Source organism: Ambystoma mexicanum, chromosome 2p (assembly GCF_040938575.1).
Source record: "Ambystoma mexicanum isolate Mex_15411 chromosome 2p, UKY_AmexF1_1, whole genome shotgun sequence".
Lineage (NCBI taxonomy): Eukaryota > Metazoa > Chordata > Amphibia > Caudata > Ambystomatidae > Ambystoma > Ambystoma mexicanum.
Window position 1 is genome coordinate 216,294,963 of NC_090923.1, and position 72,089 is coordinate 216,367,051.

The window sequence follows — 72,089 nt, forward strand, 5'->3', positions numbered from 1 at the left end:
GGGGCCTGGTGGAGGGTGCCCCTGGATGCTGGGTGGTGGGGGTGGTGGGAGACATGAGTGGGGGCTTGGTGGAGGCTGCCCCTGCACTGCTGGGGGGTGGGGGTGTTGGGAGACATGGGTGGGGGCCTGGTGGAGGCTGCCCCTGCACTGCTGGGGGGTGGGGGTGCAGGGGGACATGAGCAGGTGTGCAGGGTAGTCCCCTGTTTTGTGGGCTGCCTGCAGGGGCCGTGGAGGGTGTACAGGGAACACCTGTGAGGACCCACCCAGCCTAATTGCGTGTGATAATTCCCGCACACCCCTGTAATACACGTACCTGGCCAAATCGCATGTGAGAATTCCCGCGCACTTCACCAGTGACATGATGACAAAGATGTGGGAGATACTTGGGGTTAAAAGGAAACTTCCCATCGCATACCGCAGTCCTCTAGTGGGGGAGTTGGGAGGTACAATAAAACAATTGTGAGCATTCTAAACAAATGTGTGGCAGATTCTGGGCCAAGTTAGGACATCCGATTACCGCTTCTCCTGATGGCCATCTGATCTACCCCATCTTCTGCAACCAAGATGTCTCCCTTTGAGCTAATGACTGACGAAGGATGGTGCTAAACAGCTTCTGCTTTATGGAAACAAAGAGCAGACACTGATAAACGCCTCCACAACACATGAGTATGTTGAGAATCTAAGAAAACACCTTCAGCGGATTCAAACAGATTCAGCGGAATCTGGAAAAATCTGCAGACGGGAGGAAGACTCAGTATGACTTAAAAACAATCAAAAAGGAATACCAAGTAGGAGAAAGGGTCTACTTGTACAATTTCCAAAGGAAACAGACCAAGGAGCAGGCATTTCTCCCCAGCTGACACAGTCCTTTTTAAATTATAGATAAAATGTCACCTGTCGCCTACAGAATACACATCCCCAAAGGAGAGTTGGCAGAAGAGAAATGGGTCCATATTAATTAGTTAAAGACACACTTTGCGGCTGATTGAGGAATCAAGAGAAAGTCAAACAGAGGAGACATCTGGAGAGTGAGAACAAGAAAAAGAAGAACCAGTAGTGAACGGGTAGGTTCAGAGGTATATCTATGTAACAGAGAGTACTTTTCTTCATTGTCAGTGCAAAAGGGATTAACAAAAATGCTAGTAAAATCAATAGTTATCTGTGTCTTGTGAGGGATTATTCGTTGTTATTGTCTGAGTACTGTAATGATCATAATGCATGTGTGACCCACTGCTGTCAACCTTCCAGGAAGGCAGTCAGTGGGAAAATGTTGTAACCGTTTCTGATTTATTTCCGAGATTCGTACTGGTTCTGCCCCTTCATAGACCAAGGAGGACTTCCCCGGGGTCCTGGAAAGGAAAGATCAATGGAAAATCTGGGGGTGTCGCTCCACACTACAAAGAAAGACCAAAGAAAAAGCGGTGGGTATCGCTCCACACTCCAACAAGAGACAACGGGAGGATTGTGGTGTACGGCTCCCTAATGGAAGAGGGACTCCACCTGATGAACCCCACTGTACCCTACTCTCCCTCAACAAGAAGTCTCAGGAGAGTCGGGGGGATTTGTGGGGTACACTTATCCACTCAGCAGATACCCCTTCATCACCAATCTGCACTTTAGCAGCTACCAGCAAAATGGCTGCGCTGGCACTGTTGAGCACTGTCACCTTGCCTTAAAACTGAGTTTTGCAGCTACAAAATGATGGCTGCACTGTCTTGCCAACTACGTACTGGGAAAGATAAAACAGGGAACACACCGAGAAAGGCTGCCAATGGGCCTCATTCCGAGTACGGCGCTAACCAATGGCGCTATTAACGCCTTGGTTGACGCCGTACCCGGACCGGCAGCGCCTTGGTGGTTGGCGGAATTACCGCCCCATTCCAAGGTTGGCGGGGCGGTAATTCCCCAATCCCCATTTACCCTTCCCCATTCCCATTCTTGCCCCATAGGGCATAATGGGAGTGGGGAAGGCGTCAATTACGCCACCGTAAATTACGGTGGCGTAATTAACATCAAGGTCCCTTAGCGCCATGGTATTTAACGCCTGCTAAAAGCAGGTGTTAAAAGCACCATGGCGCTAAGGGAACTCGGAGTATGGCGGTAAGGGATTACCGCCACCGCTCTCGTTAGCGGTGGCCGCTATCCCTTACCGCCATACTCGGAATGAGGCCCAATGTCTTTTCTTAGGTGCACCAAAGAAGAGAATTGAAAAGCCGCGCTGCTTTGCTGCTAGCTAAAAGTTTCCCAATGAAAAAGGGTATATTTTACATTTAAAATGATGCCACACTGATGTTCTTTTTCATCTGTTCAACATTATGTAGTTCTTATCCAGTAAAACCCAACTATGCCCAGTCATATTCAAGTTGTGCTTTAGCAAAAGAAAGCATTTCTCACTGAATGACAGGCTGTTCCAGGCAAGATCTGTGAAATCACCAGAATCTTTACTCTCAGCCGTAATGAAAAACGCTTGACTTTAATGCTACAAAATGTCAAAAATAGAAGCCTCAAAAGAAACCCTAGCTCTCAGTGCATATGTCAATACAGTGACCTGTGCCTTGAACAGATTGCTGTGTAAGAGAAACTGACTAGGGCTGCAACCAATGTTTGGAATCCAGATGGAAGAGAAAACCGAATTTGAAAAGGACATTCCAGCAGAATTCACAATGTGTCAAAATGTGCTTTTGCAAACAAGAAAAATATCTGTTTTAAAAGTGTAATGTTGAATAAGGCCCTGTTCTTGCCTAGAAATGTAAGGGGGATTTGGGTAAAATCTAATATAACATTTTAATCCAATAGCCTTGCCTTTTGAGCTCAGGAAAACTAAATAAATAAGTAAATACATAAATAAATAAATAAATAAATAAATTAAATAAATAAATAAATAAATGCATTGGCTGTACTGGAAGCCACAGAACTGGTTTTTCCTGCCCTGCCTTCAAAGGACATTGCACCCCCCAACGCGACCAGCATCTGGAAGCTCTGAATGGACCAAGGGGGTGAAGGTAACATGCCCATAGGACTTTGTGGCTGGGATCCAGCTTGACACAATAGATTCTGGGACACCAACGTGTTACTTTTGGAAGTGACACCTCCCATCCACTCAAACCAAGGAGCTCCAAAGACAAACTCCATAGCAACCCTGTGCTAAACTGACATTTGGAGGTAGCCTGGGCAGAAATTACCATATTTGTAGGACAAAGGCCAGCCCACCTGGCTTATGAGATTATTTTAATGAATAAACTGTAAGACTGTTATTTCTATAACCGAACAATGCAGTAATGTACACGTTTTACAGTTAATATATAATTTATGTGGCTTTAAAACAAGATATTCTGGCTGTCCATAGCATATATGGGACGCAAACCCCGGGAAAAGATGAATCATGGGAAAGGTACATATGGTGGAACGTTAAAAATTAATGGAAATATGCCCTATGATAATATGTACACGTATCTAAAATTGTGGAATTTTGGGTGAAGCTGTTCCCACTTAAAATTGTGAAAAATTATTAGAAAGGCAAAATAATGTCGTACAGACCAGGGAGTTGGAGTATCATACGCTGTATGAAATATGTCATTTGCCTATGTAATTTGAAAAAGCTCCACAACTGTAAAAAGGAGCAATTTATTTCATAATTGATTTTGTGCAAAAATGACTGTGGGATGACTTTGTACCTCATAAAAAACAATCCCATAAACTGAGTACCCTTCGGGAGGGGACAATCAACATAGGCTGGTTCTTAGAGGTAGGTCTAGCTTAGATCTGCCCAACAATAAATCCTGTGATGTCTCCCACCTTATATAAAGGGGGGAAACTCACAGAGACAGGACACTCTCTTCTGAATTTTCCAGTGCCTGTGTATCCAGATATTCCACCTTCACTCTGCAAGATTCCAGATTCTACTGCTAGGCCAGAGCATAGCTGACCCTATCCAGGCAGGACCATTGATCCAGAAACCCCACTAAAAATCCCAATAACTAGGGGGAAAAGCTGTGGTACCGTTTTGGGAGTATCCTGTGACCAGACCATCTTTTTGCCCCACTACCTGCATGCTAGCTGTACCCTTGCTATCCAGTGACCAGACAGTCCCAGCTGTTTGCTGTTAGGAGAGCCCACCATGCTGTGACCAGATCCTTTGAGTCCAGAACCTGGTTGGCTGTCCCAAAACCCAAAATCCAGTGCGGATTGTATTTTCATCTCCACCAGTTGTGTGCAGAATCATTGAGGCAGCATGTGTCCTCCACAATGTCGCCACATGGCGTGGTGTCCCAGTGTCATACTGGTGGGCCACTGCCCGAACTCACAGGCATGACCCTTGTACATGGCTGGCCAAAGGCATATGGAGAGGCTGCATGTACCCAGCTGGTGCAATCCTACGTTTTGTAAAATTCTGTCCCTGTTTAGTGCATACTATCAATCCACATCCTAGATGCCAATCCTCTGTGCCCACCAAAACACCCTGAGAATGTTTCCCTAGGAGGACACACTTGTGTGCATCCATTAGACATAAAACAACATGCACAAAGTGTGGACAAATGAAAGACACGTAAACATGGAGAACCACTCCTGAGGCCCAAAACATCACTAATGTCAAAATATAATATCACCCAAAATATGTGTTGCCACATATAAATTCTACAATTATCAGTTATGAGCAGCTAGGCATTCATGGACTCCAAAAGTATAATTTCCACAAATGCCCATAAGCGCAATTAAATAGAGTTGCACACCTTTGTGAGAATGTGTATTAAGGGAACAAACGTATTCAAGTTGCTGTGAGCGCAAATGCAGTGATGTCAGAATCCCTATGTGACATTTATGCAGCCAATATGAAGACAATGCACCCAACATAAAAAAACGCATTGAACAGGGCACATTTGACAAGTGAGACAAAGCAATTGAAACACCCAAATTGACACAGTCAAAGATACAGCAAGTAACATAAATGTTTCATAGCAAAATCAACAGTAAGTCATGACCATAAGAAGCATGGCACTGCACCATTCAACAAAAGATTCACAGCAACTGCAAATAACAGTGTGCATTTAGTACACCACAATCAACACATTACAATAGACAAACTACCTGACAACTGTCACATGGGCAACAACTGTACTGCATGCAGGCACCAAACCTCACACATGAGACCACACGTAGTAAGGCATAGTACTATCTTGAATCCAATTAACCCATGCAAGGAAAGTCCTGGACCCACAATGCGTGTTACACAACAAAAAACACGTACACTGGACAACACATTCCCTGACCGCAACAATGCACACAATACTCAGTGACATCAAAGTAGTCATATTGAATATTAAAAACCAAAAAGCAACAAAAGTGCACTGCAAGAGAAATGCACATTTTACCTGTTTCCTGTTTATGCATATGACTGCAAGTATCCCCTCAATCCCATCACCCATCACATAACGACAATGGATCAGCAGAGAAAGACAAATCAAATAGAGCAAAGCCAACTCATCCATGCACCAAAACAAACAGCAATATGTGCACCCCTGAGTGACATGCAAACAATTCAAAAAACTCACATGCCGACCATCAACATGCGTCCTGGCACACATGCAGCTAGATCTGCACACAGCATGCACATCCAACACACAAAACACACACACTGACAAACACCCACCCACAACTCACACACTGCTGGAACCCCAAAGTGTCATGCAGTGAATGGCCATGTTACACCTATCGCATTATAAAGCTGATGGCACATACTCAACACACATACCTTGCAACAGTCAGCATGATAATGATCGGACCCACAAAAAGTACACCATTGAGATCAATAAAAGGCTAGATCACACTGGTAGTATTTCCCATGCCAAGCGGTGGCATGCCAACATCAGTGTAGCACCGGGGCAGTGCAGTGAACACTGGCCGGGTAGCCGATGTTGCAGAGCCCAAGAACGTCTCAACCCAAATACTCACCAATTGCACTGAAGACAGGATCTTGCAGAAGGAACACTTCAAAGAGGCATATGTCAGACCGTAAGGTTGGGCAAAAGGTAACAGGCATGAAACACACAAGCAGACATGACAAAGGAATGAAAAACATTGACAAAATACAAATGCACCCTAAAGCGAGCAGGCAACTAGAAAATGCAAAGTTATGCAGACTTCAATGTGACTCAATTGCATTGGGTCAAATATGCATTGCATCGAAGGTAGCATTGACATGCACCCAGCAGAAGTCAATATACCACTGTCATCCACATGGTGCACCATGCATGGCAAATAACAAACCCTGCTCAATGTAGTGTGCCTGGAGTCTGTTAACAACATAGCATCCCAAACATGTGCATCAATGGTGTCATGCGTGCAGATTATTCTTAGGACTGTAAAACAAGAATGATGAACCTTGACCATGAAAGGCTTCCGTGTACATGAATCAATATTAGTGAATCATTGTATGAGATGCAATGTGTCAGGCAATACGCGTGTGAAAAGTGCAAGGAAACACACATCACATCCATCAACAAATGCCACAACCCACAAACAGCTGTCTCTGCCACACTCCAGACAACTGAACAAGAAAGGCCCTACAGAGATCGCCCACCCATAACTACTATCCCGCAACCTGTGACTCCATGAGGTGTGTGCACAGACACATAAGAATGCCATGTGACACATGCAACCACAAACTTGGACCCGTGGCCCAAAAACAAGTTAAACAGAAGTGAACGCACACAGTGCCGGACTCTGTGCTAAACACCACACCACAAGTTACACCCTGAGCGCCATTCACTTAAGTGCACAGGGTACCCACCTGGCCTGCATACACTGCATCCCACCGGGAACCACATCCTCAAATGATAAAGATATACATTGCAACAACTTAAAGACAGTGGCGATCTATGACAACAATTAATGGAGTCACAAAACAGGCATAGACCACCCAGTGCAGAAGGGCCACTGGGTGCAAGAGGGAGACAGGACACAGACTGACAATTTTGCCTAGGACTGGAGAGTAGTACAAAAGGGAGAGAGAGAGAAAAAGATAGACAGAGAGAGGGGGAGAGAGAATGAGAGAGGGACAAGTGAAAACCATTGCAAGATGTAAACTGCCTGGAGTGGAGATGGGGATGGACATACCAAACATAACTGTGGGTGAGGGCCCATAGAAGTTGATCTAGGGAGGTTGATAGTGATATCAAGGCCTCCGGAGATACCCTCATGGCATGAGATCACGGAAGGCACATAGAAGGAAAACATCGACATTTAGAGGCCATGAAGGACAAAAGGGGTAGGCGGCGAAGGACAGACTGCCAAATAATATGCACATGTGTAGGGTCAATCAGTAGCCCTATCTCACACAAACCGAGGCAAAAACCCACCATGGCATGTATTATACAACAATGTATATGTACCTCACTTCCACGCAACTACAGCACTGAAATCATATACCCCTACCCTACATCACCATCACCCAACATATACACCTGTTGGACAACACAGCAAATTGACATGCAGCTGTACATTCACCCCCAACACACACCCCGTGTGAGACTGCCCCAGTAAGTGTGCATTGATTCCTGGGCTCACTTGAACCTGACACAGGGACACCAGATAAATCAAAGCAGTGGGAAGTGGAGGATGTCAGACATGCATGCACCTACATTGTGTTGATGCAATGTACACCCACAGACACAGAAGCAGCCAGTCAGAGGTACACATGTGCATATCTGTCAAAACCAAACTGTGCGACAAACATGGCCTGTGAAGTCAATGCACACAAATGTCCACAACTGAGTCACCAGAGCCCATGTCATGAAGCGCTGCAGTGTAGTTTGTGCATACATGACTATCAACGTGAATGGGACATAGTGACCTGTTGTCTGGCTGAGCGGGACATGTAAATGGAAAAGTATGTGGATTTAGGATTGCCAACAGGTCAAAGAGTAGTGTGCAGAGGCAGAACACCTGCAGGGCCCGGTATGCAACATAGGGACTGGGAAAGTAGAAGGGTAGCAGTAAGAAGACATCACCACATTCAGTGTGCCACGTGTCAGAGAACAGAAACCCCCAGAGTGCAGAAGCACCAACAATGCATGTTCCCAAGCAGTACGTGCATCCACACTGAAAAAGAAACTGACCATGAGGAATGTGACAATAGTGCTGCACAATCACTACCATACATGCTGCCAACATCATGAGTGCATCCACAGAAACAAGCCACTGGCATAGAGGTGCAAATGCGCATACACACACATGCATGTGTACAGAAACACATCAGCACAGACATTCACTGTGACACAAGGTGAACACCACCACCTTATAAAGATATGTACTGCATGCAGAAACCATGGGGAACAGTTACACCGGCAGAACATGCAAGATAGTGGACATGTTTACCTTCTGACTGAGCTAGCATGATGTGATTCCTGCAACACCTCCACCTGAAACTGTGCCGCAAAATGTGTGACAGGAGGTCCAGTGCCTGGCAAAGGGCATGGGGAGTTGAGACGTCAAAGGGTGCAGGGTGTCTCCCATGCAAGTGCAGTGAACACCTCATTCTAGAGCACTGTAACAACAGGGGACAATGCATTATAACAGCCACAGTACAGTACCATACATGCCGCACATATGTATCAATTTTCACTCAAACCAATGTTACCTGCACATGCCATCCCATCCACCCCAATGCAACCATGACAGATGATGTCACTGATCCTGGATGCATGTCTACGACGGCATACGTTAAGGCCTTGAAGGGGCATGGCACAACTCAAGGCAAAAGTGAAAAAAAAGAAAACAAAACAAAAAAGTATTCCACCGTGTCCGTGTAAACGGATGAACAAACAAAACATTATGTCAACATCTGGGCCAGGGGTCTTGTAAGCAAAGAAAAATGTTTTCATGGCAAAGCAAGCGGCACAAAAAAATAAAGGACGTGGCCATAAACATGTAAAAATACCAGAAAAATTGTCCATCATGGACAGGTGGGAGGGAGGACACGCTGGATCAGACCTGTGTGGATTCGAAATGCATTGTAATCACAAACTGTGCACATGCAATGCTTTTTGTGTCAGAGACGCACACTGGATGGGTTGTTGCTGAAGAATGTTGTTTTATTTGATGGTGTGGAGAGGTGCCCAGGCAGGTGTCGGCATGGCCATGCTGTGAGTAGTAAAAGTATGCTTGGCCACTGGTGGCCATAATTCCTCTGTGGGTCTTGCCCACAATGTGTCCATGGTGTTGTGCCGCCACATCTGTGTTCACATGCTTTAAGTGTGAGTACGTCACAACAGCTTGCTCCCTTGTGCCCATGTTGCATATCTCCCAGGGATGTGCATTAGGTTGCAGTTGGGTCATGCTGACCTTCCACTAGGGTCATGTGATTCATCTTGGTATGTGTCTGTGCACTGAGCACATCATGCTGCATTTACATGTGGACATGTCATGGAAGTGTTTCACATTATGATTGTGTTGTTGGGTCTGTTTGAATGTGCATTGCATGTCCAGGTGTGTGGCTTTGGATGTTGCTGATTGTTTCATGGGTATGTCATGTTCCCGCAAATATTGTTGTTGCCACACTGGCTTAGTTGCAGTACACTGATGTTGCTGTTCTGTGTCTCCTTCACCACAGTTGTTGCAGCTGATACAGAGGGGGGAGGAGGATGGTTCTGTGGAGCATAAAAGCAGGGATAACTCCACTACACATATGCACAGGCCCCAGCCACCCCCCGTGACAGCTCATCTTCGGAGACCGATGTTGCTGAGGTAGCGCCTGTACCATTTGGTGTGGCTGCAGGGGGTAAGTCCAAGGAGGTGGAGGTAGCAGGGGACTCCTCAGCAATGGTGGGAGCGGGTGATACATCACATGGGCCATCCATGGTGGAAGACACTCTGGAGTCACCCAGGTTGACGGAAGGGGGAGGAGGAGGAGGTGGTCGGTGCAGCCCAGTCCTTGGGGTCAGGTGGGGGAGTGGAGGTGGAGTGCGTGCTACAATCCTGTCCAAGGTGCATAAGGCTGTGCATAAGTCTGTGCAGGCGACCGTGGAGGTGCCTGTGCAAAATCCTGTCCCTGGGCCATTGGATGCAGGACTGTGCGACTGCCGGATGCCTCCACCCAGACCAGCATACTATTGCCGCTGATGTGTTTATCTGGAATCAGGGATCCATGATCAGGTGCTGCCCCGGCTGGCCGGTCTTACGAGCTGGACTGCAGTCATTTGTGATGATGGACATGCTACTCATTGTCTGCTTGCCCATCATCACAATGAGCTGATTGGCCTTGTGGCCTTGCTGGCAGCAGGCCTGTTCTCTGCTGGGCTGTGTGGGCTGTTTACTGCTGCAACCACTTCCTCAGCTTCCTCCTCTGTGCACCAGTCATCCTCCAGGGTGCCTTCCAGACAACAAACCTGCAGGGCCCCCTGTGCACTAGTCCCAACCACATTGCCCCATCTGATTGAGCTTACATCCCTGCCCTAGGATGCATTACTATTTAATCTGTAGTTGGACTAGACAGACAATTATCCAAGTTGGAATCTGTTCCTGTATAGTTCTAACTTATTGATAGAAATTTCACATTAGTATAGATATACAATGTGTCTATCAAAATCTGATTTTTTGATTTGACATGCAATTTTCTGTTTTTCTATTCACTGTTTTGCTGTGTTTCTTGCACACCTTTATATGCCATCACTATGTTATGTTATGCATTGATGTACAAAAAAATATAATGAATACATGTATATATATTTGATTCAGTGAAAAAACTTTGTTAAAGGGACGTTATGGTTAAGTTGCGCTACGAAAAACCTATGAAATTCAGTGAAAAAAAGTTGTTAAAGGGACGTTATGGTTAAGTTGCGCTACTAAAAACATGAAATTCAGTGAAAAAACTTTGTTAAAGGGACGTTATGGTTAAGTTGCACTACGAAAAACCTATGAAATTCAGTAAAAAAACTTTGTTGAAGGGACGTTATGGTTCAAAGTAAAACCGAAAAACCCCTGAAATTCGGCAGTTATGGTAAAATAAGCAACCATAACTCGCGCCACCGTGCACTGCTAACACTAACACCCAGGACATCAAAGATGACATCGCAAACTATAAATAAAATGAATATTTTTAATAAAGATCGGCTGGTGAGACTAATTTATGTTTTTTAAAACAGGTCTGTTGCCCCATTTTGCCAATGTCACGATTTTCAGACTCCAGCGGATGGATTTTTCAACTGCCAGGTGCAGCTCCATGTAAGCAACTTCATGACCCTCACCATTTTATGGGACAATCGCCAATGACCAATATGCCCTTACGCAGTACTAGCGGCTAGAAGCAACATACCAACCATTATGGTGGTCTAATGCCTCGTTGTTGGAGCAACCTTCCGATTATCAGTGCAACCATTTACTGCTTTTATCATAAAACAACAGCCTATCTACCGCAAAGGAACAGCGCGTGACTCAAAATAAACTTTTGCTGACCGACAGCAGAGACAATTGCAAATCGCTGAATATTCACTAAACATTTCATGTGAAATAAATGTACTTTACCAAATGTAAAATCATGCTGTTTACTTTTAAACCACAGTTTCATATTCCGAATTGTGGCTCACTGTGTTCCAAGCTGATCTAACACCCTCTGTACCGCAAAGGAACATCGCGTGGCTCAACATGAACTTTTGCGGATCGACAACAAAGATAAATGCAAATTGCTGAATATTCTCTAAACATTTGGGGGGTAATTCATAGAATTTAGCGCACAAGTGGCGCATGCGGCTGGTGCACAGTGTGCGCATGCGAATCTCTGCGCCAGCCGCGTGCGCTAAAATCCATTTCCGCGCACGGCGTATTCATGGATTTCAGCTACCAAAACCAGCCGTGGCGCACAGTGGCGCAGCGACCCTGCAGCAGCGCCAGTTACACCCCAAGAATGCCCCTCGCGCAGGGAAAGCCATCAAAATCCCCAATCCAGCGCAAAGGGCTCCGCTAACTCTGTACCAGCACGGCAAGCGGGGTACGTGTATTACTGGGATCACGGGAAGTTTCACACGCGATTGGCCCTGTGCGACCGGGGTACGCGTATATCAGGGATGCGCGGGAAGTTTCAAACACGATTTCAGCAGGGTACGTGTATTACAGGGGTGCGCGAGAAGTTTCACACGCAATTTCAGCAGGGTACATGTATTTCAGGGGTGCGCAGGAAGTTTCACACGCGATTTCAGCAGGGTACGTGTATTACAGGGGTGCGTGGGAAGTTTCACACACGAGTTCAGCAGGGTACGTGTATTTCAGGGGTGCGCGGGAAGTTTCACATGCGATTTCAGCAGGATACGTGTATTTCAGGAGTGCGCGGGAAGTTTCACGCGCGATTCCAGCAGGGTACGTGTATTTCAGGGGTGCGCGGGAAGTTTCACACACGATTTCAGCAGGGTACGTGTATTACAGGGGTGCGTGGGAAATTTCACACGCGATTACAGCAGGGTACGTGTATTTCAGGGGTGCACAGGAAGTTTCACACGTGATTTCAGCAGAGAACGTGTATTTCAGGGGTGCGTGGGAAGTTTCACACACGATTTCAGCAGGGTACATGTATTTCGGGGGTGCTGGGGAGTCTTACACGTGATTTGGCAGTGTGGGTCCTCCCATGTGTTCCCTGTACACCCTCCACGGCCCCTGCAGGCAGCCCCCACCACAGGGGACTATCCTGCACCCCTGGTCATGTCCCGCAGGCAGCCCACCCAACATGGGCATGCTCCCCAGCAAAGGCACATGTCTCCTTGCACTACTGATCACCAACTCATGTCCCCTTGCACCCCCACCCCCCAGCAGTGCAGGGAACCTGCCAGCAGGCCCCCACTCATGTCCCACTCATGTCCCCTTGCACCCCCACCTCCCAGCAGTGCGGGGCACCTGCCAGCAGGCCCCCACTCATGTCCCCTTGCACCCCCACCCCCTAGCAGTGTGGGGCACTTGCCAGCAGGCCCCCACTCATGTCCCCTTGCACCCCCACCCCCCATCAGTGCAGGGCACCTGCCAGCAGGCCCCCACACATGTCCCACTCATGTCCCCCTGCACCCCCACCCCCCAGCAGTGTGGGGCACCTGCCAGCAGGCCCCCACTCATGTTCCCTTGCACCCCCACCCCTAGCAGTGCAGGGCACCTGTCAGGGCTGGGCCACGTGTTGGGGCCAAAAAGCAGATTGCAGCCACTGTGGGGGCTGCAGAAGGGGTGTTAGCCCCCCTAAAAAGCCCTACCCAGTACTCAAGGCGGGTTCTCCATCCCTTTTGCAGAAAGAAGTCCCTGGGATGGAGAACCGCCTTGGAACTACATTTCCCAGCAGGCCGTGCCTTGCACGAGCCTGCTGTCAGGAAATGCCACGCCCGCGCTAATGCGCATGCGCGAGCCGCGCCATCGGGACGACGCTCGCAATTCCGGACGCAGAGGAGAGAAGACGTGTTTCATCCGAGCTCCGGCAGGCACGCCTACGCGGGGCATAAGCTTCCGCCTGAACACCCCAGGCCCCGCGCACAACCAAAGATAAGTTTCTCTTTTTGAAGCACTTGTTGTCGGCTGTGCTTTCGGCTGGGATTGTCGGTTTAGATACCGAACCGCGAACTGGGGCAGAGGCACGAGAAGCATCGCGCACGAGTCCCCTTGTAAACTGGGAATCCATACATAGACCCTGCATGATTTGAGCAATGCCGTGACTAATTGCCCACGCACTGAATGCGGGGAAAACATTCCTGAGGCAACTCGGAGTGAAGTCAACTACGAGTTGTTTTCGCCCGCACTGACAATGTGTTTTGGTATTTTGCAGTGAAAGCTGAGCGTACTTCGGCTGAGCGTACTTTGGCTGAGCACACAAACAAGTCAGGAGGATCGGAGGCACCAGCCAGCAATCAGAGCTAAGTGCAGTTTTTGGTGCATGAGAATAATGTGAGGGGGGTTGGTGTTCACGCACATGATTTGGGAAGCATGCTGCATGAGTTAATGCCGGTGTGCTTCATGTTGCTGCTGCACTGGTCAGCACTTTAATGTCATAAGTGTCCTACTGCACTGGTCAGCACTTTGATGTCATAAGTGTCCTACTGCACTGGTCAGTACTCTAATGTCGTAGTGTCCTGGTTTAGGAGCTCCAGTACAAAGGCTCCCTTCGAAGGGCACACAGTGTGGGTGAGGTGCATGAGTGCATGGGCGGAGTTTGTCCATCGGAGCGGCGCACAGGAGCCGAGGAGTATGTTTCCCTAAAGAACCCCCACCTATCCATAACAACTTCCTAACCCTCTTTCCGGTTATCCTGAACTCCCTCTACCCATCCAAACCAACGGACCCTAACCCTCTTTCCCCGGCGGGTCAAGGTGGCCTGTGGTTTTAACATTCCAGGTGCTAAGACCCAACGGGGAGGCAGGTGTTTGTGCTGCCTCTGCGCCAGACAACAGGAGCCTGACAGAATTGCGAGCCCAAGTATACTAGGCGCCCGGTCAGTACAACCATGGCTGACGTAGTGACCCTACTTCAGGAACTAAAGGCGGAATTAGCCGCAACTAGACAGGATTATCAAGACCTGGCAGGGCAAGTACACAACCTAACGATTCAAACCCAGGCCAAAGCAACCCCCTTACCCAGAGCTTCCCCTCCAACCCCCGTGCAGGTGCAGGTGTCCACGGAGCCACCCTTACCCTTAGCTGCCCCAGAGAGGTACCATGGAGACCCCCAACAATTCAACCAATTCGTCATGCAGTGCCAATTGCACTTTCTGACTAAACCAGCTGTGTTCAGGACAGCTCAAGCGCGCACGGCATTTGTAATCTCCTACCTCACTGGGGATGCTGCTTCTTGGGCCACACCCTTGGTTCGTAAAGATGACGCCTTGCTATACAATTGGGACACGTTCCTGGAGGAGTTTGGCAAAATATTCAATCGACGCTCAGCATCCTTGATTAAGGACAGGGAACTACTCACTTTAAAGAAAGGAAGCAGAGACCTAGTGTCTTACGTGACAGCCTTCAACCGATTGGCTATGGAGACCGACTGGCCACAGGACAAAAGAATGGCTCTGTTTTATCAAGGCCTTAGGGAAGATCTAAAAGACCTCATTGCTCAGGTGGACCCACAGCCTGAAACATGCTCTACAATGATAGACTTAGCACTCCGCTTGGAGCAACGGCAGAGTGAACGCCGGCAGGATAAACGTAAGTGGGATACTAAACCCTTGGCACGACTGGATCAGCAGAAAACTTACCGAGCGGTGGAAAGAGCTGCTGACGAACCCATGCAGATCGGGACGGTTCGCGGCCCGCTGTCCAAGGAGGAAAAGGCCAAGAGAAGACGAGAAAAATTATGCTTGTACTGTGGTAAGGCCGGCCATTTCGTACGTGAATGTTCTGCCAAACCACCTAAAGAAGGGGGTTCGGGAAACGCCGCAGCTCGCCCATGAGGGTGGCAAGGACGAGCGAAACTAAAAACACCCCGAGGCTACTGGCCAATACTCAACACAACCAGGCAGCACATGTCATGCTTCCAGGCAATCTAAGTTGGCAAGGCAAACGCATTCCTGTGTCTTTAATGGTAGATTCTGGAGCTACAGGCAATTTTGTAGACGAGCAGGTAGCGCTAAGATTAGGTCTTCCGTTGAGCAACAAGGCACTGAAAGAAGAAGTTAAATCAGTGGATGGTTCACCCCTAATCTCAGGACCCATTACCCAGCAAACTCATCTCTTACACCTGGAATGCGGAAAGTGTCATCAAGAGACAATACAATTCAATGTTATTGCAGCTCCACAGTTTGGCTTCATTTTGGGGTTACCATGGTTAAGGCTCCATAACCCCACCGTCAACTGGAGTTCGGGAACGTTGCTGTTCCAGTCAAGACATTGCCGTAGGATCTGCGGAACGCCGGGGGATTCGTCTCACTTCATAGGAGGCGTGGAGACAGTGTTGCCGGAAGTATATGAAGATTACCGGGATGTTTTTAGTAAGGTGGCAGCTGAGACCTTGCCTCCACACCGATCGTTTGACTGCAGGATTGATCTCGAGGATGGAGCGATCCTCCCCTGCAGTAGAATCTACGCCCTTACGGAGTCAGAAAATGAACATCTAAAAGAATACATTGACACCAACTTGGCAAATGGATTTATTAGGCATTCAACATCTCCAGTCTCTTCGCCCCTGTTTTTCGTGCCCAAAAAATCCGGAGAACTCAGGACATGCATCGACTACAGAGCGGTCAACCGCATTACCATCAAAAACCGCTACCCTCTTCCCTTGATTCCAGTGTTATTAGACCAGGTGCGTGGTTCGACGGTATATACGAAACTTGATTTGCGAGGGGCATATCACCTTGTGAGAGTAAGACAAGGGGATGAGTGGAAGACAGCTTTCCGCATAAAATTCGGCCTATACGAGTACCAAGTTATGCCCTTTGGACTTTGCAACGCCCCTGCCGCATTCCAACTCTTCCTGGACGAGGTTCTACGAGGATATCTGGATGTGTTCGCGGTGGTGTACATCGATGATATACTGATCTATTCACAAAGCATGGAAGAACACCGGGGCCATGTGAGGGCAGTGTTGCAGAGATTGAGGGAGCACCAGCTCTACGCTAAATTAGAAAAATGTGAGTTCCACCAATCCACGGTAGAGTTTCTGGGATTCATTTTGTCACCCGAAGGAGTGAATATGGACCAGAAGAAGGTACAAGCTATCATGGACTGGCCATCTCCAACTTCAGTAAAGGACGTCCAGACGGTGCTAGGCTTCGCGAACTTCTACCGTCGCTTCATAGAGGGATTTGCTAAAAAGGTTCAGCCTATTACCCGTCTCTTACGAAAGGGAATACCATTCCAGTGGGATGCAGAGGCAGAAGCAGGGTTCCGAGCCCTGAAGGACACGTTCATCACAGCACCGGTTCTCATGCATCCAGATCCAACCAAACCCTATGTAGTAGAGACTGATGCATCAAGCTATGCCATCGGCGCCATCCTGTCACAACGTGATGACAACGGACAGTTGCACCCCGTCGCCTATTACTCCAGGACATTGTTACCCGCAGAACGGAACTATGTAATAGCAGACAAGGAGCTGTTAGCCATCAAAGCAGCCTTTGGGGAATGGCGCCATTACCTAATGGGGGCCCGACACACCATCACTATATTTACTGACCATCGTAACTTACAATTCTTGAAGTCGGCCAAGGCCCTTAGTCCCAGACAGCTACGATGGGCCATGTACTTTTCAGAGTTTGACTTTGTTGTAACATATCGTCCGGGCATAGACAATAGGAAAGCGGACATTCTGTCACGATATCCCGAGCCCAACACTGAACACTCAGAACCCAAGGAAGAGGTCAAGCCAATAATAAAACCAAGTTGCATTGTAGGAAGCATCGTAGTAGACAACATGTTTGAAGACATCCGGAAAGCAATGTCTGTACTAGATTTAGCGCAATGGATGGTGCAGGATGCGGATCGGACAATCAAGGATGGATTGCCTTTTTTCAAAAAAGCCCTATACATACCCACTACACCACTTCAACGACAAGCAATTCAGTGGTGTCATGACTCGCCTTTTGTAGGTCATCCCGGTTCGACAAAAACCATAGAACTACTAAGGAGGCACTTTTGGTGGCCGGATATGAAGAGGGATGTGCAATGTTACATTTCCAACTGTGATACTTGTATGAGAAACAAATCCGAACATAAGAAACCAGCAGGACATCTGCAACCATTGCCAACACCGCCAACTCCTTGGCATACCATTTCTTTAGACTTGATAGTGGAGTTACCCCTCAGCCACGGATTCACATCCATCCTTGTAGTCGTAGACTACCTCACCAAGATGGCTCACTTCATACCCTGTAAGAGCACGCCAACAGCTAGTGAACTGGCCGATCTGTTCCTGCAGAACATAGTTCGACTGCACGGAATCCCATATAATGTAATCTCGGACAGAGGGCCACAATTCACTTCGCGTTTTTGGCAAGCATTTTGTAGCACTGTAGGAATGAATATACGTTTGTCCACTGTTTACCATCCAGAGACGGATGGACAAACGGAACGCTTAAACCAGACACTGGAGCAATACCTGCGTTGTCTGATTCAAGGCAAAGACAATACCTGGGCGGAGGTCATCTGGCTGGCAGAGCTAGCGTATAATAACGCTGTCCACTCGTCAACCAAGGTAACACCATTCTATGGTTCATATGGATACCATCCACGTTTCCAGCCATTACCGCAGGTCGATGTACCGGAAGTACCAGCTGCGCAGGAACGAAAAAGACAGCTTGAAACCCTTTGGCTGTCCATACAACATACCTTGAACTCAGCAAAATCATCATATAAACATTATGCCGACAAGAAAAGGAGACTGAGCCCACCCTATAAGACAGGAGATCGGGTATGGCTTTCAACTCGAAACCTCCACCTACAAGGGCCTCGTAAATTCCAACCTCGTTTCATTGGCCCGTTCCCGATCACGTCAATCATCAATCCAGTGGCGGTCAGACTATCATTACCACAACATATGAAGGTACATCCGGTATTCCATGTGGCCTTATTAAAACCAGCCCCGGCTTCTGTAAAAACAAAAAGGCCCCCACCCATGTTGGTGGATGGTTATCCGGAATACGAAGTAAGGGCTATTTTGGATTCAAGTTTTAGATTGAGGAAGCTATGGTACCTCATAGACTGGGAGGGGTACGGCCCTGAGGATCAATCCTGGGAACCGGCACAAAACATCCATGCTCCTCGACTCCTTCGCCAATTCCATCTTAGGTACCCCGCTAAACCTGGGCCTGCGAAAGGGAGGGGGAGTACTGTCAGGGCTGGGCCACGTGTTGGGGCCAAAAAGCAGATTGCAGCCACTGTGGGGGCTGCAGAAGGGGTGTTAGCCCCCCTAAAAAGCCCTACCCAGTACTCAAGGCGGGTTCTCCATCCCTTTTGCAGAAAGAAGTCCCTGGGATGGAGAACCGCCTTGGAACTACATTTCCCAGCAGGCCGTGCCTTGCACGAGCCTGCTGTCAGGAAATGCCACGCCCGCGCTAATGCGCATGCGCGAGCCGCGCCATCGGGACGACGCTCGCAATTCCGGACGCAGAGGAGAGAAGACGTGTTTCATCCGAGCTCCGGCAGGCACGCCTACGCGGGGCATAAGCTTCCGCCTGAACACCCCAGGCCCCGCGCACAACCAAAGATAAGTTTCTCTTTTTGAAGCACTTGTTGTCGGCTGTGCTTTCGGCTGGGATTGTCAGTTTAGATACCGAACCGCGAACTGGGGCAGAGGCACGAGAAGCATCGCGCACGAGTCCCCTTGTAAACTGGGAATCCATACATAGACCCTGCATGATTTGAGCAATGCCGTGACTAATTGCCCACGCACTGAATGCGGGGAAAACATTCCTGAGGCAACTCGGAGTGAAGTCAACTACGAGTTGTTTTCGCCCGCACTGACAATGTGTTTTGGTATTTTGCAGTGAAAGCTGAGCGTACTTCGGCTGAGCGTACTTTGGCTGAGCACACAAACAAGTCAGGAGGATCGGAGGCACCAGCCAGCAATCAGAGCTAAGTGCAGTTTTTGGTGCATGAGAATAATGTGAGGGGGGTTGGTGTTCACGCACATGATTTGGGAAGCATGCTGCATGAGTTAATGCCGGTGTGCTTCATGTTGCTGCTGCACTGGTCAGCACTTTAATGTCATAAGTGTCCTACTGCACTGGTCAGCACTTTGATGTCATAAGTGTCCTACTGCACTGGTCAGTACTCTAATGTCGTAGTGTCCTGGTTTAGGAGCTCCAGTACAAAGGCTCCCTTCGAAGGGCACACAGTGTGGGTGAGGTGCATGAGTGCATGGGCGGAGTTTGTCCATCGGAGCGGCGCACAGGAGCCGAGGAGTATGTTTCCCTAAAGAACCCCCACCTATCCATAACAACTTCCTAACCCTCTTTCCGGTTATCCTGAACTCCCTCTACCCATCCAAACCAACGGACCCTAACCCTCTTTCCCCGGCGGGTCAAGGTGGCCTGTGGTTTTAACATTCCAGGTGCTAAGACCCAACGGGGAGGCAGGTGTTTGTGCTGCCTCTGCGCCAGACAACAGGAGCCTGACAGCACCTGCCAGCAGGCCCCCACTCATGTCCCACTCATGTCCCCTTGCACCACACCCCCCAGCAGTGTGGGGCACCTGCCAGCAGGCCCCCACTCATGTCCCCTTGCACCCCCACCCCCCAGCAGTGTGGGGCACCTGCCAGCAGGCCCCCACTCATGTCCCACTAATGTCCCCTTGCACCCCCATCCCCCAGCAGTGCGGGGCACCTGCCAGCAGGCCCCCACTCATATCCCACTCATGTCCCCCTGCCCCCAGGTCATGACGATCCTCAATCATGACCCTTATGGCCAGCCTCCACAGCCCAAAGACCTAACCAAGTATTGCATCCACCCACATATAAAAGGCAATTACATGATACAAACCCAAACTTCACTAAAAAGATTGAAAAAATAAAGGAGTTAATTTATCCTTCAAAATAAAATATCTTATCAAAAAATAAAATCAAAGATAATTCAGTTAATGGGGAATTAATCTGAGGGTGGCCTCTTGCATACATAGAAGGTAGCTCCAGATATAACAATGGATTCCGCTGAAATAATTGCAGCCCAAAACTGATCCTCTTCAATATGAGTTATGTTAGTAACAAAGTTACTATAACATAATGTAAACTCCCTCAGTAATTGATTACATTGGGTCAGAATATATCTTGCAGTTTCAACACTATCCCTGCACAAGCGACATAACCTTTCCACTCTAGGGATACAAGTCTGTTAGGGAGAATTCTCCAGAATGGCTAATTTCCCTTACCTATTGAGTCCCTCAGCAGGTTTACTGGATTTCTAGGATTTCTTTTTTCACCTGGTAAGAGTGTGAGCCTTTTTTACCCACTTTTACATTTGTTTTTACTGTGTGTTGTACATTTGTTTTGCTCATGGGCTATGGAGTCTCACCTACTCCCTAGGCATAATCTTTTTACTGTGTGTCACACAGCACATTTAGTGCATTGACACACGGTTGTCTTTTTAGACTTCCCACTTTAAAGTTCATTTTCTGGGACTGACTACTGTCTCCCTGAACATGTAAAGTTGCCATTGACTTTGCTAGCCTTTCTAAATGTACAGACCCAGTACAACCTATCTTCCAATAGAGTACTGGAAGGGTTAATAGTAATCATTTTCTGTTTCTCATGGAACATTATTTTGTTGCCCTTTCTCTAAGATTTGGCTGGTGGCAGTGGTATCTACCATTTTTTATTTTTTTATTTTTTTTAAAATTTTATTGTAACATTTAGTTGATTACACACTTTTATTACAGTTTTTCTCACATCTTTTTCCTAACTTTTCACTAACAGAATTTTGGTAAATTCCATATCATTCATTTAAGGGACAGAAATTAGGAAACAAAGCTTCTTGATGTAACAAATGAATTCTTTGGGTTTTTAGGAAAACTCATTTCAGTTTCAGACCATTATTTTATTGAGGTAATTTATAATTTCACAAGTTAATTGCACGGAGGTACCACTTAAAATGTGGAACCACCAATCATCCATTTTATCATTTGCTGGTGCAAACTTTCCAAGATATAGTGACCTTTGACCTTTAAGCACTGGACATTTGATTATTACATGTTTTGTTGATTCTACCTTGATTAGGCAATATCTGCATACATTGGGCCTCATTACAAATCGCCATAGGACTCAATGGGAATGGGGATTAACACCATTCCGCCTCTGTGATTCCCGGGAAACCTGGGTTGTAATGCCCTGGTAATTCCGGGAATCACAGAGGCGGAATGGTAAAACGAGTGCGGAGGTAACCAGGCGGTTTTACCGCTGCGGTTACCTCCAGACTCGTAAGGAGGCCCATTGTCTTTAGTGTCTTGATCATGTCTCATAAATAGCATTTCCTTTGTTTTATATGCATTCATCCGCAATCGCAAAAAAACAGTCTCGATGATGTCTTGACGGGAATTTTAGCAGTTTCTCCAATTGGTTCTTAGTAGGACCCAGCACAAGTGCTCTTGGTAAAGTGTTATATTTGTCCAAGTTTTGAATCCAGGACCATTGTTTCAATTTCTTTTTGGCAATTTGTGACTGTGACAACAGTGTGTCTATCTTTGTGTCGGTCGCTTGGAAAATCTCCTTCAGCTTCTGGACCCATGTCAATAGTAATCCTTCATGTGGCTGCTTATCTGTTGGGGCCATCATTTCGTAAACCGGTTCAGGATTTACTATAATCATCTTCCTTATAAGCACCATTGATTTCCACAACACTGTTCCATATAAAGCGTCTAGCGCTAATTCATGGTGGATGATGGTCATTGAGATGTTTTTTGGTTGCCTCAACACTCGTCTCCAATAGATCCCTTCTAAGTAAGGCCAGATGTTATGGTCTATATTCCAGCGGGCTTCCGCTCCAAATGTGATGACTGGGATTACTTTTTGCAAGTAAAAAGTTCATACTGGAATCATGGTCAATTTGCCATTTGCCATATTGGTTATGTATTTTTGCTCCTTGTAATGAGAATGTTTTCATATGCTGGATTAGGTCTTGAACCCAGCTCCATTCGCGTATTGACTTGTTAATCAGCACCCCTAGATATCGAATTTCAGAAATTACTTCGATTTGGTCGTTGTTGATGAACCAACTGAAGTTCTTGTTCTTTGTGCCTTTGGAGGTGCCGATCATTATTTGTGTTTTTTATCTATAGCTTATTTTCTTGCATATAACTTTGGAGTTTTGTGAGGAGTCATTGGAGACCTATTTGGGTGGAGCTAAATAGGACTAAATCGTCAGCGTATATTGCACAGTTGATGTGGTGACCATTTATTTTTGGAGGCAAACATTTCACTTTCTTTAGGGCATTTGTAACATCAGCAATAAACAGTTTGAATAAAGACGTGGCGAGGGGACAGACCTGTTTCACTCCTTTATTAGTGACAATTGCCTCGGATAAATCACCTTTTTCATTTATCCAAACTGGTATTGATGTATTTGAGTGGAGGGCCTTAGTCGGCTTTAGTATGTTTTCGGGACAGTCCCATTTTTGTAATTTTTGCCATATCATCTCACGATCTATTGTATCAAATGCTTGTTGCATGTCTACAAATGCCAGGAAGAGATTTGACCTTTTTTTTCTGAGCGTCAAGTTTTAGCAGATTTACGATAGCTAAATTGGTCTTGGTTTCGACTCCCTTTGTGAACCCTGTCTGGCGGCAATGTGTTATACCAACTTTGGTTGCTGAGGCTGTTAGTTTTTTCTACAGAAAAGTTGCAAATAACTTGCCAATTGTGTCTAGAAGGGCAATCGGCGATAGTTTGACGGATCAGCCCTATTGCCCCTCTTAAAGATTGGCACAATTATCGCAGAGATCCAGGAAGGTGGAATGCATTTTAGGTTAGCAATTCTTGAAAAAAGCTTTGCAATGAATTTGGACCATTCCTCTTTGTTTGCCCTAAGTATAATATTTGTAACGCCATCAGGGCCAGCTGCTCGCGACTTTTTTAACTTTGAAATAGCATGGATTATGTCTTCTTCACACTCGCGTATGTCCCAAGTTGAAGTCGGAATTATGTTAGCTCTCGCGAAAAATACCTCTGTAAAATGTTTGATCCAGGCAAACTCTTGGACCCTATTTGCCATTTTTGTACTTTGGTTACGTACCCTTTATTCAAGACACTCCAAATGTCTCTCGAATTGTTTGTTTTTATTAGAGACAACATCAGTTCTCTGCGCTCTTGGTACCACAAATAAGAATATGCTTTTAGCCAATTACGATATTTTTGTTTTTGTTTTTTGATCGCACTTATGGATAGGTCGCCCATTTTATTCTTTAGTTCACGAATATCTTTGTGCAGTTGTTTTTTTTTTCCTTATTCACAGTCATAATCCATTCATGGTTGTGTGGTTGTGGAATTTGTTTCACATGGGTTAGCCCAGCTTTTTGTGAAGTAATAAGGTGAATAATGAATCAATTCCTCAGGTGAGATTTTCAATGATTGTAAGGTTGTGGGTAATTGGTTTATGTGTTTCACATTTATCCTGAGACTGCTCCTTCCACAGTTTGTCTCAATTATTTGATTTGAATTTAGTTTGGCAGTTTTCGACATAAGTGCCAGGACAGTTCTAAAACGTCATGGTCACTCTTGGCAGTCAGAATTATCATGAGCTTTTTGATTTTGTGCCACATAGTTCTGGAAGTCCAGATATAGGGGGTCATTATGAGTTGGGTGGTAAGGGATACCGGGCACCGGTAAGGACACCGGTGCTGGTAATCCCTTACCGGCCAATTCCGAGGTCCCTTAATGGGAACCGTAAAGGACGTGTGGTATTACCACACGTCCTTTACGGGTCCCGCTAAGGGACCAGGGCGCTATTAATGGGCATGCTATTCGCGGGCCCGTTATTAGCGCCTTCCCATTCCCATTGAGCCCTATGGGGGCTCAAATGGGAATTGGGAATTTGTGGGTTGAATGGGGACTTACCGGGTCCGCACAGGTCGGAATGTCCGAGTAAGTCCCCATTCAACCAGACCGGTGCCAGACCCGGTTATGGAGGCAGCCATGGCGCAATTAGCACCATGGCTACCTCCAATCTCGGAATGAGGGCCATAGTCTAGGGTCTTATACGTGCTCACGTTATGCCATGTGGGTTTTGGTGGCATGTAACCGTTAACATGCCCATTAACCAGCTCACAATCCTGTGATTCAGTTGCTATCTCCCATCTCTTTTGTCGGGAGGTTGTTATGTGGGTTTCAAGATGTTTAGGTTGCTTGTGATCGCTCTCTGAATTGAACCATCCCCGCAAACAATGATTAGCAAGTCATTGTAACATTTTTGATGTTTATCTATTATGGACATTACTGATGTTATGAAAATTTTTATGAGATATTTGCTGGATTCCAATATACATTGATCAAAAGAAGGTATTGAAGCTTCTGCACTTCTCTAGAAGGTCATTGTATGAGAGTGCTTTGAACAAAGATATTTGGATTTTCGTTTTTAATCACTTACCAACTTGTTCATTTTTTATCATAGATATTAAGCCAGAAAATAGCCGTTGTAGAAGATTTTTCTCAGCCGAGTTTAGTAAAGTTAAATGGCCATCTTTCGCTGGTGGGATTCGCAGCCAAGTTTCTTGAAGGCAAATGGCACATTTGTTGGTCAAATCCACTGGGAATTCATCAAATACGTGTTGGAAGCCTCTCGTATTCCATGATACCAATGTTGAAAGGACTTCTTTTCAATCTTGTACTAGCTAATTTTTCAGCACCCCTGCTTTTGAGTATTGCTTGGATGATGAACTTTGGTCTGATGTACTTTGTTTGGATGATAAGGCCTTTGGCAAGGTATTACGTCTTTTCCTCAGCTCATTGTGTTTCTGTTCATTTGTTGAGGCTTCAAATGAAATGTCATTTCCAGGGGTTTGATTTATGTTTACTTTGGGGTCTTCTTCTAATATTTCAAAACCAAAAAAAGAGTGATTCATCTCACGCTGCCAGTAAAGTTTTTCGTACTGCCTGTGAATTTATTTGTAGAAGGACCCTATCAACCCATTCTTCAGTTACATGCTCCACTATGCCATGTGTAGTTACTGTACGAAGAGCTGGAACTGTGTGCAGTAGACACATTACGTATCCTCTATTTAGGTTAGCTTCATTGTCATCTTCAAATACGTTTTCAATTCCAAGTTTCCAAGACAGAGCCTTCGACTCATCCAAGTTTTCTGTTATTACGTGATGGACTTGTTTCTGTCTCTGTGCTCTGTGCTGTAGTTAGTTTCGGATTGAGGGTAACTTGCATCTTGTTTGTAATGGCTACATTTGTTGGGTTGCATTTTTAGTTGCCTGTTCAGATAAGCTTCCTTGTATGATCGAGGACACTGGTTTCACTTGGGTCTTGTTTTTTTATATTTACTACTTTGTTCAGTGCAGGATTACTCAATGACTGTGAATTTGAGGGGCATTCAGTCACAGCCTCATGGGTGTCCAGACTACTACCACCACCTGAGTCTACTGAGTAAGTTGACAGGTTATATAAAATTCCAGAAGAGGCTGATGAATATGTCAAGGTGTTGTTTGTATCTAATCTCAGGCGTTTATTTTTATTTTTCATATGTGTATCATTATTTGCATCTGATGCTTTATTCTTACTTCCAGCTTGTGTAGCTTGTTTTGGTAATTCGAACTTCTCATGTGAAAACAGACTTGGTTTTGTTAGTGTTGATAAGTTCCTTATACATTTTCTTGACCTGTTTGTCTGTTTCTTAGGGTCACATATTTTTTTTCAACTTTTTTATTCAACCCTGTCTCATCTTTTTTGCTTGTTTAATGTGTTCGTCAGTTTTGGGAATGTTTTTCGCTGCTCCATTAAATATCCCAAATGTCATCTTTAAACTTGACCGCAGATTGATTTTGTTAGAAATTTGAGCTGTGTCATCAGCTGCTGGGACTGTTGGTGTTTTGCCATTTGCTGCATCTTCTGTTGTTATTTTTTCTTTCTCGCACGCAGCCAAGTTGTCATTTATTGTTCCTTTATCTTGGATACTCGGGATCAGTTCCACTTGCATGTTGCGTGGTTCAGAAGGAGTATTATCCTGCATCACAATATGAGTAGCTGTCTTTTTTCTTGTTACTCTTTCTACGGCTTCGTCTGATGTTAAGGTATCTGATGTTGTTTGAGTGGCACAGTTTGCCTGAGTTTCACCTTTTTTTTCTTGTTGAGAAATCACATCTTGGCAATCCTGCCTCTTTGCTACAGGAGACGTGTCTTGTATATTTGACGTTATTTGTTTCAGACACCCCAAGACTGCCTCCATTAGGATGGTTTTATTGTTGTTATCTCTCATCGCCAAGTCACTCAGCCTGTTTTGCCAAGAAGCGTTTTTTTCAGCTTCTTTGTCCAGTCGATTTTGAAGGATTTTGTTTACGGGTTTCATTGTTGTTATTTTTTCATTTAATAGCCTCAACATTGTACCATTGTTACTGACTGCTTCATTCAAAGTTTCATAAAGTTTTACAAAAGGGATTAATGCCAGTGATGGTGCAGCTAAAACATTGTTGTGAATATGAATTGCGGCGGCAACCGACAGGTTGGATTTATTTGAGCAATCCTGTTCAATATGGCTATGTTGGATTAGATTTCCCAAATGTATATATTCATGTCCACTTTGGGCATGGTGTCCAACAGTTTCAGTTGTAGATTGTTCGTTTTGGTCCATTTTTTGCCGATCTTTTGGTGTATAGTAATTAAGTAATTGCTTCGGTTTTGAGCGTTCATTAAGATGTCCTAGTGAAGGAGTGCTTGTTTCATCGATTTGCGTTTTTTTACGTGCTAGTTGTGTTGGTTGTGGCGTTTTCTCCATATGCAAACCGGAGTGTCTGTCGTTCGTTTTGTTCTTTTAAACAAAACTATCTGTCAGTTTGTCTTTCATTAGCTCAAAGTCGGCTTTCAGGCACTCTGTTAATCTGGCCTTATGACCTGCCAGATTGATTCCTTTATATATCATGTTTGCTTCGCTTAGTGAGAGGTCAGATGTTATCCGTTCCTAGTGATTAATGAGTCCAATGTTAAAATTGTTGAGAATTTGCCTGTCATGTGGGTTAGGGCTTCTTTTTGCACAGAAGGTCGTTCTTTTCCTATGTCTTGAGAGCCAGGATTCGCAGTATGGACTGACTGTATTACTTGGAATCTCTTTTTTGGCGACGTTACATGGTCACAGTTGTCGTCGTTATGTTGTTTTCACCAATGATTACTGACAAGTTTCTTTCTTGTTGGCTCTCTGTTAACAGTGCTTTTTCACCTACTTCCACAGGTGGAAAGGTGAATTAAACATATTTGAGTCTGTATTTATTCGAGGGACTTCCATTTCCAAAACTTCAATGTCAGTCACATCGAACGGCGATTGGAATGTGGCTGTGTTAATCTCAATCGCAGCCGAACATCCTGTGAGACTTGTGTCGGTGTGTTTTCTTATCGCTGCACTTTCTCCTGCGTTGCCCCCCCCATGTTTAGCGACCTCCGTCACTGCCTGTGGTGCACCAACAGGGCACCCGCATCAGTTTAGTTGTAGGATATGTCAGGAATATTATGCAGCTTTAGAGCGTTCACCCATATCATTGCCAAAACTGCAAGGTGAGGTACTCGTTCCAATTGCAACAATTCCTGACAATGATGTTGGGACCAATCATAGCCCCCAAGTTGCAGGTTGATGAGTTTTCCTTCTCTTGCGAGGACAATATGCATACTATCTGGGGTCTAGCCCGGAATTTCTTTGATTTTTGTCGCCTCAAAGGCCCCTTGTCGGCCATAGCGGCTTACCTGCTTCCTCCTGCAGACTGCTGCAGACTGAACTCTGCACCTGCCTGGAATTTTTAAGGAAGTGGGGCTCGGCGAGTTAAAGAGGTAGTCAGCAGTAACAAAATCCAAAAGCAAAGGGCGCCAACAGTCGCAGCAGCTCCTCTCACAAACACTACCTGCTGCAGACTGAACTCTGTGCCCAAACTCTGTGCGCCCTCTGCGCGTGCCTGGAGTTTTTAAAGAGATGGGGCTCGCCAAGTTGAAGAGGTAGTCATCAGTAACAAATCCAAAAGCATAGGATGCCAACAGTCGCGGCAGCTCCTCTCACAAACACTACCTGCTGCAGACTGAACTCTGTGCCCAAACTCTATGATTTTTATTCTACCACGAGCTATGAAAATAGTATTGGTAACATTAGAGGCTATGGTGGTAGCCTCAAACTATAACCCGCTGCACCCCATTGATTTTTATTTGATTCCAGTCGGGTTTATTTTCCATTTCTTTTTGTAAAGGTCTTTCTCATGTTTTACTCTGCGCTTCAAATCAGGTTTTGTTCCTTTGTCCACCGTCCTTTGACAGGCTTCTGCACAGAAGCCCTCCCTAGGCACCTGAGTGTCTGGGTAGACAGGATGTAAGGGAGGGGCTTGAGGCCCCTGCACAAGGTCACTTTGGAGACCCAAGTCACGCTCTAGTTTGATTGGCTAGGTGGCTGTCCTGCCAGGACAACCACCCCCCTGTGCCAGGCTGTGTAAATGGGTGAAAACTGCTTAAAACCAGGTCTCTGGGACTTGGAAGGCAGAGTCACCACTGGAACGAGAGAACCAACGAGGAGCTGAAGAAAGACGACTGCTGCAACTACTGGACATCCCAGTGAAGCCCTACTGCAGGTCCGAATTGGCCGAAACACCGACGACAGAGAATATCTGCAAAGAAACTTCTTTGCTTGAGCTTGGTGGGACCAACCAGCTTGCCAAACGCCAAATGCTGGCCTCCCTCTCGAGGCCGACTTTGCTGTGCAGTGCTGCAGTGAACCGGATAGCCAGGAAGAACGGAACCTGTTTGGGTTTTAAGGAGCTTGCCTTTTATTTGACGCTTTGCTCTGCTGCTGGCTTCATCCCTGGGCAGTGCAGAACCCTCCAGTCTTCCTCCTTCTTGTCACCACGACAATCACTTCAGGAACCGTGAGCCTGCAGGAACTGCAGGCACAACTGCCTCAGCTGCAGCATTCTTCTTTATTTAAGGTACTGTTCAAATTAGGTAATTTGTTCCATCTGACTGCGGGGAAAGTGTTTGATATCTTTTGCCTCTCCGAAGGCTTGTCCTTCTCTACTCTATTGAATAACTTTTCCTCTGACCAACTTCGTTTTGAACTCTTGGCAAAGACATAACCATGAACTACTCTGTACTGTGTGATCCTCTGCAAAACTCTGAACCATTCACATTGGCCCAGGCCTATTGACTTGAATCCTAGTTGTAGTAAGCCTTTTCTAGATTGCTCTGCCTATCACTTGTTGTTGTTGTTGATCTTGAATAACCTTGTCTTTCCTCCCCTTTTAAATTGCTGGCGTGTCATTTTGCTCACACTTCATTTTGAGCTTAACTTGTCCAGAATTGATTGGGTGTTGTGTAGTATATTAAGATTGTGATTGTCTGCTGATTTATAATAGTGAACTGTTTTATAACTGATGGTGTAAATAAATGTATATTCTTTTACTCAGAAACCTTGAATCAGTGTTTGTTTGAACCATAGTAATTTCTGTCCTTTGTGTAAGTTCTGATACTGCTCACTTTACTCTTGAGATAAATCTGGCTGCTTATCCATCGCTATCACTTTACTGTGTAGTACAGGCTTGTAGCAAAGGTGAATTTGTACTTACACTTGTAGTCTTAATTGTGTGTGGTGTTCCCAAAGGGTACTGCATATGATTCTGCCTAACAGAGCCCCATGCCCTGTGTTGTTAAAAGTTGGTAAAATATTATAACGAAGATAAATAATACAATTCCGATTTCTTTAGAGCACATTTTAGAAAGGTTAATGCAAGGGCCCCATCTCTAAAGGCTTGGTTACTACATTCCTTATCCATTGGCAGAGTATGTAAACTATCAATATTCTTCCAGCGATCATATAGTTTTGCAATTCTCTTAATATTAATCATTCTTTTAGGATTAAGTATTGTCTCGTCAAAATCCCTATTAAGTTGTTCAAGACATTTCTTGACCATTTCTTTCAAGTCCGCGAGGAGGAAATTATTGGTATTTTTATTATATTGTTCCGCCAGGAGACTATGAATAGATTTCTCTTCTATAGGTACCAAAATAATAGAAAAATAAAGAGCACATTTTTGTATCAATCATGTGATTCTGATAGATGTAGTACCAAGTTCCATGCGGAGAGCCACTAAAGGAACCATTTGTGTAACATTTAAAATCGTACAGATAATTTGTCCCTCCAATTCATCTATTTGCTCTAATTTACTTTCAGGAATAGTTGAAAGACCATACACAATACTAGGAATAATGCTACTAGTGTATACCTTTAGAAGTCCTTCAATGTTATTGCCACCTTTCTTATACATAATGCTCATAAGTAGGAGCCAATAGTTTTAAACATTTAGTCGAAGGTTAGTGCAATAACAATCATTGGATTAAGCAGTCTTAATAGGTACACCCAAATACTTAAATGTGTCTACCACCTCCAATTTAGTGCCATTGATATACCAGGCTGTGATGTCAGTTTTAGTTTTATGAACAAAAAATATAAATTTTGTTCTTTGATCCATTAATTTGAAGGTGATTTATTTGGGCATAATCCACAAATGCATTGAGGGATCTCTGTAATCCAATTGGGGTGTGATCCATGATGATGGTATTGTTAGCATAGCTTATCAATAGTACCACAGTTGTCCCAATAGTTAGGCGGAAATTACAAACAGTCTTTATATACTGGCCCATGTCTGAAACATATAATTTATACAAGGTTGGTCCCAGTACACAACCCTGCTTGATACCTGTATTGATAACAATATCTGGTGTAAGAACACCATCATTGCTAACTTTTATTCTAACAGCAGTAGTGTCAGAATAATGTGGAGTGATAAAATGCAATAATGCCGGATGAATGCCCCATTTCTTAAGTTTTTCCCATAAATGAGGTCTAGATACCGTATCAAAAGCTTTAGTAAAATCTATGAAACATACGTATAATCAATCATGTTTCATCTGCTTGGAAGCCGTACTAAAGAAATTCAGTAAACTAATGTTATTCAGGGTTTTCATACCGCTCTGAAACCCGTTTGTAAAGGAAGTAAAATTGACTTTTCTCTAATCCATGTATTTAATTTTTTCAGAATCAAAGCAGCAAATACTTTCTGACTTGCATCTACCATTGTCAAAAGTCAATAATTGGCTGTATGAGTATGGTCCCCCCCCTTTAAGTACAGGCACCATAATAGATTTTGCCAGCTAACTGGAATGATTCCATCTCTCAAGATTTGCTTCAATATCTTTGCTAATATGGACGCCCAAAAGTGTGGATTGTCTTTAAATATTTGATTAGGAATCATATCCGGCCCGATGTATCGTGAACTTTTAAGTGCGATCAAAATGGCAACAATATCATCTATCTGAAAGCCTCCTAAGAAAGCACTAGAAGGCAAATCGGAGTAGGTATTGTTGAGAATAGGACGATTGGTATAATAGAGTTCACTCACTGATCGGCTCCGAGCTTTTTTACGCTAATTGAATTAGTTTCCAATGTGGATCGAGTATGAATACGAGTTCTAATCATAGTCCAACATCTTTTTTCGTGCCTGAGGTTCAAATGTTTGAAAATGTAATTCCAATTAGCATTCTTAATGGATGATTTATGGAGCTTCACCCAGTTTTTATATCTTGTTTTGTACTGTTGCTTTGCTTCTTTAGTCAGTGTAGGATCATTATCAATAATTCTGCCTTGGTGTCGGTAGAACCTCTTATTTACTTTAATTTCTCTATCAAAACAACCATCCTATATACTGTCATCCCTGCCCTGTATGTTATTCACTCAGGTTCTAGTGATTATCCTAAAGCCAGATATGAAGTAATGTACTATTCTCCTGAATTAATTAGTTCAGTTTCTCCAAATTTGTGTTATTCCATGTGATGGTATTACCTGTGAGATTAACATGGATGGGGTCATTATAATGAATCATCCCATATTCTTGGGATATTTTAAGAGACCAAGTTAGAGCTGCATGGTCACTTAAAATGTTGAAAGAGATCATCATGGGGACTGATCTACTCCACAGGTCCTGGACATAGTCCAGGGTAGATGTACTAGTACCATTGGTCCAAGTATTCATATTTAAATTGGGGATACTCCCTTTATGATTTAGGCATAGGATGCCCCAAGTATAATCTTTACTCTTCAATATCATAAAATGATATGTTCAATCTGAGCAAAAATATATTTTTCCAAATTAGGGACATTTAAATCACCTGCAATTAAAATATTATCTCTCGGGTGATCCATGCACCAAGCATTAATTATTTTATCAACTATTTGCACAATTTCATTTACGTTAGCATCGCCAAGTATACATTAATAAACAAAATATTGTTTTGAAGTGCAGAGAAATCTAACACAGCAGATAATACATAACATATTGTGAATTAATTTCTAAGCAATAGGGGCGAATAGATAAAGCGAGTCCACCCATCGGTCTACCATGGGCGCTTTCGCACACTGCTCCTCTGACACACTATCACACCATGCACAACAGCATTCTGACCTGACAAACACACTGCAATAAACTCACGCGCACTCACCGCCTCTCACACCAGAGAGACCACGAATAAAGAGGCAAATACTCCAGGGAAGCCAGCAACCTTCGCTGTGGCACACCGCAAAAAACTCACCCACGCTCATCCGCCTGCTCAGACCCTCGCACTAGAGAGAACATGAAGTAATGAGACCTCACTGAATGCACTGGACAAAGACTGCTCCACCCGAAGAACTCCAAAGACTACGGTATGTATATCCTTGAAAACCATGGTGCGTATACCTTACACCACATCTGTGGACACCGACTGCACGCACAGCCATGCATCCATGCACTGTAGAATGCAGCTATGGCTATTCCTTTCCGGTCTAGCAGCACATATAGCTGTCTACACTGAAACACCTGACGTACCTCAACATCTCTGCCACTAGCATACAGCAAATACCAACGAAAATTAATTTGGTATAGCTGACCACACACCAATAGCACTCTATCGCAAACCTCCAACAGTGCTCACCCATGTGTGTGACCTCTTTTTGAGCTGCTTAGTTGAGCCTAGGCAGCCACCGAAGTCCTAGACCAGCGAAAATGCACGCATGCATCTCCTAGTCTAAACTATGTTTTCAAAATGTTCCAGCACATTGACTACAGTCTCCGAGAGTGTTCCTAACACAAAGCATATTGAGGCCATAAACATGGGGAAAGAGTGCTATATAAATAACCAAATACAATACAATACAATACCATGAGAGCCCTTAGTTGCATGTCAATATATTATCATATAATCATCAATTATAAAATCATTAATTGCCCATATTTCTTGTAGTAGGAAAATATCACTAGATTCAATAGGTGCCTGTCCTTCCATCTGATTAAGAAATGTCTGTGTCCTCTGGTGTTCCAACTGAGACATTTGATTGAATTGATACTACTAAAAGGTCAGTCAGTACCGGAGGTGGACAGGCTCCCTTTGGCTTCATATTTATTTTGTATGTGATCACTGTCTTTCTGAATGATGCTACATTGATTGATACTATTCAAATGCACCTTATAACCTGATTCACTATGATTGGTGGTAAGATGAAAACCAAGCCCCAATAGTAAGTCAGAGGATGAGTGTAATAATGCAGTGACTGCCAAAGAGGAAAATTCCATCAGTACCCAATTGCTAGCACTGCCCCATTTGGGCAGTTGCATTCTTAAAATGTCTTTATTGTTAAGTATAAGGAGACTGAGACTAGAGCTCCATAGGTCTAACAGTCCAGGTTCTGTTAAAAAAGGACTATCCTGCAAAGGGTTTATTTCCTCAGGTTTAGCGAATATTCTCAATTTATTCCATACATTATTACTCCCAATAGTATCAATTGAAGATGGATTAATAAATCCATCTTTCATGACAAGAGCAACCGAAGTTCCAACAATAATAGAGGTAGATTTGAGAATGGGTTTCAATTGTGACTAAGATATGAGGTTGTCCACAATCCCTTGTAGAGGTTGTGCAGATCTACCAGACACAGAATATGTAGTAACTCATTTGTCCATAGGCCCCCTAAGATCAACCTGCCTCATTTTCCCATCATCATTAGTTCATGTAATGATTGTGTTAGAGAATTTCAGTAATGTTGGTAAGTCAACAGTGGCATTACCATCATCAACCGAAAAACCTTACATACTATATTCCATTTTTTGTAAAGAAGGTATATATTTGTGTGGCAGAGGTAAATTAATTTTTTTGTCTGGAATTCTAGGTTTGTATACTTTTGTTTTTTCCATCATTGTTATTTCCTGACACAGACTTTCAATAGTATCAGGTTCGTTGGCTGTGTAGACAACGACCTGGCCATCAGTAGTCATAGTGCTACCAGTCTGGGATATTGAGTGCACGTTATTAACAGATAATTTTGATTTGATTGTAAATTCTGTGTACCTCGGATTTCATGAGTTACAAGAGGCTCTGTTGCAGCAACACTGATAGAGTTACCAGTATTCGCAGTCAGAGGTACATAAATACCAATCAGACCCATACTATCCACCATTCTAGTTGCAAAGGATTTAAAATCCTACTGCTCCTCTGCCAATCTTGGAATAAAGCCTCAATTTTACCAGCCATCAATGATATAATTGAATGCAAATCCACCAATGTATCATTAACATTCATTATTGAAAGTTGAGATATTTCATTGATTGGCTCCTCTTCTTCAATTTCATAATCAGTTTCATCTGTATGAGATATCAAGCCAGTCAGATTTTGACTTGCAGATAAATTAGTTAATTCATTATAATCCACATTTGCATAGGGTGGGCCCAGAGCGTTCTTCTTTAGATTGTTATAAAGGTTTAAGAGTGAACCATTATTGTCATTTGTAAAATAATGTAACATAAAACTCATGGTTACTTTACTGGGAGTGGTGTCCAGCAAGGTGATTCCAACCTGCTCTGATGAAGTGGCAGTCAATGTGGCTGTTATGATGTGGGTTTGGGGTTAAAATAACCACTCAGGAGCCTTGTTGGGTTTAGGTATCTTTAGTAAGTCCACAGGAACACAGGTAAGTACATTAGGTATAATACAGGACAAGTTCATAGGATAGAAGCATCCACCGGTCCCCCTTCTCTTAGGCTTCAGATCTCAACTGACTCTCTGTGGAATTAGAGCAGCTTCACACCAAAACATTCTACAGCCAACACTCTACATTCCACACTCCAAGCCCACACACACTATCAGGGGATGACCAGAATAAGTAAAACCCAACACAGGCTTAGAGATATAAATACAAACCTGTGATGGGGCAAACCAAATTGTCCATGCCCTTCTTTGCTCCCTTGATGGCCTTGGTTTCTAGAGATTTCACTCCTCAAACCCGAGCATTTCTGTCTCTTTTGCAAGGTCATAATTAAGGATTGCAGAATAAAAGCAATATGAATAGCTGTCAGCAAATCCAATACAAAGTGCTCAGATTCCTCCATTAGTGATTAATTCTTCAAAAACTCAGAGCAGTCACTCCATTAAATATATATATGGAAGAAGGAGGTATTCCTAAGGTAATACTTTTTAGCTATTAAAATGCAGCCACATTTAATATATCAGGTGGTCAACGGGAAGTCCAAGGTAAAACCCGCAGCCACTCTCGAAAAACACCCGTAAAGGGAATGTCTCGGATGTTAGGTGATCAGGCTCAATAATAGAATTTCGAGAGGTCACACAGCAATTGACCGTTCAAATGAGTCCAGTGAGTCCTACCTTGAGCACACCTCCTCGTGTTCCACTCGGGCTGCACGGACTGCACAGACTGCAGTACCAACTCTGCAGCAGCTCCGCTGCCGCTCCATGGAATATTGAGAGTGTTGTAGCTTGCTCCACCTCCAGGAATAACAGACAGCAAAGAAAGACCTTTCCTGTAACGTGCAGACTGTAGTAGTAACTATACAGCAACTCTGCAGCCGCTCCACAGAATGGTGAGGGTGTTGTAATTGCTCAAACACCAGGAATAACAGCCAGCAAAGAAAGACTGTTCAAGTAATGTGCAAACTGCAGTACTAACTCCACTGCAACTCTGGGTAGTAATTTGAAAAAGGGAAGGTGCCCCGCCCAATGGTTGTCAAACCCACACAATAAATGAGCACAGGGAGAAACTTCATACCTTGTGTTAAATAGCACAGAAATGACTGCAACAACTGGAAGAGCTCTTGATGTGCCAGTACATTATGAAAAAAAAGAGAGCAGATGCAAACAGTTCGTTTTTATAGAATTGTAACAATTGAAGGCAAGGAAGTAACAATAGGGACATGAGAAAGAGATTGAGGAAGGAAAAGGAGAGAGACAAAGACAGTGGTGAAAAAGAAAATGGCATGGGCGAGCAATGAGACCGAGATTGGAATAAAGGCACATGAGAGTGCTGCAAGTAAACAGACAGTGAGGACACTGGTCAGAAAGGTAACTGAGGACAGAAACATGGGGGAAAACATATCCTCCACTGTATAGTACAGAACAATTGCAATGTTATGACCAAGATCATACATAGTTCCAGACATGCACTGAGAATTAAAGTACAACTATAAATTCAAATTACACAACAGGGAGGGCTAATGCAACAGCAAGTGGATCTAGTTCAAGCATGGCAAGCCCCTACACTGCAGAAAAAACACAGTAGCAACATGGAAATGTGCATGCGCTGACAAAGACAGCCAAACCCAGAATAGGAGAAGCTATAGTAATGGGAGCGAACGCTTTCACAAGCACAAGACCGGACTTGCACACAGCATCAAGTAGGGATATTACCGTAGGAAGGGCAGCACAAAGAGCAAATTATATCTTGCCAGGATAAATACAGTAAAGAAAGAAGAAACCACTGCCTTACGACATCAGAAGGACTACAATAGGTATTGTACGTTTTGACCGTATCTAAACAGTTGCACTTACAAAAAGGTCGATAAAAATGCTACCACCAAAGGTCCGAACACCAAAAGTTCAAACCTTTGGTGGTAGCATTGAAGGTAAGTTAAAAAAAAAAAAATGGGGGCTGCAGTGATGTCACAGTATAGTGAGCGGGGGGTTGTGGGGGAAACCCCTGCAGCTCCCGTAAAAAAAAAGAAAGAAAAAAAGAAAAGGACCATGCAGTTCCAGTTCCCGATCACGGAAGTGAAAGGGAACTGGCGCCGCAGGGACTCAGCGTGAAGAAAAATGTAAGTGGGGTTTGATTATGTTCGGGGGGTGTGTGGGGGTGTGTTGAGGGTGTGGGTGGGGGGTGTGTCATGGGTGTATTGTGGGTGTGGGTATGTACATGTGTTTGCATGAGAAGGGTGCAAACATTTGGTGGTTCGCACCTTTCTCATGCAAACTTCATGGCCGCGGGCAAGTCAGCCGCGGTCGGATCACGTAGATCCCCACAAAAAGACACAGAGAAGATTTGCACCAAAATAAAGAAAGCTAAAGCAGGCCTGCCATCACGTTTACACAAAAATGATAAAGCACAGTGCACTAATGCCACCAATCGGAGAAGATAAGGACATGCTCTAGCTGGCCATGGACTAACAGAGATAACACCAGTATCATCACATCAAGGAAATACACAGCAACACGGCACATGTCCTATATGAAAAGACAGGAGAAGGCTTACTAAATGGAAAGTACAGTTTTGCGTGTTAGCATATCATGATATTTGCTTCCATCTGGTCTCTACAGGAAGTGATAACATTTTTCTATGGATGCAACAAGAAGAAAGAAAAAGAGCAGCGGAAGAAGAAAAGAAGGTTCCTTTTTTATTACTGTTGTCTGAGTCTTTTTTGTGTCTTCTTGTATGTTTCGTCTTTATTTTATGGTTATAAAAGAAAGGGGAAAGTTTATTCCCAGTAGTATAAATGATGCAACAGTTCACAATTAGTTTTTACAACTTATAGAGAAGAGATTTTTCCTTTTTTAATTGATATGATATGATATGGCATTTATAACGTGCCTATACACAAGTGTTTCAAGGCGCGACAAGGCAAGGAAGGGGGAAAAGACGGAAGACAGACAACAATCCTACTAGGCCAGGTGTCATTCAGATCATGCAAGTGCATTGGAAGGGGAAAAAGGAGGTGCAGAGGGGGATTAGAGGGAGGAGGGAAGGGAAAGTGCATTGCATGGGATAATAAAATAGATAACAAAGTAAAACTACGGCTAGCAGGTGGCAAGTGCAAGGGTAAGTGCAGACAACAGGTGTCAATTGCTGGTAGTGGGACTGTAGGCTTACAGAAAATAGTCCCCAGGTGCGGGGGTTGCCAGGAAGGCAGTGCAGGAGTGCAACTGACAGGGGAGGGGGCCTGGGCCCGAGATCAGAGGGTGGCCAGGTAACCAGTGCAGTTTCAGTATCAGCCAGGAAGTCAGCAGGGGAGAGAAGGAGAGAAACAGAAGCAAAGAGGAAGGTCTTCAGGTGCTTCTGGATCGGGAGCTGTTCGAGGGGAGACCCAATCCGAAGCAAGAGATCTACCACCAACTTGTTGCTTGCAGAAGCGTCTGGCCTGGAGGGAGTTGGAGGCGGTTGAGCGAAGAGCTTGAGAAGGAAGATATTTAGGAAAAGAGAGTTGAAAGAAGCGTTTGGAAATGACATTTGTGCTTTGCACGGCACTGAGAAGGACAAAGTGGTGTATGAACCTGTGTAAAGGGTGAGGCAAGAGAGGGCAAAACAACACATGGTGTGCTTTCTGGTGCCACATCAAAGGCACTCCCATGTATAAGCAAAGATGAACAAAGGTGTACGAAAATAGGCACACGAGGGAGGAGGAGCAGCCATTCAATTAAACCAAAAAAGAAGAGATGTATATTTTGTAGTGTTCAGGGTGTAGTGATATTTCAAAGAAACAAAAGCATTAAGTAGTAATGTTTAGGTTTTAGGAGGGAGTGCTGATAATAAAATGCACTTATTTTTCAAGAAACTCACCTAGTTTTTATATTACAGATGGACAGAGAATACCTGCACTTCAAGTGACTCATGCACCTGAGCCTATGAGCAGGAATGAAGGCCCTATCTTACATAAAAAAAGGTTTAGGGGACCCATCCAGATGCCCAGTTGGTGCCAAACTGAAACAAACAAATTGACTATCCTGCTCATGAAGATAGAGTGTTCCAAAGCATGGCCCTAGTGTCAACTAAGATACCTCTGAGCCTGTTGCAAAGCAGGAGAAATAATGAACTGTTGAAATGTCCTTGAAATGTCCTTGGAAGATGTGCAGACGAAGGTTGAGCAAGATGATTGCCAGGAAATGAATATTAAGCAGCTGGTGAACAGGACAGGGACAAATAAACATTGTGGGGTTAAGAGAAAAAACAAGTGTGTGTGTGTATGCATTTTCCATGGACTTCTAGTTACAGGAAGAAAAGAAGAAAGAGGAGTGAAAATAAAAATGGGCCTGCGGGTAGCCTCAAAGAGTATATGAATGGTGTTTAATGATATATCCCAATTCTCATAATGGCAGCGTCACTCGTTGTGCATGTTTATACACCTTTAATTGGGTAACAGGGGTGGGAATAAGAAAGAATTGAACAATGACCCTTTCTGGGGATACATATATACAGTTCAATTATGAAAGAGGGTAAAATATGCCACACCTCTGACAAATCGATACATAAATAAGAAGAACGCAACATGGTTTAGGAGTATTTTCCATGACACCTCCCATATTGAGAAGAGTTGGGGTGGAAGAGGTGACTGAGATAGGGATACACAAATATACCTCATGTGGTGGAGGGTAGACAATAAAGGTATAGTCCATATCTCAACCAGAGGGAGAAATGAAGAGGGGTAGACAAAAAATGACTACCCCCCTCCTCTGGTGATGGACAAATGAACATGTCACTCAGGGCTCTTTCACCTCCCCCAGTCTAGTTTTGTAAATATGAGTAGAGTTATTCACTTAAATAACTGTATCATCCATACCCTAAGCAAACACAGTGATGGTTAACATGGTGTGAGCCAAGGATGACAAAAGCAAGGGATGTCATGTCACTTATAACACACGTAGCAGCATAAGACATGAGGAAAATACGTATTTATCATAAAGTTACACAGACATTAGGTAAAACTCTATTTACACGTGAGGAATGTTACCTACACTCAAAAGATACAAGAAAAAACATATCATAAATAATGTATCAGTAACATGTAATGCTGAAATATATGCAGAATATAGATCCCTGACATAGAAATACTACCGCAAAAGGTATGCATCTTATTTAAAATGGATGCCATAGAATGCATTAAAATGAATACAAAACTCAAAGTCTCATGGAAATTCAGAAATACAGAGCTGTGTTGAGCTCAGACAAATAGTTAGCAACTCAAGCCAAGGTTATTGAGAACAGGGAGAGACCTGGCAAAGCCAAGTGCATAAATTTAGCAGTATAAAATTGTAGGAAAATATGATTCTAGTTGTGCCATGGCAGAAAGGGATTCTTGGACAAAAATTTAACAGTAAATTAGAAATAGATAAGGATGAAGTAGCCAATGGAAATACAGCATCAAATCTGCTGTCCTTGGCAGGCAGGCTGGGACCTGCACCATTTCAGAACCACTTTTTGTCCGTTCTTAAGTTGCAACAATATATTCAGTTATTCATTGAAATTAGGAACAACAAGTGTTGAAATAAGAAATAATGATGAGTTTCAGGAAGCATTTATGTCCAATAAGAAAAGGCAATGCATTTTACTCATTGACACCTGACCAAGTATATTGTAAGGTTCATTTTAGAACAGACGTGATGTGTGAAATTTCCTGTTTATAAATGTATGCCAGGTGTAGAAAACAATTGAGACTTTCTTGTGTCAGCTTTTAAACATAGTTGATTAAACAAACACTCCCGACTGGCCGTAGGGAAACATGGAATGGCCCCATAATACACCTATGTATTAATTAGTACAATTATGCCATAATTCCATCTCAGAAAGGATATCTGAAGATTATATTCTTCAAAAGAATAGGGTGTATCTAGGTCCTGAGCAGTAGTTCCCTGATTTACAGTGCCTGCTCTACAATTGGCAAGCAACAGGTTCAATGGTCACACTTGCCAATTTGACAGCTGCAGTGACATTCAATCTCTGCAGTGCAGGGGCTGCCTTTAAGATATACCTCCATGTACCAAACTAAGATGATCATAAGCAGCTCATGATGATGGCAGGATAAACTTTAAAATAATCCTATCCCTGTGTTTATGCATGGTGAGGTTCAGTTGGATGGGAGAAACCTCACAGCTTTGGGGCGCTGTAAAAGATGCCATTCCAGTAGACTGTCTCATGAAATGATACTACCCAGTCTGGTTTCAGAGTACACAGAGGCATCTGCTCCTGTGATGGGGTGCCCAGTGGCCACTAAAATACCTACTGTGGAGGGATAAGACTAAGTGACCTCAGGGATGCCTACAGAAACATGATGTGAGGTGGAAGACACGTTAGCTTCGGAAGTCAAGGTTACCCCAGAGCTGAGTGACTTGTCCTTAGCAGGGTGCCCGAGACAGGCCTACCTTTGCCATGCACAGCGCAACTATCCAACTCTGTGTGAGCGAGCGTGCAGAGAAGCAGGCACCAGGTGAAGCTCCTGGGTTGTTCAGTGTTTACAGGGAGAATGGTCTCCTGTACAGTGAGCACAAGAACTCTGAGGCAAGGCCCAGCCAGTGTTTGGTGGTCCCCAAGTACCACAGGAGATTCGTTCTGGACAGGCCTCATGACATTACTCTTTGGCAGGCCATCTAGGATGAATAAGACAACCGACAGGCAGACTCAAGACCCCGCCCCCACACAAACTAAGGCACACCAACACACACCACCTAGAAGCATACACATCCACAATGGCAGCCTTTTCTAAACTAGAACTATCAACACTTGTGTGCTCTCCCTTTCTCGACAATAACACACCCACAAATTCTTGTTTTTTCAGATCCACCTGAGTGCCTGGAGACCATGCAAATGGCAGCGGTACATGTTATAAATCCCATTTACATAAAACAACATACCACTAATAATGTAGAGTTAAGATCGGCATTCTCCATCCCCAATCCCTCGTCCAATTTCGAAACCTTTCTATCCCACAGAAAGCCCGGATTCTGTAACCTCAGCTCAATCTTTTTTTTTTGTATGGTACTAACTCAGGATGGATTGTTGCACTCTCTATGATGTTCTCATGTTTCTCTTCAAAGTGTTGTCGCCGACAAAAACTGTACAAGAGCTTGGGTCAGATAGATATGAAATACAGCATTATAAAAGCTTAAATGAGTGTTGGGCATTGCTCTCAATGGACCGTACACTTTCCACCAGTGCAAGTACAGGCAGATATGTGGCAAGATTTGCCCTAATACAAAAAAAACCACTTTCGTTCAATGCATTTTTACGCCAAGGCAATATTTGCCCTATTTCCTAGTCCTTTGGAACTGGTGAAAAACTGCATTGAAATAATATATTTTATTCATTAGCACAATGTTTGCCCTGGTGTTAATGGCACCTGAACTAGTGCAAAGTTTTTCCATAATAACCCTGTAAGCTAATGATGGCATTCCTCCGCAAAACGACTCTATAGTTTACTCGCATTTATTATTTTCTACTAGAAGGAGTTGCAATAGGGGAGAGATCACTTGTGCTCCAGGAACAGAAATAGCTTCCAAAGTCTGGCAATCACAATAACCACGAACCGGGCTCTGGAAAGCCAAAAATATTCCATTCTGCCATCCACTCAATTTCCGAGCCAGCAACAAGCTGTATGAACTGATCCAGAGGAGATCAGATTCAGTACAGCCTCAAAATACGCTCACTGAACTGAAACCGAGACGAAATTGATTCCTGTACAATAGTGACTGCCTTCTTCCAGGCTCAATGATGTGAGCCCATGAACTCTTTTCTTTTCTTCAATATCTCTAGCAGAGCTGTATTGTTCTCTTTATGAGATGGGCAAATTAAACAAGAAGAATAAAGGAAAGCAAAAAAGGGAAAGGGGGAAGATAATTTGTCTGAAGATGTAAGGCGCAGAGATAGCGAACAGCTATAAACACTGATTATGAGAGCTCTGTAAAGCGAGATAATTAGCACATCGAAACCCTACATAATTTTAGATCTGTGCTTGTGACAGCCTCCTTTGGAATTTAATTAATCCCACTTAGCGCATAAGTGTCCTATATATCTACCAACATGAGGTTAATTCCTAGTTGGTGTTTATTAGCAGGATAATTGTGCTTATCGCTTCGCCATGGTGTCTTGCTGGCTTCCTGCCCAGATGGGACTTTTATCTGTTGTTGTATCTACAAAAAGAACTTGGGACTCGATTCAAAACAAGCAGATGCTTCACGAAAGACAGGCATCTCTGGCAGTGCCCTGACTGGGAGTCAGGGAGTGTATGAAAGAAGGTTAAGATAATGAAGCACACTCAGTGGCAGAGTGTGCCTGGGGCACTGTGGTTTTTAGGATGGTTAAAGGAGAGGCACAGGAACCCCAATGGTGGCTGGCTCCTGCTGTCTGATAGCACACAACCCAGCAATCAAAAGACCTACAGTACTTGCTATCAGCAATGTTAATCAGCTGACAAACAATGCACTATTTTGCCGCTACGAGGCTCGTGGCCTCATCAAGTGCTCTCTGCTTGGTATATTTATTATTCCGTTGCTGATATGCCTAAAGAGAAACTATGTCATTTTTTAAATAGTATTTATTTTGATTTTATTTTATTTTATTTATAAAGCGCAGAAGCCAGGCCCATGGGCAACCGGGCGCATAGTCTTAAACATGTTACAGTAGACAGTAGTTGAAAGTAATTTACAGTATATACAGAATATGTACATATACCGAAGGGTATCATTAACATAGTAAATACAAGTACAGAGCAAAGAGAGATGTATATACATATCCAGTACAGCACAGGGAGATTAGTTTGTGTAGGGGTCTCATAAATCTTGGGCGAATAGCCACGTTTTAGCATTGTTCTTGAAGAGGTGGACTGAAGGTTTAGTTCTAATAGGCGTAGGCAGGGTGTTCCTGAGTTTAGATGCTAGGACAGGGAAGCTCACTCCACCGGCTTTATGGAGTTTGCATCTAGGCACGGTGAGGCTGTGAGTTTGGGCTGCTCTAATGGGTCGAGTGGATGTGTGGAGTGTGAAGTGAGCGGTTAGGTAAGGTGGGGCGTTGTTACTCAGGCATTTGTGAGCCAAGGCAAGGGTTTTCAGTGCAATTCTTTGTTTTACTGGGAGCCAGCGTAAATTCAATCTGGCGGAGGATATATGGGAGCGTCTCGGGATGTTTAAGGCTGCCCTAATGGCATTGTTTTGTACAGTTTGCAGTTTATTAATGTTAGACTGACTGGTCACTAGGTAGAGAGCACTACAGTAGTCGATTTTGGCCATGACAAGAGTTCTGGCGAGGGTGATGCAGTTGGTAGAGTTTAGGAAAGGTCTACAGGCAGTGATAAGTTTGCAAGTATAGGTCGAGGCTGACCTAACTGCATTTGTTTGTCTATTCAGAGAGAGCGTAGAGTCGAGGTAGACGCCTAGAGTCTTAGTGTCTTTGGAGACTTTAATATCATTGCCGTCAATAATGAAGGACTTGTAAGTTTGGTCTAGTTTGTTAAGCCGATGATTTGAACCTAGGAGGAGGAGCTTGGACGTATCATCGTTGAGGAAGAGTTTGTGATGTGCCATCCAGGCCTGGACAACCAGGTAAACATCGTTAAGGGCTTTGGTGTCGGCTGTGTAGTCTCCCGTGATAGGGATGAGTATCTGGGTGTCATCTGCATAGTTGGTATAGGAGACACCCAGATAGTCAAGCACACCGAAGAGGGGCTTGGTGAATACGTTATACAACGTGGGGGATACACACGAGCTTTGGGGCACACCACCGTGAATAGGAGAGGGATCCGCCGAGGCCATAGGGGAGAAGACCCTCATGGATCTGTTGCTCAGGAAATAGTGGATCCAGGCATTGGCAGAGTCAGAGAAATGTGCTGCAGATTTGAGATGCTGGCAGAGTATTTGGTGATTGACCAAATCGAAAGCTGCGGAGAGGTCGAGGAGGAGGAGAAGAGCTAGCTTCCCTTTGTCCTTTAGCGACTCCATTTGGGTTTTCAGGTCGATCAGAGCAGATTCCGTGCCATGTTTAGGGCAGAATCCTGATTGTCTTAAGCCCAGGAGGTTGTTTAGCTTGAGGTAATCCTGTATCTGCAGGTAGGCTGCGCGGTCCAGGATCTTGAGCAGGAATGGGACTGTAGTGATAGGTCTGAAATTAATTGGGATATTAGGGTCAAGGGAAGGTTTTTTGAGGAGTGGGATAACCCATACATCCTTTAGGTTGTCCGGGACAATACCCGTCTTGAAAGAAGCATTTATGAATGCAGTGATGAATGGGGCTAGTTCATGAGAAGCTTCCTTAATGATAGGTGCAGGGCAGGGGTCGCCTTGGCAATTGGATGGTTTTAAATTGTTTATGATGCCTTCTACTTCGAGGGTAGTGAGCGGGGTGAAGGAAAAAGATTTGTGGGGAAGATTAGCTGGGAGAGTATTGGGTGTAGGTGTGGTTAGTAGTTGGTCAGGCTGTATGGATTTCTGTTTGTCTCTGATTTTAGATTGGAGGGTGGCAATTTTACCCAGGATTGCTGACTGAATATTGGTGCACCACGTGCTGTCTTTGGTACAGGAGTCAGGGGGGCTGCAGGTGTCTCAAGTTCCTTAAGAATATTAAAGAGTTCCTTGGTATTAGACTTGACAGACATAATGCGGTTGTTGTAAGAATCTTTTTTTGCCTAGAATACGGCTTCTTTATAATTAAGGGTGGCTATCAGAAGACCGTCCTTGTGGGCGTCAGAATGGTGACTTCTCCAGCCTGACTCAGCGATGCGTTTCTCTTTACGTAACACTCTAAGCTGGGGAGTGAACCACGAGTTAAGGTGAGCTTGTTGTTTGGGTTTCCTCAGTTTGAGCGGGGCAATAGAGTTGATAGTTGCAAGCACTGACTGGTTGTACAGGTCGGCTAGGCTAGTGGGGTCTGAGCAAGTGTCAGGAGCATTGTTTAATGTTGGAAGGATGAGGGGGAGTAATCTTTCTGTCGTAATGTTCTTTATATTTCTAGTGAGGGTCGCTGGGGCGATCAAAGGCATGGGTGGAGAGGCTGCTTTGATACTAAACATGATGACGTGGTGGTCAGACCAAATGCAAGGGGTGTTGGAGAGAACGCTAATGTTGCAATTGGTGTCACTTAGTGTGGGTGGGTTCCTGAATGTGGTGTGTGAAACCTAAATCCGTTAAGGTGTTAGAGAGGTCAAAGGCTGCAGGATCATTAGGGTCTTGGTGTCCCAGATTAAGGTCGCCAAGAATGATGGTTTGGGAGTTAGATTTTGCATTGTTGAGTACTAGAGTAGAGATGTCATCCACAAAGGATGTAGGTGGGCCAGGGGGTCTGTATATTAAGTGAATAGTAACCGTTTGGTTAATTGAAAGACCGAGTTTGACAGAGAGTATCTCTGCGGATTCCACCTTAGTGCTTGGGATGGTTCTAAGTCCTAGTGAGTTTCTAAAGATGAATGCAATTCCTCCACCTCTCGAGGTGCGATCACATCTGATGATGGAATAATCAGTGGGGATGGCCAACGAAAGTGCAGGGCCAGATGCCGCGTGTAGCCAGGTCTAAAGAAATATTGAATTTAAAAAAAAAAAACTGGTTCCCTTATTAAAATGGGAGTTGCACAAGTTAATACTACTATGGTTTAGTGCACATTATAGTATGAGGTTGAAGCATCTGTAACTTTAACACTTGCTTAACACAGTACATTATTTAGCTGGAATTATTCTTTCTTTTTGGATGGCAGAGGGTAACGGGTGAGGGCTAACAATCCCTGGTTCACATTATTCGCCATTTTTCACAAACACTTGCCTATCAACCCTGTTTTTAATTAAGCAATGAGCCCGAGCATGTTGGGCGATCATTACCGCGTCAGATAATGCCCCGGACCCATAGTTAATGAAGGCCCTTGGTCTTTGCCTGATGCAGTAATGCCTCCCCCAGCAAGGGGCTTATTACTATTATTACCCCACCACGTTAGACCGGGTACTAATGGCATTTTTATTTGAGTTGACAAATGGCGTGAAACCGTTTGTCAACTCAAAAAAATGGCCGCAAGGGATTGGGAAAAGGAACTACAAGTTTCCATGGCAGCCATTAAAAAGTATTGGAAAAAAATAAACAAAAACAATGGCCACCGTACATAGCGGAGAAGGGACTCAATATAGTGCCTTCTCCCTTTCCATGGCGGCCATTAAAAAGTATTGGAAAAAAAGTCAACAAAGAAAATGGCCACCATGGAACAGAGTGAAAGGACTCCACGTAGTCCGCTCTTCCTTTCCATGGCAGCGAGATGGAGAAAGGGATTGAACGGCAAGAGAGTCTGAACAGCAGTTAGGCTTTGTCGTACAGGTTACAACCTGGCGAGGGCCAATGAGCTTGCTTATTACAAGCTCATTGGCCCTCTAGGGTAGTGATCATTATTTTTTTTTAATTTTTTTTTTTATTGAAACATCAGTCTAATATGTCACAGCGTAAACACTGTGACAACAGACTTTTATTACAAACATATTTATCACATGTTCCTCCAAAAAACACAACCACTAAAACAGAAAAGTGGATACAATGAAGAAGGGACGGCCAATGCCTCCGTTCAAATGTTCTTCAGCTTCATGGTTAGGGCACGACAGTATGTGTCAATTGACCAGTTGCTTCCAATTCAAGTGAGGCTATGAAATCAACTATCGCACAGCATAGTTTCACGGAATTGCCAGCCATTGCGTATGACCACCAATCTCAAGAATCGGGGCTCGCAGGACTAAAGTGCCCAGATGTAAGATTCGTTTTTCCGTAGTCATCGTGTATTTGGTTATTAGATGTTCTAGGGATTCAGGCTCTGTGAAACAAAATCGACACATATCGTCAGTTACTTCATTTGAATGACGAAGCCACAACATCGCTCTTGTGTCTATGGCATTTAAACGTATTCGCAAGAACTGCTCACGATGATATCTTGACGGGCAATTCGTCAGATAGCTACATGGAATGCCCAACTTATGTTCACCTGTTCCAGCGTCTAGTGTTGAAGCCATCTTGCGCCGTTGCTCGTTATTCTGGATCCAATTCGCAATCTCAAACCTTTTTTTTGCTGATTGTGGTCTCATTATCAGGTCATTGGTATTTAGATCAGCACCAGCTAGGGTCTGCACCAAACGTTGTTTCCACTCTTCAAGTAGGATAGATTAGCCAGGTCCTAAACTTTTTGAGAAAATCTGATAGGCAGGTGGCATGGGCGTTGTGATCATTTTCCGGAATGCCATTAGGGATTTCCACAAAACACTGGCATGTAACGGGTTTAAGGAGAGCTCATATCTTAACTGGATCATTGAGATGCAAGTAGGCAGCTTCAGGACCCGCCTCCAAAAGATACCTTCAAGTTTCTGCCAAAATGCCACGTCTATGCTCCAGCCTGCTTCTGATCCGAAAGTGATCGTCGGGACTACTTTTTGAGAGTAGAATAACAATATGGGCGTGAGTGTACATTTCCCATAAGATTTATTCAGAAACTGTGCTTGTATACTGAATTGAATCATTCGAGCTTTTAGGTCAGTTTTCCAGTGATGTTCGCAGAGTGAATTGTTAAAAGAGATTCCTAAATATCTTATTGAATCCACTGCATCGAGAGGTTTCTTATCGATGTACCAAGTGAAGGGCCGTTGTTTTTTGGTGTTTGTTGTGCCAATGATGACGATCTTGGTCTTGTCAATGTTTATCGCCAAGTCATTTTTGATGAAATATTCATGTAGGTTTGTCAGTTGCCGCTGGAGGCCTATCTGGGTCTTATCTATTGTCAGCATAAATGAGGCATCCAATTGCGGTGTTATTTAGGATTGGTGGAAATCATCTCACGTTTGTACGATAGGCTGGGATGTCGGCAATGAACAGTTTAAATAACTCGGCAGCTAGTGGGCAGCCTTGTTTCACGCCCATATTCGTGGATATTTGATTTGATAGGGCGCCTTGATTGTTTAGGCTATGCTAATGACTGTGTCTGAATGGAGCGCTCTTATTGGATCGATCAGATTATTTGGACAATTCCAGTTTTTTCGTTTTTGCCATAATTTAGCTCGATTTATACTATCAAAGGCGCCACGTAGATCAATAAAGGCAACACACAGTCGTGTTTTGGCCCTTAAACATTCAAGTTTTAAGATGGTCATTAACAGCAGGTTTACTTCAACCCCAACTCCTTTTGTGTATCCAGTTTGTCGGACATCTGAAATTTGTTCCTCAACTGACCATTGAAAGAGTTGTTGACGTAGAAAAGAGGCAAACATTTTTCAGATGGTGTCCAACAGGGCAATCGGGCGATAGTTGGAAGGATCAGCCCGATTGCCCTTTTTGTGAATGGGAACTATTATTGCTTCCCGCCAAGAGACCGGTATTTACTTCATTGAAGATAGTCTTGCAAATAGGGATTCTATGAAGATTGCCCATTCCGCCTCGTTGTTTTTTAGCATTACGTTTGTTATTAGGTCAGGACCGGCGGCATTTGAGTTCTTCAATGACCGAATTGCAAGTATTATATCGTCGGCGGAAATACGCAAACACCATGAAGCCAGATTTTGGTCAGAGCCACTTGCATCTTCATGTTGTGGATTGCTAAAAGTTTTTGTATAATGAAGTGTCCATTGCGCTGAGTAAATCTCTTTAGACACCGTGGACTGGTGTTTGGAGTTCCCAGAGTTAAGGATTGCCCATGTTTCCCGTGAGTTTTTCTGAACTGGTTGTTTCAATAGTAGCTCGGCTTTATCTTGCTCTATTATGGTTTTCTAAGATTTTAGCCAATTTCGATACAAATTATGACGTTTTTGAATTGCAGAGATGGTGGAGCTTGTGTCGTTGGTGGTCTTAAGCAACTTCTTCAGCTTCCTCACATCTCGTAGCATCGCTTTTTTGGCTTGCGTCAATATCGTCGATGAAATATGTTTGTGTTTATGACCCATAGTGGAGTTTCCCACTCTTGCAGTTACAAAGTCTGAAAACAGGCGAATATAATCAACCGATGATTCTTCGCCGTTGCTAAAATTCTGGCTGATCTTTTGAATTTTTACTTTATCAATCCTAAAACGGTTGCCACCTGCATTCACTGAAATGGGAATGTCATAGGATCGATTTTCTATTGACCATTCTACCAGACAGGTAAGCCGCAAAAGATTGTGATCGCTATTTGTCATGGGCAAAATTGTTAGTGACAATTCTTTTTCAAACAGATTTTGCGATACCCAGAAGTAGTCAATGATTGAATGAACCTTATTGTTTGACCACGTTTGCTTTGGAGGACACATGTCTGTTGACTATTTGGCAATTCCTCGTATGAAGCGCTTGACTCCATTGCAAACCGCGGCAGGCTATTTCTTTGACTGGAGCTGGCTTGTATCTCTGGTTTCCTTCGTCATATTTGAACCAGGGGCAGTTTAGATCACCTGCACAAATGATTGAAAGATTCTTGTAATTCAATATGACTTCGTCAAGTATGCAAATTGTAGAGTCAAGAAAAGATTTTGTGGTGATTTTTGCCGGATTCCAATACCCATTTAAAATGAGCAAGTGCTTCCTCGCACCTTTGTTTTGATGATTCGATTGTAATAAAGCGCCTTGTACAAACGGATTGGGAGTAAATGCGTCTTTAAACTGCCACCATGTATTAATCCTAATCATCATTAGTAGGCCGGAAGAAGGACGCCCTTTTACGTTTTTTGATTGCAGGATTTAGTAAGATCGTAAATCCATCACTGGTCGGAGGCACACTTAACCATGTCTCTTGCAGACAAATGACGAATTCCTTTCCCAAATCCACGTCAAATTGCTTGAATAGATGGGAGAACTCTCTGGTGTTCCAAGAGATAAAATCCCGTGTGCATTCATTTCCAAAAATTGGTGGCTAATGCCATTCTGTTTTGCCATTTCTCATGTTGTTTTTAGGAGCCTGATCAGGGCGTGATCTTTGAAAGTCAGCAATATGTGCATTCTGATGCGAGTCCAGACGTCTTTGTTCCGTGAAGTTAAAAGTGGCATGCACTGACCTTGACTTTCAGTTAGCAAGACTAGAGCTTAATGGTTCAAGTGAAATATCGAATCCATAGCTCAGCAGTTCATCCGCAGCGTTCAAGATGGTATTACAAACTAAGGCAGACGAGATGTGCAGAAGGACTTGATCACAGCAACGTTCAGTTGCGTACTCCACGATTTTTATATCTTCAGACATAATTGGTCGAAGTGATGGAATACAAGTTCAGGTCGTCATCATCTTGATGGAGATTTTGCAATCTTAGTTTACAAGTCGGTGGTGTATTGCGAGAACTCAATGATGTAAAGCTTTTGAGATGTAGCGTGCAGACTTGTTTCCTTGAGAGGTGGTGTATTTTGGATTCCAGCGTGATGGCTTTTGTTCCTTGTTTTGCCCAGACGTCTCTGGCTTGTTGTCAGGATTCACAATTCGTCTTGGCTCGTGGATTAGGATTGATGGACGTCCAGCTTGTGATGCTTCCCAAGCCATGCCAGGGTTGGAAGTTGGATGATCGTCCGGCAAGTGATCAGAGTATGTAGATAAATCACAGATGTCGATCGTAGATCTGGAAGCGTTGCTTACAGTGCTTTCTAGGTCAGAGTCCACTCTTTGACGCTTGCTGGAGTGTATTACCGATGGACCGAGATCATTTGTCGGTTTAACTCGGTGTTTTATGATGTTAGAAGCATTCTGTTTAGTTGTAACAACTCGATTAAATAGGCCTGGATTTGCATTTGTGGGTAGATTTCGAATCAAGTTTCGTGTGTCCAGAGACGATACACCCTTCCTAGTTACCTGTCTCGATTTTCTTAGTCTTGTTTGAGTTGATGGCCGCTTTAAGAAACTATCGGCGTCCACTGGTTTTTCTTCTGGTTGTTTTGGCAGTCCTCGGAAAATGCCAAAGGATACCGTGGGCATCGTAGGTATGTGTGTCACTGATGGATCAGTCGGAATTTGACACGTAGATTGTGCTGGAGCTGAAGCATTACAGAGTGAATCAGGCTTGCTCTTGTTTGCTACAAAAACGTGTTTCAAATGAAACGTTGTTGAGGGGGTGACCTTAGATATTGAATTGGATGTAGGTCTAGATAAAGGCCACTCTTTTGATTTGCTGGAGTCCTGACTTGTGGCTTCTGATGATGGACTTAATAATAATAATAATAATTTTAATGTGATACAGATTGCAAAAAATTCAAACTTTACACATATTACATTTACATAACCAAAGAAAAGAAAAAAAGAAAAGAAAATTTAACTTTATACATTTGTGTAGATAAAAGAAAAAGTGAAGGAAAAAACCGTAAAAAAGAAGAGAAAGAGTGAAATATAAAATACATAAATATATCTAAGAACATACAACTTTTACGGAATCCAAAATCTTAATAAAACCTTCATATAAAAACACTTTTAGTCATTTTAAATCAGAATGCCTAGCACTTTTTTAATCTGGAGCCATACATTGTATAATGCAATGAAAAGATGCATATTAGATGTATTAGTGCAATATAACCAAAATTGATTTTCGGGTATAGATTCCAGGTTGTGAGCAAATTCTCCAAGGTATTTAGCAATTGAAGGTCTCATTATAGAGCATTCAGTCAGTAGATGCTTGACCGTCTCCAGGCATTCCGAAAGAGCACATAGACGACATATTCGCTCAACAGTTGCAATTTTTTCCCTCGATCCCACATTATAAAAGGTTGGTAATTGCTCCAAACGGAAAAGAATAATAAACCGTCTAAGCCTTACGGAGGGGCATAAATGCAGATAGGCCTGAGGTTTCATATAGCTATACAGTCGATACTTTACAAAAGCACATGACTTTAAACATCCTAGATGAGAAAAGTTCTCCAACCAATCCTATAAATCTACCGTTTTCCCCAGGGCTACTAAAGCCTCCTGGGAAACGGTCGACCCTCTATTTATCCAACCAATATCTCTCAGTAATTGGATCATACTTTTCTGGAGAGGGGAAGAAGTATCTTTTTTACTTACTTCTAAATATATGGTAGCCAATAGAGGATTGGGAGAGCTGCTCTTCATCTTGAGATAGAAGCTCACCCTTTTTTTAAGCACCATTGCTTTAAGTGAAGGTAAACCCAACTCAAGTCTTATCAAGGCCATAGGGACACTTGGAGGTAACCCCAGTATGCGTCGCCAACATTTTCCCTCCACCACTTGTAGCCAGGCTAGGTCAAATGAGGTAAGGGCTTCCAGCCCATACGTGATCATAGGTGCAAACACCTGTATATACAGGTGTCTCGTCCCCCATAATGTGAAACCAGCCTGCCTACGGGTAAATGACGCAATGAAAGCTGTTACTTGCTGCGCCCTTATTCTCCTACCTTGTCTACACAGGGAATAATCACCCCGTGGTTCAATTTCAACTCTGAGGTAACGATAGGAGGGGGAATATAGTATGTTATTATTCTGCACCCAGAGCTCAACACGGGAGACTTTTTTCTTCGTGAATCTTATAACTTTAGTCTTGTCCATGTTAATCGTTAACCCATTGATCTTAGCATACTCCCATAGTGCCACCGCTGAGCGCCTAATGCCAGCAATAGTGTTGTCAAGGATGACTAAATCGTCTGCATATGCCAATACTGTGCACGGTACATCCCCTATATTAGGGGGGCAATTATTCACCTCGGCCAGCACTATTGGAATATCATGTACATAAAGATTATACACAAGTGGCGCTGTAACGCATCCCTGTTTTACCCCTCTATCTTGTCTCACTTGTCTAGTCAGGGAGCCCTCTTGATTTAATCTGAGGCATACCATGGTATTATAATGCAGCTGTCTAAGATAGTACAGGAGACTAGGCGGGCAACCCATAGCTTCAAGTTTCTTCCATAGCCTGGCTCTTGGAATGGAGTCGAATGCAGCCTTAAAGTCAATATAGAGGGCGTAAAGCGGGGGCTGTCCCTTGTTGAACGCCCGAGTTCGTAGTGTATCCAACACCCACAAATTGTGCGTGGTAGAGAAACCCCGACGAAATCCACATTGGAACCTACTGAGAATATTAGCCTGTTCAGCCCAGTTTTGCAATTCTGTAAGCAAAAGCGCTGCAAAAAGTTTTCCCGTGATATCCAACATGGAAAGAAGTCTATAATTGTTTGGGTCCATACGACAACCTTTTTTATACACCGGCACCAATATCGCCGTTTGCCATGTACAAGGAATCTTCCCCTGTGCTAAAACCTTTTTAAAGAGTATGGAGAGGAGAGAAGCCCAAAATGTAGGATGGTTCTTAATGACAACATTCGCTAGGCCATTAGGGCCAGGAGCTCTAGAAGCTTTCAAGGTTGCTATTTTGTTAAGAATGGCCTCCTCAGAGGGCTCAAAGGGCGGGGGATAGTAATTCTTCATGGTTGTAGTTATTGGTACATCTGCTTCTCCTGAATTACGATCCAAAAGAAATCTAACCCAGGTTACCTCTCCAATAGGATTGTCCAGCTGGCCCTTGACCTTCTCTTTGTTCTCTTTCAGTAACTGCCATATGTTACACGAGTTTCCAGAGCAGATGGTTTTTACAAGCCTCTGGTTTCTAACGTTCCTCTCTGTATTTCTGATATTTCTAATACTAGCTCTATATTTGTTTTTAGCTTTTCTGACTTTATCATAATAGATAGTGCACACTATATTTTGTCCCCTGAGCCCCCGCATCTCTACTCTAAACCTTCTCTTGGCATCACGAATTTCCTTACTGTAAGGCATAATTGTACCTCCAAGCTTTGTCATATAATTTTTCCTTGAGGTGGCATGTAATCCTGAGAATCCCAGGATCCATTCTTCTATTTCATTTACGTTCAACTGTTCAAAATAGGGGAGAGGACCCTGGGCCGGATATAAAAGAGCTTCTGTAGCCTTGTTAATGTTTCTCTCTGACCAGATAATTCTAGAGCCTGTATAATTAGTTTGAATAGTGCCCGTGTTACACTTATTAGCAGGAGAGAGAGGGAGTTGGAGAGAGCACATCAGAGCCGCATGGTCACTCCATTTATTGGCTATAACCCTCATATTAGTTACTGTGGACAACATTTCAGGACACATAAATATATAATCTAAAGTACTGAATGATGTCCCATTAGACCAAGTGTGTTTCCCCGGCCTGTCACCCATTGTTCGACCATTAATCAGGGATAATTCCCATGACTCAAACAATTGTAGCAATCCCATCCCTTCATTCTCTCTTTTATCGTGTGTCATCAAGCAACTTTCATTCAAGGCAGCGTGGGGGGCGACAAGCTGGTCATCCTTCATATGACAATTAAAATCACCCATCACCACTACCGCCAAATTTCCAGGTCTTTGAGTCCAAAAGGTCAGTAACTCATGAATAGCTTCTTGTAAAGCTTCCCTTATCAGTGCTCCAGGGGGATTATAAAGGTTAATCAGTAAAAATCTGCTGTGCCCATTATCATTGGGGTAGTCGACCTCGACCGCCAAGTGGTAATCAGTGGCGTTAACCTGAATCTGCCGCGAATTAACCGTATTGGCCACCCCTATGAGAAGTCCCCCGTACGGACGACCTTTGTCCCCTCTTTTGGCGAATGACTGATGCACTACAAAACCATCCAGCAGTAAGGGATTCATTGCCCAAGTTTCCTGGAGACATATACAACTGTTTTGCAGCAATAAGTCCATAGACCCATCTGGTCTTAAAAGGTGGGCAAATCCCCGACAATTCCATGAAACAAATGAGAAGCTTCAGAGATTCTGTGCCATTCGTGGGAGAGCTTCCAGCAATATTTTAAGAGCTTGCTGTATTTCAGACATCGCTGTATTTTTGGGTGCCACTGTATTGGCCATATTTTCTGGCACCACTAGACTGGCCATTGGAGTTTGTGACTTCTCAGTCGTAGCTACCTCAGATTCTTCAGTAAGGTCTCTCTCCTGAGGATCTACATCGATGGCAATATCTACAGTTATCAGTTCTTGTTTAAATTTTCTGATCAACTGTGCTGAAGCTAAGAAAGTACAGTGTATTGCGGAAACATGAGGATTAGGAACCTGTAAGGGTTCAATATACGAGAAGTCGTCAGATTTCATAACTCTCAATTGGGGAATGTAATGCAGTCGGGTTAAAAATTCTGAACGCGTCAGCCAGGGATTATTACCACTAGGGTACAGATTCTTAATATAACAAATGCGATTCAAATTACTTTCCTCTTCCGAGCATATTTGCACGGGCCGTGACGGCTCAGGTGTTTCATCTGTACCAGCTAGGTCGGGATGATCATCTGGGTCAGCTATAACACTTTCATCTTGATCAGTGTCTTCCTCTGTAACGTCTTCTGTATCAGCCAATTCATACTTTTCTCCTGGCACTAACCAATCAGCCAATGGCCCCTTTGTTTTTGCGGCTCGTGCTACTGCTCGCGCCTTTCTTTTTCTGATTTTTTTGGAAGAAGGTTCCATGGCTGCTTTAGGTCTCACACTGGGAGGTATAGAATTGGCTACTGCTTTCTTGTTTTTCAGAGCCCTTTTAGCCAATCTGCGTTGTTTCCGCGTAAGATGTATCCCAGGACTATGTAGAATTTCTAGATCCTCTACTGTTATTGCTGACAGGTCTTCTACTGGAGGGTTGTCCTCCGGGACCATATTCAAAGGTGCATCTTCGGTGGCTTCTTCCATTATCTCTTCAGCTTCTTTCATCTCCTCCATAGTTTGAAGGGCATCCGATAGGTTCGCTTCTGTCTCATCCCGCGGGACATCCTTCCGCTCTAATGTCCTCGTGATGATATTAGTGTTTGTCAATATGCTCCCTACCATTTGCAAAAGTATTTTAAGAGCAAATTGTAGTGAAGCTACAGATGATTGAAGCTCGCTTATTGCCATATTGTTGGTATGCGGACTTAATTCTTCATTGTCCTCCTTTTCCGGATCATCCTCCATAGAGGCCATCGCAAGATTAGGAGATGCCGAGAGACGTCCACTACTGGACACAAGATTGGCTTCTTCCAGTGAAGTATTAATACTTTCTGTATGGTGGATAGGATTGATAATAGCCTTTGCCGGATTCTGTGTTGCCATCCCTCTCTGGATACTCAAACAGAGGTCCAGTAATGAATTATTGTCTATGTCCTCGTAGTTTGTAGAATTTAGTGAGATACTCTCCTTATTCCCTGATTCAGCAATTTCCTCGTTTGTTGTTGAGTTGATCTCCAGTGGTGGATTCACTCCAAAGAAATCTGTGATGGCTCCTTGCACCACAGGCGTTGTTTTTAAATTCTTTTTGCATTTATTGCCTTTCTTCCTATTTTCCTTGCCGTCACTCAATGGCATAGTCTTGCCTTTCCGCAAATTATATATTGTCTGGGGTACTTTTCTCCCTCGCTGCATATCCTCAGTGTATTAATTCCGCACGAGGGCGTATGCTAGATTACCAGATTAAAGTCCTCCTTCAGGTGTGAGGAATACTAGACTGTGCGCTACCCCAGGTAGGACGCCACTACAATGGGACTGAAAGAGTGCACTAGGACTGTTGAGGCTTAAAAATTACCTTTGGGGGCTCAATGGGTACGACTATAACTCGCGCCTGCAGATCGCACCTTGTTAGCCGTCACCAGCCGTCACCAGCCTGAGCGAGGCCCTCAGCCCCAGCCCCCGACCCCCCCAGTCGGAGCTCAACCCACACCCCTACTGTATTACACAGTACCGCGAACCGGCACGTAGGGGTACTGGGGTCGGGGATCTAGCTGTACTGGCTAGCTGTGCCGACTCCCGCTCCAGTCCTATCACCCAGTTCTCCGATAACCTGCTTGTGTAGTTTCCGGAGTGGCCCCACGTCTCCGCAGTCCATGCTCGGGAAGCTTCGGGATGCTACCTCCGTGCCCCGTACTTCGTTCTCGGCACTCAGGACCTCGGAGCCTCGGAGCCAAATGCCCTGCGCTCCACTGCGCTCCACTGCACTCCACTGCGTGGCCCGTGCCTCCTGTGCTTCCTGCACCTGCACCGCCAACGGCCGCCAACGGCCAGCAGCCCGCAGCACAACCCGCAGCCCGTAGCCCGCAGCCCGCAGCCCGCAGCCCGCAGCCACTGGATCTGAGGAAAGGACCTACAGACTATAGAGTCCACCAAGTCAAGCCGCACTGTCGTCCTGCCTCAAGCCTCAGGACTCGTAACACAGCCGCTTCCGACTTGTCCGCGTATGGGGTCTGGACTTAAGCTTGCGTCAGGTTTTCTCACAGAAGATGATTCAAATGTTTGGATTTCAACTCTGGAGATTGTCTCAGCAATAAAGTGACGCATCCACTTCGCTGCCTCAAGTAGGCCATCTGCAAGAGAATCGTTTTGGCAGTGATGGCGTGCGGCAAGATCGCTTAGGCCCTCTTGCCAACGCAAAGTTCGTTCAGCTTCCTGGGTCAACTGACTTTGTAAAAAGTTTGTTACTGAGTTGAAACTGTCCATCTTTTCTTTTAATGAAATGATGAGTAAAGACTGGTCCTTCTGGGCCTCGTGAAGAGATTGGTACATCTTCAAAAAAGGCAAAAGTGCGGCAGACGAAGCAGCCAATACATTATTGTAAATCTGCATGGCTGCTGCAGACGAAAGGCTGGGTTTAGACTCAACACCAGTCTTGTCGGCCGCGTTTGAGTGGTTGCTGTTTAGTGAGTCAGACTGGGTATCAGATGTTAAAAATGAGTCTCCATTTGCGTTCGTCGCAGCACTTTTTAGGGCATTTAGTTGGTTTAAAAGCGTTCCCCTGTTTCTCTGTAAACGCGGTGGAGACATCTTATGATGCTGGGTACAAAGATTGTGTGGCGGACGACGTGAGGCTTGAATTTCTCTATCGTCAGAGCTACTATTGTTGTGTAGTGATTGGCTACAATGAGAGACAGGGCCAGACGAGAGGTCCATCAGCGCCCCGCAAGAAGGTTTTGAGATGATATTGCTTGACTTGTGGACCCGACCAAGGGGATTTTCCTGAGGTCGTTGATCCGGGCGACCGGACGGGGAACTGCTTGTTCGCAGCATTGCGTCTTCAGCCTCAAACAAGTGGGTACATGAGTATGTAGAGATAGCACAAGACAGTGTTTTATTGGAAGATTTTGCATCAGCTACTCGACGGGGAGTGTCTCTTTGTTCTTTGTTTTTGGAATCTGTTTGAATCTTATTGTTTAGATTAGGAATTGTCGCACTGCCGGCCAAGATGGTGTCGTCATGGTCATTGACGAGGGTGACAGTGTCTTGGAAGGGTTTCGAAGGTGATACTTCAGAGTTATTCAGTGAAACAATGTCTTCCTCGTCTTGCAAAGCTTCCATTAGCTCAGCATCGGTCAGGTCAAATGCTGTGAAAAACTCATCGCCTTTATCAGAGTGGATTTGATTTGCCACGGCTGGTGACGCTACCCTCCGTTGCAGGGGTGGCAAATCGAGCAAAGATAGTAAAGGTCTTTGTGGAAAGCAGGCATCCTTGTTGTGAGCGTCTGCAATTGCAGCTGAGACTTCGGCCTCGCTTACTTTGTCGAACTCAGACACACATGCAGCTGCAGAGTCAGTTGACTGGCTTGATGGTCTCGTTTCAGTGACATGCTCGTCAACAGCACTCACGGCTGCGTTTGGGTCAGCATGGCCAGGCGACAACGGACAGGTTATGATATCGGGGTTGTCAAGAGGGATGGTCGAACTCAATGAGCCTGCAATTACTGCCCCATTATCAAATGTCAAGATTTTTATAGTAGCAGGGAGTGAGTCAGTAGATAAACATTCCAAAGACGTATTCTTTGGTACGGGTGAAGGACTATTACAGTTACGGGATTTCATTTGTAATGTACGTTGTCCCAGAGAGTTCTCATTCACACGTTTCCGTGGCACTGAGCTTACCTTCAATGACTTGAGAGACGAGTCGGCTTTCAGAGCAGTCCAGGGGTTCTGCATCCGACGTTGTTGGATTGTCTTTCGTCGGGTGAGCGGACCAGAGCCAGGAACCACCTGGCCTCCCAAGCCTGATTGCGCCGTCATTGCAATTACACCGTTCACTGGGAGCCTCACTGCCTCCACCAGCCGTGGACTACCCTGGACTGACTCACGCTCGACTCGCCTGTGCGAGCTGTGAACGAACCAGGGTACCTCGTGCGCCTCAGCGCCAAACAGCCACACGACAGCCAGAGGGCTTATTTCCACCGGGCTTAAAGCCGCAAGGGTGGTAGCCCCGTTGTTTTATCTGCGGGCAAAGTCACGTTATTAGTCACGTGTCCAAAAGGTCCCCGCCTCCTCCAGGAAGCGCAGAGAATGCCGGCAAGAGCAGAGGAGCAGCTTGCAGTGCCGGTAGGTAGAAAGCAACGTTCTGCTTGATGAAAACAATTTCCTTCAGGATAAACAAAACACGCCGCTCGGGCGGTAGCCCCGTTGTTTTATCTGCGGGCAAAGTCACGTGATTAGTCATGTGTCCAAAAGGTCCCTGCCTCCTCCAGGAAGCGCGGAGAATGCCGGCAAGAGCAGAGGAGCAGCTTGCAGTGCCGGTAGATAGAAAGCAGCGTTCAGCTTGATGAAAACAATTTCCTTCAGGATAAACAAAACACGCCGCTCGGGCGGTAGCCCCGTTGTTTTATCTGCGGGCAAAGTCACGTGATTAGTCACGTGTCCAAAAGGTCCCCGCCTCCTCCAGGAAGCGCAGAGAATGCCGGCAAGAGCAGAGGAGCAGCTCGCAGTGCCGGTAGGTAGAAAGCAGCGTTCAGCTTGATGAAAACAATTTCCTTTAGGATAAACAAAACGTTGATCATTATTATTATTATTATTATTATTATTATTATTATTATTATTATTATGACTTTTTTTAACCAAATTCAGCACAGTACACTCACCACTAATTGCCCATTGTATTTGTTTTTATAATAGTCGTGAGTCCAATAGTAGTGAGGTCGTCAGTAATCCATTTAAAGACCAGACGTTCAAGGCCATTAAGGTAGCAGTCGAGAAGGGATACAGTGACATAGCTTTCTTTAATGTTGGGTAAAACACATTTTTTTTTAGAATAGATAAGACAGTTGACGTTTTCCAGAAGGCTGTGAAATTCCAGTGGTGGGTGAGCTGTTGAAGAGACGGAAAGGAGGAGCAAAACGGCTATTTGGAGAGCAGGTGGGGTAGGCAGTATTTGGAGAGCAGGCGGGGTAAGCAGTATCTGGAGAGCAGGCGGGGTAAGCAGTATGAAGGGTGGACAGGAATTCAGATGGGGAGGTTTGGGAGAAAGTGAAGAGCTGGTAGGTTGTGAAGAACAGTGTGGGTGGTGGATGGGGAAGCCAAGAGAGAAGGCAATTGTAGAGTTTCTAGTGGAGAAATAGAAGTAGCATTTGCAAATAACACCTTTATGAACTGCTTACCTGATCATGGTTCTGGCAGTGGTATTCAGGTGGGATAAACATTGTGGCAAATACGGCATAGCTTGGATTTTGGAAGACTCCTCCAGTTTGTGCTAGGGGTAAAAGTTCTAAATCTCCTCCTGTGACCCTCCCAGGACTTACCTTATATAAACAAATCTGCAGGAGGACCCTTATAGAAGTTAAAAGAAAAGTGAGGTTCTCTGAAGCCCACCTTCTCACTATCTTTCGAAAATTGTGCATAGCAAATTCCCTGCTAAGCAATGTGTGCATTAGCGAAAATGGTATTGATGTTCTGTTATTAATATTTTGTACATTGCAGCTTAAGTCTTTGCTTGGGTACCTTGCTGCTAATCAGCAAAGTATGATTGTAGAAACCAAAGTTTTTAGCCTTCTACTCAACAGTAGATGGTTGGGTTCCTTCCTTAGAATATGAGGAAGGTTCTATACTGCATTGCACTGCTTGTTTAGAGAAGGCTGGACCACTCCATTTGGAGTGTGATGAAGGACACAGGTCATGTCAGTCAAAGCTGAATGCCGATTTCAGATTGGCTTATTGTGCTGAAAGTGCAGTGATAGATTGTGCAGTTTTAAGAGATAGAATGCCTTTTGTACCCCACAAGTGCGTTGGAAAGCAACTTTGCTCATCACACTTGTCGGCAAGCTTGTAAGATGTGTGTTCTGTCTGGTAATGTAATGTGCAAGGTGCAAGGAACAATTCTGGAAATCCTTATGATGCCGAGCTTTGAGGATTAGCAAATATGTTCCTCTAGGTCCGATACTTGTTGAACTGATGTAGGGTACCACCCAAGATGATATGACAGAACATCAAAGTCGTTTGAATTGTATTCATTTCAAATAACAATAGTCTTTTTTGTGTGTGAATAATACTTGAGCCCGCTCTGATTCATACATCAGATTTCTTTGTATTTATTTAATTGGTTTTTTTTATAACGTGCCTAATACCATACATTAGGTCGATTTGTAAGCGCGGATCTGGGATTAGAACCACTTTTGCTCTGGGTGCTCTTGCTTCCAAGACCAGCGAGTTGCCCCTGTGCTATCCTCCGCTCATATGAGTCAACAACGGTCTTATTCTTTTACTGTCTCCACTGATCTTCAATATCATCTGCATGACGGAATAATGAGGCTCCGAACATCTGTGATAGTGTGTATAGAGTCTGCACATACAGAATTGATGTATTTATTATTATATTTGTATCGGACACTAAACCTAGATCAAAGCGCTAGTTGCATTCAAGATTACATGACAGTCAGATTTGTGCAAGCAGAAATTCAAGGAGCTACTTAAAGAGCCAGGTTTTCAGCAATGTTAGGAAGGTCCAGAATGAAATTGAGAGGTGTGGCTGCCAGAGCCTGCAGAAGGTTTCGCTTCTGCACTCATTCCTTTTCCATTCTCAAAATGAGGGTTGACATGGATACAAATACAAATTGAAACATATTCATGAGGTTGCTCTAATATACGAGAATGCAATAATTCAGGAGATATGCAACTGTTAATTCCATAAGTGCGATTTTCCTGTAGTGGAGTGGGCGATAACCCCATGTAGTCACAGCAATTACCAAATGCTGCAATCCAGCTCATAGTGAAGGCCGCTGTTGTTGAATGCTCAGAGAATAAAGGAACACAGGAATGGAGCAGGGTACAGAGGTGTAGAAATATGTGGTTGGCACAACCATAATTATCTGAAAGGAGCAAATGTTGGAGTCATTAAAAATGCTTATTTCAAGGAATTATCAGTTATGTTATGGCACTTTTAAAATAAATTGAAAATGATGTTAAATAATAGCAAATACAAAGCAGGAAGTGAAATGAGTGAAGAAAGGGTGATAAGAAAAAGAAAGAAATTATCCTTTCACAGGATTAAAAAAAAATAGATAAAAATGGTAGTAAAACTCTACAGGCGGATTCATGGAATTATGTACGCCGAAAAACAGGCTTTGTGTGCCATTCTGCCCGCAAATCCCTGTTTGACAAATGGGGATTTGCGAGCAGAATGGCGCACAAAGCCCGTTTTTCAGTGCACATAATTCCATGAATCAGCCCCCATATCTATAATGGGTGACATGTTTCAACAATGTGCATCCATCTTCGTGTTATGGCTTTCTTCATGAGGTAGTCAATTAAACAAACATAATTGGTCGGTATTCAATTTGTTACTGCCTATTGCAATGCAAAGTTGACATTTGATAAAGTAGCTATGCTCACACACCGTTCATTTTTTTATTTTGAATTCTGAATTCATTTTCTCTACTGGGACAGAAAAGGGTGGCAAGAGAGTCATAAAACGAGTGAGATTGTTAAGAAGAGAATTTGATTCTTATGGTACACACTAAAACATTTACTTAAAAGATCAATAGTGTCTAACATGGGTGTTGAAACTGGAGAATTCAATGTGCCATATAGTGTAGTCCATGGATGTTGTTGAAGGTTAGAATCTAATCGGCAAATGACATTATCATCTGTGAAAGAAAACACTTCGATATGAGTTGTGTGTCCTAATCTGTGGTTGGTCAGAAAGACCATACATTCACACAACAGTTATTACTTCTGCCTCCCTGTCTCTGAAATAAATTCTGCACTTTGAAATTAAACTTAGGGAGACTGATATTTAATTATACAACTTCATATCAGAGAAGTATTTCTAACTGCAAACGAAAAATTACACTGCCTGTTACTTTTATCTCTGGAAACAGGGGAAATTAAGGGACAAAAGATACATTGACTTCATCTATGTGTTCAGACTGGGAAAGGGAAATGTCCCATTAAGAAAAATGGTCGTACCTCATTAAAGTGTAAATCTAGACTGTTTTGCTCTTGACAGATTCAGTTTATGAGTCCACAAACTTGAACATATTCAATACTAGAAACGAATATACATAACGGTTTACTTCTATGTGTCCACCATCTTGGGAGACTGATGTATTAAAATGACTATTGCGTCTACCACTGCAGGTTGCATTTTGGAGTGGTCCACACATTGAGTGTTTTGCTCATTGCATAACAACTGTGATCTGTACTGTCTGCTGCAGACAATGATTTAGAGTAGGCGTTCAGCGAGTATCAGCATTTTTGTTGCATGTTCCCTTTTATGGTATTTATTGACTCAGCATGAGAGGAGGTACACAATGGATACTGATTACAACGTTTTTAAAATGCATACCATTGAACGGTATAGACTGAAACAGAAAGGATGATATAGTCAATAGAAGAACAATGGGCCTCATTACATGTAGTGTGGTAAGGGTTTACCGGTACCGGTAAGGGCACCGGTACCGGTAAACCCTTACCGCCTTACTACGAAGTCCCTTTGCGGGTTGGTACTTTAACGCCTGCTGTTTAGCAGGCGTTAAAAACCAACCCGCAAAGGGACCATGGTGCTAATTACGGTACCGCAATTTACGGCACTGTAATTAGCGCCTTCCCCATTCCCATAGAGCCCTATGGGGCAAAAATGGGAAGGCCAATGGGGAAGGGGGAATTACCGCCCCGCCAACCTTGGAATAGGGTGGTAATTCCCCTTTCCTCCAAGGCGGTGCCAGTATTTTACCGGCATGGACCAAGGTGCTAACACCGCCTACCGTGAAATGAGGCCCAATGTTTGTAATTTGATTTTGACACTAAGACAAATTGTAACCACATCTCCATTTTTTCGTCCCTCTGCCCTTTGTCATTAATTCTACCATAAATGTTCCTAGTTCGTTACTACTGTGAGATTTCTAAACCAGGTGATTCATAAGAGACTAAGTAATGCTGCTTCTTTGAATGTTGGATCTGTGGTCTCCTGTGTGCAGGCTAACCTTCTTTGTGACTATGGCCATGTAAACTAATTTGCACAGAGAACATATCCCATGGATCACAATGCTATGAGTTAGAATTCTTTTATTTTTTTGTCAGTTCCTATTGCTATAAGAAAGGTTATGATGATGATTCTTCAATGGACAAGTGACAATGTCCACGTTCATAATAGCTAGTAATTTGGATGTGTCCCGACATATGTGTGATGTATAGTTAAGCATTCTTCAGTGTCAGATGATTGTGACACAGCCATTATTTCAGGTTGGGTCTATGCCTAAAGGCACACATGCTTTAGGAAGACCACCTACTGTTACAAGATGTCACTCCTGGTTTATAAGTTGAATCATTTTATGATTTCAGAGGCGGTACTTTCAGTATTATTCTCATATCTAAAAGGTTCCCCTAAGTAAGAAGAAGACACATCTTCTTGCTCTTGTGGGCTATTTTTTGGGAAGCACAACCTTTCAGCTTGGAAATTAGGTTGGCAGCATATACATCATCAATCTTCCCATCCTGTACAGCGCCTCCGTATTATTGGAAGTGACTAGTTGGAAGATTTCCCCTTAAACTTTGGGTTTGGATGATGATGGTGGTTATGAAAAAAATACATTCTTATCAGTGGGCTTAATTGCGAGAGCTGTGTAGCAGTGCCCGTGCATGGATGAGAAATCATCCAACGTGTCCACATGAATGTCATTTAATAATTCATAAATTATCCTGGAAACCTGGCTCAATGGGAATGGGGATGGAGCTAATAACGGTACCGCAAACCATTATTAGCTCTGAAGTCCCTTCACAGGTCCTTTCCATAATGCCTGGTAAAACCAGGCGTTAAGGAAGGGACCCGCTAAGGGACCTCGGAATAGGGTGATAAGGGATTACCGGCACCAGTGTCCTTACCGGTGCCGGTATTCCATTACCACCTAGCTCGTAATGAGGCCCAATGTGTTTGTCGACACATGTGTAATCACAAAGGGCTAACAATCACCAATATTATACTTTCCAATTAAATCTCGAACTGATCAAACCGAAAAATGGTGTAAGAATACTGATTTTTCATGGTGCATTTTGAACTGTGAAGTATACTTATGGGGGTGGTAATTCCCCATTCCCCCATGGCTAATAGCACCATGGTTTTGCGCCAGAGTCCTAATGAGGCCCTAAATCTCTGTTTCCCTTCACATGCATGCGACAATCTAGGGAAACCAGAAAATAAATAAGGGCGCAGTGGTTTGTAAAATCAGTATCCCCACAAGAGTTCCTCACTTTTTTCTCACTGTATAAGCTATGTTGTTGTAGTGTAGTGCTTTTGTTTTTTTGGTTTATGTTTCTTTGGTTTTTAGCAGAAAGTGGAATGCTTGCACCTGTTAGGAGTAATAATGAAGGAGTATGCACAAAAACACATGTATTTAATAATGAATTGTTTGACGATGGCATGAGGGGCAGTCAAACCACTGCCTTTGGCAACATATGGCATGATGAAATGTGATGGTGGGATGAGAGCGAGCCAATGACACATGTTTTGTGTCTTCTCTTATTCCATAGGTTACGGGGGCACCCAAGCTCTTTCCCCTCAAGAAGTGTCAGCAGATGAAGGGGAATGTAATGCATATGTCATTGTGTAAGATAAGGGGCTTGTTTCAGGGCAAATCATTTTCTCTCAATGGATAGATGAGCGGGAGAAGGTATATGCCAACAATGATGTTACGTTAAACAAATGTATAAAGCGCACGTTCACCCAAAGCCATCACAGTGCTCACCCAACATAAGTTTAAAATAAAAGAGTCTCCAGAGCACAATGAAAAGACAAATGATTGACAATTTCCAGGAGGGGCAGAGAAAGAGCATTCAATGCCTTCGCTACCACCACAAAGAAAGCATGTCCACCAATACAACAGTACTTAACCCGAGGAATTTGAATAATCAAGGAAGATTTAGAACGATGGGCTCTGGAAGGGATGTAGAGGCAGAACTTAGTCTGAAGATATTCAGTCCCTAGATTATAGAAGGCTTTGTGGACCATCCACAAGTACTTAAATAGCACACACTTCTCTACACAGAGCCAGTGCAGCTGTCAAAGAATGGGTGTCATGTGTGTGCCAAATGGAGGGTGCAACACAACTATAGCCACAACATTTTGCAGCAACTGGAGGTGGCAGATGAGATAAGCAGGCTGGGCCAGATAGAGTGCATTACAATAATCAATACCACTCATTATCAGTTCAGCCACCATAGGGGCATGAAAAATGGGAGGAAAATAAGATAAGACCTTACGCAGGGTTCTTAGCTTGAAATGACCACACATCGAAAGTGAAGCTGTTATTTTGATCTCCAGATCCTTCACTAATGTAAGAGGATAGGGAAAAGGACCAAGAATTAAAGGCCAGAAATCAGGAGTCAAAAAGGATAGGGGGTGAGAGTAGCCAACAACCAGTACTTCTGACTTTTCACTGCTCAGCTTTAGCCAATTCTTGGCCATCCATCCACCCACAGCCTCAAGACAACCCCTAAGTCGAACAGTCATGTCCGACTGAGAAAGATCCAGGCGAAGAATTATCTTTATATTGTCGGCGTAGGAGTAGCATGGGAAGCCATGGGAGTGGATAAGGCTGAGAAGTGGCTGTGTATAAATATTGTACATGGTGGGAGATAAAGCAGAGCCATAAGGGTCTATGCAAGTCAGAGGCACTGGTTTAGAGCAAACAGGAGAACACATGAAAATGGTGAAAACAGAAGCCACACAACAAATTATATTAGAATATGGGACAGAAGGGGCATGAATGGGGTGGAACTGTTCACAACCCACAGCAGGTTAAAGTGTCACAATGAAGCAGAGCACAGTATTCCATGGTGCCATTCAATACCGTTGATGCAAAAAGAAGGCTCTGTTTTCCATGATGGTGCATGGGAGTGTGGAATGTTACAATGTAGGGCAGAAGGACGGGTAGGGCTTGAGAAAGATGCAGTGAGCAACATAAATACCATTGGCCTTGCAGTTTGGAACAAACATGTTCATGCCTTAATGTGAATCAATGAGAAAAATAAAAGCTTTGCACATAAAGGAACATGCTTTTCTTTATGTTTCAGATCCACTGGCTTGGTATTTGTGGGGACCAATAGGGATGCACCAAGGGGATGAGTATCCCGGTGCTGAGGAGCAGGACTACAGTTCTTATGGATGAACGATGGGTCTGCAGAACCCAGGCATCTGCCCAACGCCCACCAGATTGGGGAGGCCCATGTTCCCCCTTCACCCTACATAGCCTTGCCCTGGTGGCGCTCCGCTTACAACTAATTCCGTTCAACAATAATCCTGCACTATTGAATAAAGATGTATACACTCAAAAATCATTGAGCAGAGGGGTGCATGCACAACCAGCACAGTCCGTAAACTTGAAGAGAATTTGCTGGAACAGTAATTACTGGTCCAAACATTCATTGGACAGCGTGGCTGCTTTTCTGCCAAAGTATATACTGTTTCATAAGGCATCACCATTTTTGGCATCCCTGTTGTTCCTAAGTATTCAGACAGCAGCCAATGCAAAGATGATGCAAATCACCCAATATGAAATACTTCAATTGGCTAATTCAATGGAGAAAGAGCTAAACGCTCTGAGCGAAGAACTGAGGGCAGTCAGATTAGTTGCACTGCAGAATAGATACATTTTGGACCTATTAACAGCAATGGAGGGCAGTATCTGCAAATTAATCGGTAGCAGCTGCTGTACTTTCAAACCTGCAAATGATGCAGCAAACAGAATGTGATGAAGGCTATTGAGGAGCTACATACGCTCCACGCGCCTATGACAAGGGAAACAAGCTCAGTAACATCAGTTAACTGGCTCAATATTCTATTTGCCTAGGTTCCCATGTGGTTGGTAAAAAAATGTTAAGTAACTTCCCCAATATCGTTCGTATACTCATCATCTTTTGTGCATGTCAGTTAGGATTAAGAATTTGGCAGGGAAAAAGTGGGAGGGGGAATATATGATGCCCCAGAATGTTGACTGGGTCGGGCAAAGTACACATTGTGTATATCACACAAAAACACAACAGAAATGCCTGAATATAGTCAACTGGCAATGCTCACAATGCCACCCTTGGATACAGACAACATTGAAGCTTTTTGGGTAGACTGTTGAGCTGATGGGGAAGCGTGTTTGATAATGGGGTGCTCACCGTAGTATTGCAAGGTGCAAAAGGAGAGTTTGAGGAGGGTGACAAGAGCAAAGAGCTGCTAGCCCAAAATGTGTTGATGGAAACATTGATCGAAGGGGGGGAATTTTCCAAATGGCCTAGCTCAAACGCTGCTAAAGGGACTCACATACCAAATGCACACGTAGCATGGTGACTTCATGGATTACGTGGTGTGTGACATCTGTTTTGAGCATGTCATTGAACAAGGCACAGCTAGCATAAATCAACATAGATGCATGCACAGCGCAAGAAGTCCCAGGGTGGAACTTATTGTGGAGTAGGTGCTCAGGGGGCGGTATGGGGTAGTTGTATACAGTCGTCACAGGATGGGGATGCAAGTTGTTGTAGGGGGCTTATAGTTAGGAGTTTTCTTTGAGCAATATGTGAAAGGTAGAGAAGCCATTTTGTTTGTAGACTCAGGTGAAGAAAGCATTTCTCACAGACAACTCATAAAAAAGGAGCTGCATGCCCTTGTGTGACAAGCAGAATGTGTTTTCTAAACATTCAGTAGAAACAGTGTGCTGAAATGTTGCACGATGAAAGGTTCCCATGAGAATACAGCCATAACTAATTAATTCTAAAAGATACCTTTAATGCTAACATATCATGATCACGGGCAAGATATCAAGCATTAACTCTCAGAAGAATTGGACTTCAGCTTATCAAACTTGTTTCTTACACAAGAAAAAGACTACAGAGAAGGGATTTCAATGAGCAGTATGGAGGTTTTGAATACCCAAGATGGACGCCAGGAGGAGACAGTAAAATGGTGTATTGCTCCATTCATTCCGCTTTGTTGTCCTTATAAGCCCCACCCACTGTGGGTTCTCCGCTTTGTGTTGATTCTCCTTAACAGCAGTGCAACGTTTACCGTGGTTCCATTGGAAAATCTGAAGTCCATTCACAGAACATCTGCCTCTGCCCGTTTCCACAGTATTCTGATATTCTTTTCCTTTCCCCTTAGTTTTTCCCCTTTTTGCCCGTTCCGTTATTTCCAATGTCCCTGTTACTTTTTTCTGAAGTAGTCTCAGTCAGCTTCTCGTACCGTGATACTCTCACAGCTTCCCCTAGCGTATTCATGTGTACACTGCGCTGAGTCTACCTTACATTTTAGTAATTGTATCCTAGCATGGCAGTCGTGTTGTTTTCTCAAATTTAACGTTGAAGAAGTCAGTGCTCTCTTTTTTTAACTTAGTTTTTATCACCTCTGCCGTTAGCAGTGAAGGCAAGTTAAGTTATTAGTTAACTGTGCTTTGACTCTATTGGTACGGTTCAGTTCTGTGGACTAGAGACTACCAGTTGTTATCTTCCTCTACAATTGTTGTTCATTCATTGGCCCTCATTACACGGAAGGCGGTAAGGGTTAACTGTCACTGGTAATGGTACCGGTGACCGTTAACCCTTACCGCCTGATTACGAGGTCCTTTTGCAGGTTGGTACTTTAATGCCTGCTTTTTAGCAGGCGTTAAAAACCAACCTGCAAAGGGACCAGGGTGCTAATTACGGTGCCGCAATTTGCGGTACCGTAATTAGCCCCTTCCCCATTCCCATTATGCCCTTTGGTGCAAAAATGGGAATGGGGAAGGGCAATGGGGCAAAGGGGAATTACCGCCCCGCCAACCTTGGAATAGGGCGGTAATTCCCCTTTCCTCTAAGGCGGAGCCAGTATTTTACACCGTGTAATGAGGCTCATTTTGTTTTCAATGCTGGAACATTTACGTCAGTCCAGTCGTACCATAAGTTCCACAGAACCTTTGCACTAGTCAGTAGCATTCGCTGGTGCATGCTCAGTCTTCCATGAACCTTTGATAATTCAAGACTCCATAGTAGCATTACACGTACCATTTCTTCAGAAGCTCTCAACTCTGCTTAAACCAACGTCTGTCAGGAGATGTAACTCTTCACGTTCCATTTCTTCAGAAGCTCTCAACTCTGCTTTAACCAACGTCTGTCAGGAGAAGTCATGCTTCATGTTCCATTTCTTCAGAATCTCTCAACTCTTCTTAAACCAACGTCTGTCAGGAGAAGTCACTCTTCACGTTCCTTTTCTTCAGAAGCTCTCAACTCTGCTTAAACCAGCATCTGACAGGAGAACTATCTCTTACACATTCCT